The 72,089-nt window shown below is 37.8% G+C and overlaps 2 protein-coding genes across 2 annotated transcripts; both read right to left on the bottom strand.

Annotated features, from left to right (window-relative positions):
• Window positions 1–5,658: 5,658 nt before the first annotated feature.
• Window positions 5,659–6,696, bottom strand: LOC122568074 (peritrophin-1-like). The gene is made up of 2 exons (XM_043727399.1): window positions 6,581–6,696; window positions 5,659–5,921 (listed from the first exon to the last, which is right to left on the bottom strand). The coding sequence occupies exons 1-2, from the start codon at window positions 6,585–6,587 to the stop codon at window positions 5,659–5,661; spliced, it is 270 nt and encodes an 89-aa protein (XP_043583334.1). The 5' UTR covers window positions 6,588–6,696.
• A 35,828-nt stretch (window positions 6,697–42,524) lies between these two features.
• LOC122570563 (proline-rich extensin-like protein EPR1) lies at window positions 42,525–55,482 on the bottom strand. The gene is made up of 2 exons (XM_043733059.1): window positions 55,248–55,482; window positions 42,525–48,387 (listed from the first exon to the last, which is right to left on the bottom strand). Exons 1-2 carry the CDS (start codon window positions 55,260–55,262, stop codon window positions 45,214–45,216), a joined length of 3,189 nt encoding a protein of 1,062 aa, XP_043588994.1. The 5' UTR covers window positions 55,263–55,482; the 3' UTR covers window positions 42,525–45,213.
• Between the last annotated feature and the right edge of the window lie 16,607 nt (window positions 55,483–72,089).

Here is a 72,089-nt window from a genome sequence, read left to right as displayed (position 1 = left end):
TCGTCGAATTGGATAGCTGACGTGTGATCCTCTCGAAAATCCACGTAAAACGCGATATGCCAGAAATCAATCCCCGATGTGTCATCGTCGACTTTGGCCTTGTGCGTAGTATTATATAACGCTACACTATTCTCTATGTGTCGAATCAAAAACTTTCAAACAGTACATTGTGCCAGGCTTTTGTTTCCTCTGTTTCTCTATTTCCATGATATTTTTCCTTGCTTTTCAACATCGTAAAATATCATAGATTCCATGATCCTTCGTAACGACAAGCCTTGCTGGTAGCCTTTTTATTAATTATATAACAAATAGGAATTTGTTATGTAAAACGACACTGATACCGATTATATGAACCAAGTTGATAAAAGAAGCAAAAATTAATCTGCCATCTTATATAATGTAAATATGGAAACGCGTTCACGCGCAGTATAATACTTTTTACGAATTGTTTTCGACAATCTTGCGCAACAACGATACAGTTGACGCAACGTTAAGCGTTAATTAAAGAAAAGAAGAAAACAATCTCTTGGCAAAGTACTCGGATTGTTCGATTCCATTTCAGAGTAAAGAGAAACCTACTTGAATAACAAACGTAATTGATACGACCAGACAACATAAATGCATTAGTGTCTACTTAATATAGATAGGAAAATTATTCTAATTTATCGACAAAATTTGAAGAGAAAATGTTTATATAAAATAAATAAGCGAATCGATTGATTAACTGGAAATGGTGCGTAGAAAAATGTGATGCGACGAAACGCGGGTGCCGGAACTTTAGAGATTCAGTTATTTACGAAGTTCATCGCGTTAGGCGACCGAAACCTGGGGGCAATCCAATGGCGAGTAATTAAAACTCGTGTTATTCGTCTGGTCGGCTAGAAGTGGCTTGGTCGTTGAAAGCGTTTCTAAACTGGCCGGTTTCGAGTTTGCGCCGCTGCGACTCTCGAACCAGGAGGAAAATTGTTTTCGGTCAAACGAAGCATTTATAAGCCGTAAAAAGCCCGCTGTCGCATTCGGAACGGACGATCTATTAAATTTTTATGAGCTTTTTGTCGAAAAGCCCGCGGTGTGTCTGACCTGCACGTTGAAAGCTGTCGTTCGCCTCCCCTTTTAAGTTTGCATGGGCGAATTGCGTTGAAAAAATATGGATTAGAAATCGAATGAAATTCTACCTTTTGTTTCGTCCGTCGACGTTCTCAAACTTTTCGTTTCATTTGACCTCGTGAATCAAAAATGGCTAACAAATAGGAAAATTTCGAGCGTCTGTTAATCCCTTCAGTAGTACAACCAGACGCGTACTCGGACATTCAGCTTTAAGTTCAAGTCATTCGAACTCACAGGACATTTAGAAGTGCGCTTGGAATCAGGCAATTTAAATAACTAATTCGAGAAAACGAATTTTGTTGAATGTAAATGTAAAACATTTTCCCCCTAAACAATTGTGTAACCAAATTATCACTTTCGAGTTTCACGTTCGTAAGTTTAAATGCACGTAGAAGAATTCAACGTTTTAGAATGGTCTTACAGTTGCAAGACGCAGTATACTAAATATCCAATGTTCAAATACGACTCAAAATCCGTTGAATTGCGAATATACGAGGTAACAAAGACGTTGAAACAGAAAAAGATGAAAAATTAAGAGAACAGAGAAGTAGACAGAGACGGAAATAAGGGACGAGAATGGCGGAATAAAGAGAAGAACGCGCGTTCAACTCGGTTCGTAATGAACTTGTGAATATTTAGTAGAGTAATTGCCCTCGCTAAGCCTCTGGTACGTCTACGGTTACAGGAGGTGTCCACAAAATTCGGAAGCAAAACCAATATCAGTGCAGCACCTGTGCTTGGCCTTCGTTACGTCATACGAGTACGTGTACCAGTTGGCCTTGGTCGTGTTGATAATTTGATTTCCTCAGAGATACCGGAGAATGACCGGCGACTACATCACAGGCTTATCTCTCTCTCTCCTCCTATTCTGCTCAACGACTAGAAAGATTTTGGTTGATTCGTCGTTACAGCCAGGTTGCCCCTTTCTACGAAAGAATTTCTTCAAACGGTTTTCGAAAAAGTTTTTCGATGGTTTTACTTTAAATCCTAACGCCGCATTTTACGTTCCAGGAACTTTCAGACGGTGAAGACGATTCAAGAGACGGTTTCCTTGAATCGTTTCTCGATAGTATTGACGAATTCCTTCTGACGAGTAGAACGTAGAGTAGCAAATTCGAGCTTTATGATATATCGAACTCTACTCGAAGAAAACTGTGGTTACAGTTCGTCAAGTTTTTCGTTGTAGCTAATATTTCGTGAGTTTTCGTTTCTCACGAATTACCGCTTGCATTACAAATTTTTAATAAAATCTAATTTTATATTTTCTCTTCAGAGAATTAATCGCGTTAATCGTCTTTATTATAGAACACGTTTAGAGAATACAGTTTCAATGGGGAAATTAGTGCTGCAGACAAAGAGATCATCTAAGAGAGCGATTAAAAAACGATAATCCAGTCGAATGAGAATTACCAGCCGTGTAATAAATGTACAAGTCTAAGGAGACATGCAACAAAGCTCCAATCTCTACGGGCATGCCAAGCCTGAGCTTGCCTCCCTCGTGTCTCGTGCAAACGGAGGCCCTCGCGTTCTTTGCACGCCATCTGAGCGTTTTATAATCGGTATTCTTTCCTTTCTCCCTTGTTCCCTTTTCTTTTTTCCGCCTTGCCTCTTTGCCGAGTTCCTTGTACGCTCCCTACGTTGGAAAAATGTCTGGCTATTAATTTGATCTCACCTCCTGCCGCGAGTAGCAGCTTGACAGAACGTACCACCTAGCAAGACAGACAGCATAAATTAACCACCCGATCGTGCCTTTCGAATTTCCTTTGTTATATACCACAGACAAAGCGAGACAGAAGAAAACAGAGAACGAAAGGTAAAAAAGAACGAAATGAGAACTTCCAAGGATTTAAACGAAACAACTAGGCGCAACAACTTCGAGCTGTGGCAACGGGTTTAAACGAACCTGACCCGGATCGTAAAACATTTTTCGTGTAGTTGAATGCAAATGTGAATGGAATAACGAGGAAGCTGTGTCACGCACTGAACATACATTATGCGAGCAAACGGTATTGATGTATAATTGAAAAGTAAGCGTATTGCCGAAGCTTTCAGTTTTCCAAAGTGTTTGCTGCTCGTGGTTCTGATTATCAAGTTCGAGTCTTGAAATTATATAGAATAGAAATTGGTAGTTGCGTACATAGAACTTTACCGATTTTAATGACAACGATTTCCAGATATGTTGTCAGAGGCAAAATTTGGAATTTAGGTATTAAAAATATTTCCAATACTACATGTTATATTTCTAAATTAAATGTATTTCTAAAATTATTTGCAAGCTTAGGGCAAATTGCGACTGTACGGTCAGATTCAGCTCAAGTCATGTTAATTAACTGATCGAGTCATTTTCTAGATAAACTTACATGTTTTTATACTTACGTTATGATATATGCTATTCGTCAAAGATCATAAGAAAAGGAAGCATTACATTTTTCATTGACATAATATTCCGAACAGTACACATGCAAAATTGTCGACTCGACCATCGCGTATGAAATGAAACATCCAATTCTTTGATCATTCACCTGAGAACTTCCAAAGCATTGAGAAATTTTCTCAAAGCAGTGGAAACTTTGATGAAATATCAACGAGCGTTCAGACAGGCGAGGCCAATGCGAACTAACCTAATTATTGGCTGGAATTTTTAAATACTCACAAACCATGGTGAATACAATCGTTTAATTTTTCTCAAGACAAGATAAAAGCTCTACATTGCACCGAAACAAAACTGATAAATCCTACAAAGTGTAATTTACTTGATTTCCGACGAGAGCAACACCGACCATATATTCTAGCGCTAGAATTAAAAAATTTTGAAAAAGTGGAATACATTAATTTGACTTCCGAGAAACTCAGGTTACACCGCTTTCCAAGCGATCAACGATAAATTAAAGTTAGATATATTCGCTATCATAATACCTACTAGGGACATCGCGTGATTATTCCGGAACTTATAACTAGATTATCCAATCGGTTTTCAATTCGACACAGAATAGGTTCCATTAACATTTCTCGTGGCACGCTTTAAGGTCGAATTCATTTCGTCAAGTAATGGCGAAAAGCGGCAAAAGGAAGGCGGGAAATCAGCGAAAACGGTAAAGTAGTAGTGGGAAACTGTAGACGAGAGACGAGGCAGAGACGGCGAGAAAAAGAGCGGTTTGAAGGTAAAGGAATGTGCACGATGCTGGTAACCGGTAGCTGACTCGCGCCGATAAGAAGTCTCGATTCGTTCGGTCGCTTCGTTCCTTCGTTCGTTCTCTTTCTCCTTCCTTTCTGGTCGGTCGTTCTCCTTTTTACATCGAGAATACGACATTAACTGACGGACGAGAACGCCGAGAAGCTCGGTACCGTTCGCCGATGTACGCGAGGAACGCGACAAACTCCTGGCAGCTGTATTGAGCGCCAAACGAAATAGGGAATTTAAGTGTCGTTGCTCTGATGAGATCTCTCTTTCTCTAGTTTCGTCTCCTTTTCACCGTTGCCCACTTTCCAGAGTAACAGCCCTCTTCCACTTTCTTCCGACTTCGTTCCCCGATTCGCCATCCTTCTCCTGTTTTGCACACGATACACGGCCAATCCCTGGAGAATTCGAAAGTCCTCTTGTAAGCCCCCTTTTCATCTGTTCCTCATCGTCTTCCGGCTCTGATCGCGTCTTCATCTTCCTTCCGCCCGTCTCCTTCGCCCAGTTTCCATCGATCGCGCCGATAATGTTGAATCGAGAACCGTTCCTCCACTTGCTCGCGGAAACGGCCCGACTTATTCATGAAAGGACGAGCGAGTTCGATAGATGTCGGCGAAGAGATTGAATTGTAAAGTCTCGGTCCTCCGTGCGAATAAACGAGCAACAACCGACCCGATGCAGTTCAGCTGAGGCTTGGAAACGTTTCACCTCCGCCCATACGACTTGTTATGATTAATAGCTGCGACTGAGAGAGCTCCGCGACGCTCTTGCCGCGAAACTGATTTATACGAACGTTCACGATCGAGTTCACGTAAAAAAAAAAAGAAACTGGGCCAGTTGCTAGCGAATGTGTGCGGGGTGGAAAGAAACGTTCGAACAATTCGAAACGTTTCTTTGTTATTCTAAGTGAGTTGTCCGCTTTCATTTGAAGTTCAAGGGATGAGAACAAAGGATATGTACGGCGAAATGGATTTATTAGAATATCAAGTTTTAATACTCTAACGGGCTTAGACGATTTACTCGATTAATAAACCTGTTTATGAGTATGTACGTACGTAAATTTCTTTTCTAAGATAGAAGTTTTATCAAAATACTGGACGAATATGGACAGAAATGAAGGGTAATAAATAAGGAGAACAGATATAATATAAAATCTATTTTTACATAATGAAGTATGCACCGTATTACATGAATAATAAGCAAATAAAAGTATGCAAGTCTGCAATAATAATTACAGTTTTTGAAACATCAAACGAACAATTTAATGACTGCAGGAGTTCTTTTTTTCATTTCTATAAATTCTTTGTAATAACAATAACGTGATATTTATGAATACATAGCATTGGAATAATTTTAATATTTTTAAACCGCATTTAAACAGTTCTACATCCTGGCTTTGGTCTGCAATTGACTTTAATTTTGTAGTTGCAAACTTGCTTCTCTTCATCGAAGTAAAGACCAGAAGGACATTCCATGGGCATTGGTGGGTCGGTCAGACAAACGAAGTAAGTGGTGCAGCTGCATGGGTGTCGAACCATTGTATGGTTCTCCGTTATATTGGTATCACAGTCCAGTCTAACGGAATCATCAGAGCTTACATAGACCAAGTAGGCCACGAGTGCAATGATAACTACGGCTAAAAAAAAAACAAAAGACAAGTCTGATAAATCGTTCCTCTACGAGATTCAAACCTTTGAAAGAATTATTTCCAGAAAATCAGTTTTACAATCGGTAGAAACACAAGGAACAGGTAGATTCCATTTATAAAATAAGACTATTTGAGTCTTTGTTAAAGCGATCACGTGTCTATTAATATTGATACGAATCGGAAGAATTTAATCGTTGCGTGATTAAGAATATGTAATAAGGAAATATACATAATATTTTAGAGTACTTTATAATAATTCAGTACAGTTAGTATAACTTTGACAGCTCAGCTAATGTAGTTATACAGTATAGAACTAGTATAACCAACGTCATAGTTGGTGTAACAAACGATTACAATCTTAGGATAAGGGTAATTTAATGGGCTGATTACAGATTCAATAACAATTGAAATAACCAAGTAGAATAATCAAGGGACTTTGTCTCCCTACTAGTTCAGATGACAGAGATTCTACTTTACTTTTTACAATTTTATTTTTATTCCCTTCAATAAGTAAATAAACCGAACGATCGAGATTCTGATTATTTCGAATTTATTTTTGCGTAACAATTCAAATTTCAATTTCTCTTTCTCGCTAATATATCATCCAACAAGCTATTCGTAGATATTCAGTGAATTAATTAGCTTACCTTTCATTTTGCTTTTCGAAAAAGATAATACGCTAAGTGTCCAAACTCTGTATTGTCGTAGATACAACTTGCCTGACCAAATTTCAGATTCGCTTTATATACTCTATTGACCAATTAAATGTCGCTATCTATATACGATATTCGGCTCTCTGCTTTGTTGGATTTTGTTATCAATTAAGTCATGATAAACGCTATTGAAGTATAAGTAAATTACCACGTCCGGAGATCGAAGATAAACTGATAAATTTGCGATCAATCTCTTCTTTTTATATACTTCCAAGAAGATTCGTTATTTTCGAAATGTTAGTTCAGGAATTTTGTCCGTGAGAAAGTAACATAACGAGATCAATTTTCGATAATTCCCTTCATCAGGAAAACAATACGGTTTAGTGAATTTAATTGTATCGATGATAACGTAAAGTTTATACTCTTGCATTTGTGAGGCGCGGTTAACTAACATTTAAACTAACAGTAAATTAACGTTCTTCTGTACCAATAAACGTATTTATCGAGACACTTGTTTTCATTCACTTTCTACTACTTGTGTTTCACACATTGTTGTATTAAAAATGGTAGATGTAACGTTAGGATAACAAAAAACAAATATATCGTTACATAGCGAAGAAAGAAGATCGTTAAAGAGGAATTGTTCATCTTCGATCAATTAGGTCGAAGGAAATTATACGTTAAGGGTATTTAAAGTATTAATAAGCGGATTAATCACGTACTATACTCCGGAGAAATCTCTAAGAATAGGCATTCTCTTCGACACAGACGACTATTTGTGTAGAAACGAAGCAAAAATTTGGACGAGTGAAAACATTGAAAGAGAGATGTTACAAGAAATGCGTCTATATATACGAATTACAAGGGTGAGATGAGTGAACGAGCAAGAGAGAGAGAGAGAGAAAGAACTTTGTCTGACATTCGGACAATGCCGGCGTGGTGCTGTCGCGTTCGGTTCCTGGTTATGGCGGGTGCACAATGCCTATTGTTGAGCAACCCACCATACAAATGTGTGTGCCAACGCTTCCACACAACGGACTGCTCCAGGTTCCTCATTTCGTCTCTCTGTTTCTCCTTAACGGCACACGCACGTAGCTTTTCTCTTATATTCTCTATGCACTACACCAGGTTTGCGTAACTCGTGGCTTTTGGCAAGGGCAATAAGATCCAACGAAACGCCGCGAAAAGAGACCGATATTGATTTCTTCCTTTTTTCTTTTTGAACGGCCCGAAGGAAAGTCGCTAGGAAATGAGCCTCACGGATGAAACGGCATGCTAGAATGCGTTGAATCTTGAATACGGTACAACGTAAACATGGATTCCATCTTCTCTGCTCGATCAAGGAAACCTTTTTGACACCTCAAAGAAAGATTTTAATGCATTTTCCGTCGATGAATACGCGAGCCGGATATTTCGTCGCCGCGACTGCTTCAATGTATTCCGTGTGTTTGACTATGCAGCGAAAATGAAACGTATAATTAACGAAGCAGGGTAATAATTTTGTCCTGATTTTTCGATACACGTGTGTAATGTACGATTATAGACGGTATAAAGGGTAAAAGTAACAATAGCAAATTGCAATACCGCGATTGAAGTGGACTCGTAATCATAATGTATATATCCATATAATAATAATATATGTGAAAGTAAAATAATATAAATCTGCGAATAATTTTGTTTGAAACTTGCGGAATATTTTTGCCAATTAGTTATTACCTATATTTATTGTAAATAACTGATATATCTCTCCTACATATCATTCGTTAACTAAAATGAATACAGATATATGAATTCTGTAAATAGATGGAGGCTATAATACATAATTATACATATGAATAAAATGTATATCATACAAGGAATAAAACAAAGAAATATTCTTTATTCGAAACAGAAAGGAAATATTAATTCTGATTCATCAATGAATTAATACACAAAGGGTATTCATATTCATTTTATACTAACAAACAGAGAAATAAATTTAATTAAATTTAATTGAATAAAAGCTGTCGCCTAATTTTATACAAGCTATTTCATAAATTATTTTTCTTCGTTTCTGTCTTTATACAGTTATACGCGTAATTCGTAATAGAAATATCAAGCCAAATTGTACAACTATAATCTATCTTTTATCAGCAACGATAATTTATAAATCAAGATCAATTGTTTTGTTATTGTATTACTGGGTCGAATGAAATTGTTATCAATTATTTATTTCATATTAGGTCATCTTAAAAACAAGTATCATATATGTCGACCATGAATAAGAGACTGCGCAATGTGTTAAATAGACAGTTACAAGCAAATGCACGCGAGAAATGTGCAATTTGTCCATGTTTTATCGAGATTTTACAAAACATAAACTTAAGATGGTGATCGAAATTCAATTGTTTATTCCGTTATCTTTGCATAGCGGAAGTTTTAATTTAATTAATAAAATTTTATTTTAGTTTATTTTCTAATTTAATTTCATTATGTAATTATCGAAAATTTAATAAATGCGCAAACATATACAGATACGTTATCGTTGATAAACCTTGTTCGATTTACGTGGAATTAATATATGTGAATTGCATCATGTATCCATCGATCAGTAAATTTTGAAATCCCGAAAAAGAAGAATGATAGAAGAAATGTATCAAGAAACTGAAGGTAACAATATTGATGATAATGGTATCGATAAGACGACACTTTACAAAAATATTTTCTTACATCACCTAACGTACTACAGATAAGATTGTTGATAATGTTCTTTGATACTTAATCCATTTTGTGCGTCAATCTCGAAGTGCATGTACAACGCAGAGCTATCGTATTTCCGAAACAAAAACGTAGTCTTAAATTTCCTAGTGTTCCTGTTTTGGAAGTTTCAAATTTATGCGGAAAAATAGCTACAGACACCAAATCATTTTTTATATACACCTTTCAAAATTTATTCATTTCTTTGCTTCATATTCAAGATTTTATTATTGTTTTTAGAATCTCGATAAACGTCGTTCGAACAGACAAAACTGATATTTCTGGATGCAAGTGCATATTATACTAGTGTAATTGTCATACAGAGTACGTTCTAAGTGAATTAAATTCTCGAATTATCATAAATCTCATAAATAAGTATGTCGACTGACGAAACATATTCGTTTATCTAATAAAAGAACTATGAAGTGACTGTTATTTATTTCTTCGTGTCTTTACGTTGTTGATTTTAATATAGATAAGTGTTCTTCCTACAGAAGATTGTAACGTAGTGTGAACAGAAGATTGTGATTGAGGACGTTCGCTCGTTGACGAAGAGTATGATAATTTACTGTTAACATTTATCATATCTTGCGTACGTACATCCGAGGAATGAATCTTCTATTCCGATCATTTGGTGTTCTCAATATAGAAAATACTGTTGAAAAATATTTCAGAACACTAGTAGTAAGTGTAATATATTAATTATACATTTATACATATATTATACATAATATTCATTTTTAATTATAATTACGTATAATAATTGGAATAAAGATAATCTTGCAAGAGAATAAACATCTTTACGTTACGAACTGTAATATAAATGAATAAAATAACTTTGACCAATTTTCTGAGTCTAATAATCCAGCGATATAGTATATCACGAAGGATTTATCAACCGAGTTTTCATCGAAATTATTTGCCAGCGAGTAATACCATTACAGCGGAAGGAATCGACGATATGACGATCAAACGAATTCAACAGAAAAGAGAAAAGAAAAGGGGTAAAAAGGGAAGAAAGTGGCAACCTCCTTAAGTTTCTGCCCGATCTCTGTACCATTTGAAATTCGAATTTAATCACACTTTATTGTCCGAAAGCACGCGAGGAATTCTTGATCGCGGAAAATCGCGGCGTATCTGCGTCCCATCTCCGTAACGAGATATACGAAGTAACGAGGAAAGAATTGTGTTCGTTACGGGGTGGGATCGGGGAACCGAATCTGACCCCCAACCACTTTCAACCCCGTCTTCGTCTATCGCCGTGTCCATAATTTAAATTCAATCATTTGCAAATGTCGATCCATTTCGACTGTTACAGCAGATTGTTCGTATCGACACGTAGAACTTGGGTTCACCTCGAAAAATGAGACATTCCGACTAGAATATGACTTGATCGCTGGAAATTCTTCCTGAGGATCTTAAGACAACGCGCGGCATTCTCAAATGGGAGAAAATCTGCAGAGAGAAGAAAAATCTGGAAGTTTACATACAATGGTTACGGAAAGTATTTGTACATCGTTGCCTTTATTATAGCATTAATTAATTAATTAATTAATTAATATAATTATAGTATCATGCAGTAGTACTTTTAGTGATTCGCAATTTTCAATTTATTTTTCCTCAGCTCATGACTCGGCTTTTTCTGTTCCTATTTGTTTTTCTGTAATTTACATTGCGCGGATGATATAGTAATTTCTTACCCTATGTTCGATTTAAAAGAATGGCATATAAAAGGGAGCAAACAAAGAAAAATATTGTACGTTATCAACATGAAATTTTGAAAAATATTCAATAACTTCCTCGGTATTCCACTGAATAAATGAAACACCTGTTCTCTCCGTTATTTGTTTCTTATCGAGAAATACTAACTTCTCTTACTTATTTACTTCAAAGCTCTTTAGCTTTCACGATACAAAATTAAACGGAGCGTACATATTTTCTGATATTTCCCGCTCGAATTTTATCTTTACACGTTTTATTCTATTATCTATAATAAACGCTTAAATGCAACAACCATTTAAGCAAGTATAAAAACACGTTAACAAGAATCTTCTCTTATCGAATGGAGATGAAGACTAGTCTAGTCAGAGAGTTTTGGATTTCATTCGTTCATTTCTTTGGTCTTGTACACTTATTTGAAAATTTCAACAAGAAACAGATAATTGAAATACTTCTTTCGCAACTGGAACCAAGCCATAGTTTCAAGACGGCAAAGGATATACGAAAATTTCATTAAAAACTAGTATGTTTGTGTATACAAATAAAAACGATTAAAGTATCATGTATAGTCAAGTAAAAAATGATTAAGTATCATTTCTAAACATAATTAATTACTAATCTTTTAAGCGCGAGTATACATGTACCATAGGTTTGTAAGCTCCCTTTACAAAAGAACTTCTCAATTCCACAGAAGAAAAATATTGTCAGCCTGGTGAGCAATCTAGAGTGCAGCTCGGAGAGTGAATGATTTCAGATAAAACAAGAAAAACTGAACTCACCTTGCCGTAATTTAACTCTGGTTCCTATGAACGAAGGGAAGCTGGCCACCGACACTGGTGGTCGGTGACACGAAAGAGGCAGCGAAAAGCTTCGACGAACATTTTGGGCGTAACGTTAACGTTCATATCTCGATTTTCCTGGTGCTCGCCGATTCGTATAGCAGAGGGAACGAGAGAAAAGCGTGGCAGTCATGCTCGCCATATTGGCATACACGCCGCCTGCGTTTTACGGCCGTATTCAGCGATTTTGCATATCGAGCACTCGGCCCTGTATGCGTGCAGCTATATGTGCGTGAATTGTCGTACATAGGGATGAGAAAGAGCGAATGAGATCACGAAGCGTGAGCATGATCACGAAGAAGATGAACGAAAGTATAGAGGAACAGGAGGAGAAGGAGTAGAAGAAGACAGAAAAAGGGACACACACCATCGTTGTCCTTTCTGGAGCGGTGGCAGCGGAACTGCTGCAAGCCTATTCACCTTTTCCACATCGATTCACGTATATACGGCGATCGCAGACCTCCTTGAGAGCTCAATTTATCGCGAAACGGCCTCCGCTGCCAGTACAAAGTGAGCCGGCGCATGGAACGTACCAGCCTCCCTTCCAGCAAATTGTCATAATTGAATAACCAGCGAGATAAGCGAGCGTCGCTTTGACCGCCGTTGCTTTCCCTTCCTAACTCTCTAGCCGGCTTCATACGGGCCGATCCATTTAACCCTTGAGTGTCTCGAGTCCACTTGATACGCGATCCGTACTCCCCCCATTGTGTTTCCAGGCTCTGTGTTCGCTTTCATTTCCGCGAATCAGTCGGTTAATCAATTTGCAACGTCCCCTCCTCGTTTAACATTGCCTCGGTGGATCTGCCTTTTTTCCTCTATTCCCCCGTTTTGCCTGACTCGAGCCCATGCTACGCTGATCGAGTTCGGTTCCGTTAACGAGAGTATCTTTGAGCGCCGCGGGCAATTCGGGGATAGTTGAAGAGTTCGCAACGAGATTAGCGTCGTCGTATACGCTTTGTTCTTCGAGATAGCGCATCGACGCGTTTTTTCTTTTTTCCAATCCGACGCTGCTTTCTCTGTCCGCTAACAGGTCATCGGCCAGTCAAAATTGACTGGTATTTGCAATTCGTTTGTTTCTGACGCACAAGTTCTGCTGTAACGTAGCCTCGTTATTCTGGAGTAGTGTAGGTTTTGTCTGACACCGATGCCTGTTGGTAGTAAAGCAGGTTAGAGAGTGATCGATGAATCGAGTCGCAGCTGTTTAAATCGGAAAATGGATTAACTATACGCTAATTATACAGAGTATCTCAGGAATCGTGGTACGATGGACAAGAGAGTGGATTCCACACGTACGAGTTTAGAATATACGACAAGATTTTTTCATATCACGTTATCATTATTTGTGGAACGCGACGCAGAAATAACGGCGGTTGATAAAACACTTAAGTTAGTAAGAAACAGCGTTAATGTCTCAGACCGTCGTTAGACGACCGTGCAATGCTGTGCATGTCGATGAATGAAATTATGGAAATCCGTATTTGGTATTATTCCACAACCTCCACTAAAATTCTTCCATGCCATTCCATTTCGCGTTATTAAAGCAGCATACAATAAGATTTAACGGACGCGCAGCCATCTAAATACAGTTTTTCATTAATGATAGGTGGAATATGCAAAGGATGATTTTATTGTCCTTTTATGGCTTTTACACAAAATCACTGTAATCACAGACAATGGTTGCTGATACCATTCTGTTGAAAGGTACAAAACAAGAATCAACCGAAATATCTGACGGAGCTGAAAGGAGAAATTGGAACGGAATAAACGAGAAGAGGAAGCAGAGGTGCAGATATCGAGGGTGGCTTTAACGGCCTTTTGTTTGGTTAACTGCATTGCTTCCCAGCTCGCCGGTAATTGCCACAATGCGGGGCGAGGAATCAAAAAGAGAATAGCGATCCAGGAAATCAGAGAAAATGGTTAATCGAACGACAAGTCGATCCCTAATTTTCCTCTTGAGACACATTGCTTTGATTGCACTTTTTTTCTTCTTTCTTTTCCTCCTTTCTTTTAATCTTTCTTCTCTCTTTCCGTTTCTCTTTCTTCTTCCTTTCCTTCTATGTTTCTTACATTTTTGAAATAGCAAAGAAATAATGGCAACGAGTATGTAACGGGAAATCTTCGAACGTTCAGAATTCTGTACTTCTACGATACGATCCTACTTTATATTCGACTGCAGATTTTAATGTAAATTCATATTTTTATAAACACGACTAAGGAAATTGATGGGAATTGTAATTTAATGATAATTAGGAAAGAATATTATTATCACAGATATTGTATGAACAAAGTGCATGGATGCAAAGTGCAAATTACTCATTATATTAATAAGACACGATATTTAACGAGACCATATTTAACACTAACTGCGTGTTCAAAATCACTATTCATGTTGCATACTAATTTATTAATGAGTGTATGTTTGCAGTACATCTTGCAGTCGTAACTTCTACGTACATTTTTGTATTGGTTTCAAATTTTACCAATCTAATTACGATACTCCCGTCTCATTGCGTTAAACAGTTTCATGTAAGACGCATAATACACATGTTCATGAAATTTAATTGTGTTAAGTGTTCAAATACCATGAATCATTGTATGTAGTACATAGTACTTTCAATAACGCGCAGGATATAATAAAGTGTTTTCCGACCGCTTTATGTCATCGACATCTTTGAAAATTGAAGCAAAAATTCTGTGGAAAATTGAAGGGAATCTCTTTATCATTCCAGGCACGAACGAGCCTCACAGAAATTTGGATTGACCTTTCTGGCGTGGAACAATTCTTGGTTTTGCGGCGAGCAAAAAGAATAGGAGATAGTAAAAATATTTGACCGCAGTGCCGTAAGATCTCTCGACGGCCATCTGATATTTATAAAGGATAGTATCTTACGAGGTCGCATTCGAGGAGCACAAAGTACGTTTAGCAAACCATCGAAGCGTTGCAAACCGCAACGTCTAAGGAACATACGAGGCGGATAGAAAACATTTAAATTATACGTGTACTTATATGTTAGGAGATGGTAGTTGGAATTATCCTAACAATTTTCAGAGAATTTTCAATACACGACGCGGAAGGATCTTCCCTGAATGATAATACTGGTATAGGATTATTTATTCAGAAATGTTAGAAATTAGGATTTCCAATGATTTCTATTCTATATGATTAAACAAGATTAAACAAGAAACGTTGGTTATTTAACGTGAACTTAATGCAGTAATAACTAAGACAACTAAATTGATCATTCAAAACTCACAGCTAATAATTTACAACTCATAACGATTCGGCAACTCTCTCTCTTCTACAATTCTCTCAACTCAACTTTCGACTCCCAGCTAACTCCTCGCAACTCGACTCTCTATTAACGACTCCTTATAACTCGACTCTCAGTTAACGACTGCCGATTAATTCGTCTTTCTCCCTTAAGCATCCCTTTGTCGTCTTCTCATACCTTCACCATGTACGCGTTCCGTAACCGTCCACGATTATGGCCACGTAAGCCTTCTCCAGCGTAACTATTCGACTGAAGAACTCACTTAGGCTTCGATTTCGACTTAGGCTAGACTTCGACTGTCGGCATTTAGGTTTTCTCGCAACATTGTTTATAGCTCACCCGCTATTTCTTAGGCGATCTGTCCACGATACTTCACTGGTAAAAGTAGCAGAACTTAAACTCGTGTGATCTAGAAGTGATGTTAAAATTATTCAATAATTTTTAATCGAAGATCATACAACAGAGTTTGGTAAAATATAGATGATTTTTCAGAAAAGAGAATTTTTTTTGGTATAATAAAGTAATAAAAATTGAGCAATTAATTATTAAACAGAAAGTGAGTATTAAATATTGGTTACGAATATGTTAATTTGTAATCTAATCGTTAAGCAATATTTTTTCCAAAGATTTTATCCCTACCTAGCATTATAATACATTTTAAGCCACGATAAAATATTTATAACGCAAAGCCATAAAATGAATTTTTATTTATTAATGATTTGCGTCAAATCGATCGACAAAGCAAATATCAAAAGATGACATAATGTAGCTACGAGCATCTCACCTATAGTTACCTATACTGACGTTCAAGTTTTTATTGAATAATTAAAAACGTCAGTGGCAGATCTGCGCGCTCTTACGATCACGAGTAGGGGAGAGGTCCCTCTTGAAATTTGCATAGCTGCTTCAGCGATGGGAGTTTCGGTGAAATATGGAGTTTTATTATTTTCGAGATACTTCACCCCGTTAAACGAGCGAGCAGAACAGAGGTCCACGAATAAGCATACGCGAACGCCAGAAAACATATCGATCTATCTACGTTTCGATCTTATTCCAATATTACTTTTGTTTCATATTTTTCACATATAAATCGTTTTCTTCCTTAATGCTGCACTTTTTTCTAACCAAAGATTACGATGCTCGTTTAAAATTTTCGCATGAGAGTAAGTTAGGAAAGCAGAAATATCAGTATCCACCAATATGCCAGATATTGGCTGACCAATGCAGAAGATACTATTGGTAATGTAGCACTGGTGCAGATGATATAAAATAGGGACCTGATAAAGCGGCACATAGATGACGTGACGTTTATCACACATGTTCCATGTGTCGACACTGCGCTTTCAAACATACTATACGCTGTGACGAATATATAAAGGAACAGAAAAAGCAAATAAAGAGAAAGGTCCAGTGTTTGTTTTGTCGGTAGTTAATTTGAGAAGCAAGTGCTTTATTAATTAACTGGAACCTAACATTCCCGATAGTGATATTAATTAATTGATTATCAATTGACCTAAATATGCCAATAAATGTAATTTCATAAGAATCGTTGTTTGAGTCATTTCATTTTTTAAACTTTTCAAGGCAATGAAACATTTTACGTTAAACAAGTGTACTCGTGTAAATTTGTATATCCCCGAAGTATGTTAAGATTATCGTCGAAAAATTTCGATTTCATATTCGGATGAGAAAGAATTGCATATGAATTTGTATTTCGCTTCGAATGGTTTATAAAAGATAGCAACTTTCAAATAATAAATAGTAATTTCTGTAGTAATTTCTGACAATACATCGTTATAAAAAATTATTCAAGGAAAATATATCGTTCTCGACAAGCGAACGAATAAAATACTAATGATTAAGTATAGAAGAACTACTTGCAACATATATGGATGCTCTGCAATCTATAATATTACAGGTAACTTGAATTAACAAAGATTTGTTAAGCATATACAAAGTGTATTTGCGATTCGAAAAATTATTTTAGTATTATATACGTATTTGCATATCATACAGTTTAGTTAAACAACCAGTGGTATATTTTTTTCGATAAGAATAGGTATAAAGGTATGAAAATAAGAATGTACGAAGAAGTAAAAAGCTTGTAAATTATTACGAAGAAACAAAGCTTCGCCGTTATATCACATGTTTTTCTTTCCATTTACCGATTCCATTCATCAATATCGATAATACTGTAATAACATGTTTGAGTATAATATGCGATGGAGAATCAAAAAGGCATACGATTCAAAACAAGAAATCGTAGAAATATATCTTACACATTCTATATGAGTGGCAGCCAGTCGCTTTCAAGAAATTGTCGACGAATGCGGACATTCAGGACAACGGTGGTATTTCAGCAATGTCCACAACGAAGTACGTACATTTAGAGAACGGCGACGAAAAGAAAGAATACGCCGAAGAAGATTCCATGCCATGTTCGCTATGAATTTTTCATTTTCAGACGTCGATTGTTCGAATCCTTGACGCTATTCAACGTTCCAAGAATTTTCAAGAAATACATTTAACATTGTTAGTCTAGACTATGTACGTATCATCCTCTGCAAGTTCAATGTTTTTGAACTTGTACGATGATCTTGTATTGTACATTCTCAACTTGTGAACTAAATATTTCATTTAACTTTGATGTTAAAGAAACAAAGTTTAAATATTCGATATAAAAATCTCGCATTTCCATGTAAAATATAATTTTATCCCTTTTTGTACAAAATATATAAGCCTCCAAATATACAAGTTACACCGTGCCGGTATCCCTTTAAAACGAGAAACCATGTCAATGTGATTTAACGTATGCAAATACGAAGCGCGTCTAATGCAACGTGCACGACTACAAGCACAAGCACTAACACAACGCTGGAAGGATCAACCGCTCGGTGAAATTTCTTCAGCCTCTGAGTTCTGAATATTAAGGACGTCTCAGCGAGCGTCAACTCGGCGGTATTTACCCGATTTTCAAGGCCAGTTTGCGAATTACTCTCGCGTCTTGCCCTTCTCGGTCACTTGGCAAATTTCACCGTCGTCTCCGCTAATCATCACCGTGCACTCCAACAAAGTTTCAAAGAGAAATGAACTATTCATTGCGGTCGACCCTTACGGCGTGCAGCGTTTCCCTCCTCTCGCCTCGCTTCCTCCTCTTTCTTCCCGAGTACAGAGGCTCACCCAACCTTTGTCGCTTTCCCTCTTTATCCTACGCTCGCTAATGCCGCCGTCTCACCTTCGCCCCTCCTCCGTTTCCACCTCTTCCACAAACCACCCTGGTTCCTTTCCATATACTCAAGGGTATCAAAGAAGAGGGTAGCGTAACCGAGTTGGACGGTATCGTGGCTGTTGCTCCTATTACCGCATCCTTTCATAACACTAAATAATTCCATTTAATTACTCGCCCTTTGCACTGTGTGCAGGCCGGCGAATGGGCACGGGATATTATTTATCGCGCTTTCCAAGTCGTTGCAGAGAGCCAAGCCGCGTCCTCCAAGGCCTCACCGCCCCATCCAAACATGACTCCTTCGCAGCCGCTCTTCATCGCGCTCTCTAACCCTTTCACTCTTCTTCGGGAGTGGAGTGTTCGGGAACTTTAACGGGTCAAAAGCTCTCGCGCGACGCACGTACACCCGAGCTCTTTGACTGCGACTACGTTAAACGTGCGATCTATCCTTCGTTAATCCCCTACCTGCATTCGCTCCAGCGAACGTTTACGGCAAACAAACGCGGCGAATTTTCGGTTCTCGAGTTACCGGTGTCCTTTGTGGCAAACAGACCGGTGTGGCTGCTCAATTTTACGAAATATCGAAGGTGGATAATAGCGCGTATTATTTAATAGAAACGAATAATTAAATAAAGCGATATAATTTTATAGTTTAAATATCACTTACTTTTATGAGGAAGATTTTCTTATCCGAGATTTGTGCCAATGTCAGCGAACTACTGAAAATACATTTTTGATCGAAAAACGCATTGTGTCACGTTATTGAAAAGAACGCATCCTTCCACGCTCGAAACCTCGAGCTGCAAGTTGCTTTGAAAATTAAATGTGGCATTTAATGTTCCGTCGAATGCAAGATTGTTCTATAAATACACCGCAGGATTTGTCAGACGTTTCATACATCAAATGGAAACGTGCATGCCACCTTGTAAAGCGCTTTGCTATACTTCGTGACATGCAACAGTTAGCAACAGCGCTGCAGTGACGTTCTTTGAGCGATACGTCAGATATGGAACAACACATCATGCTACACAAAGTTGCATAGTTAACGAATTTGACAGGTGAATCCCCATTGTTTCAGGCAGAAACGTATTTTGTTCGGTGGAATCGAACTCTGTCTTTCAAAAGTTTACAAAGTCTGAAGCGTCTATTACGCGTGTGCATCACTATATTATCCGTTATTTATAACTATAGATTATAAAATTTAAGTTCAACCCCCATTTATATTTTAACGTATCTTCCATGACTTTCTTTTTCCTTTAGCTTTTCAATTAAATTTAAAATAAACCATTTACTGTCGTGTACTTAGAAATGTATTCTGCTTCAATTAGTAAAAATACTATACAAATACTGTTTGTTAAACGATTAGACGGAATACATATGTATGTAAAATGATAATTTTTCTACTGAAAATTAAGATGCTCGAAGATAAGTTGAATATCTTGTAACTAATAAAAGATCTCCAGTCTTATAAATTTGCAATAACGACGTTGTTCGTAAATTACTCGCGTATAACGAACGAAAGCGTCTTCCGATAAACTTTTTACATTGTCTGACAATGTCTGTCAGTTAACAGTTTCTCTGATTCAAGAAACAACGCATTTGGAATTTACTCAAGTCCACGGTACCGAGCTAAGGAAGCATTAAGGAAGGGTCATTTCCGCTCCTTTGAAACATGTTCCACCGATACACGGTGTAACTGGTACTGTTTCAAAGGCGTCTACATGCGATGCACGATCGCTTGTAATGGCGAGGCGGAGGGGAGGAGGGGGATTTAGGTTGGAGAACGTTGCTGGAAACAGAGACAAAAGGAACAATCGGGTTTGCGAAGGTATCGCGCAGCATGTTAGCGACGATCCTCGACGAGGAAGAAGCAAGTTTCCTCGAAGAGTTGCCGCGTACGTCGCTTAATCGGGCTTAGGCGAGCCAGCCCGGCTTCTATTTACATTAATTCCCAATAATCGGACAACAGCATCCGTCCGTAGTCGGGGCGCACCTTATGAAACGATCTCCTGAAACCGTTTAACCTCCTTGCACACGATGTCTGTTGCCTGGAACTGTATCGTAGTATCGCCACGGCGCACCTACGACCCGCTTTCATACACCTGAAGAGAGCTCATCGAGTTTCTCCATTTGCATCGCGGATGACCTATTTCCATAATGTCGCCTCGCTAGCAACGTAAATGCTCCTCGGCCGTTTATGGCGCGAACCATGCCATCGCCGGCCAGCGTTTCACTGAATTTTCGAAATTGCCCTCGTACGTTCTACATATTAGGCAGAGATTATGTTCCAGTCTTTGCATCCTCGAAACGCAAGACGTCGTTCCTTTTTATTGGCCTGGGCTGAACCAAGGACCCGGCCAGTTTGCAAGACAAATTATGGATAAAGAGAGGGTTTAGGTTTACAGTGTATTCAAGACGGATGACAGGATCCGATGTCTTTGTAGCAACAAATACGTGTAATTTACGATCTCATTTTACCGTAAAACACGCGCCCGCTGTCTGTGCGTGCGGTAATTTGGAGGTTTCTGTGGCTTGAGTTTGCTCGCGACACAGTTTAGGCAAATGGAAACAGTTGTCGCGTTTTACCCTAAGACAGATAGAAAAACCGATATAATTATGCCAGCCGTGTCTCGTTACAATGCTAATGAAATTTCTAAATGTTCCGTATACCTGTAACACACGTAAAAGCTACAAATATTCGTACAACTTCGTGAATATATATTTTATAATATTTCTGAAGAAATATTTTCACGCACACTGATCAGAGAATCGTCGATCAGCCGGTATCTCGACAAATGAACGGAACGAAAGTCGATTGATAATCGATATTCCTTTGATCCAAGCATTTAGCTCCTTTGTTATCTCGCGAAATTTCCCATTCCGTCGTTCTTCCGTTTAACGGGAACCGATCACTGGCGGATACATTGGAGGTGCTCGCGGCAGGTTAGCAAACCGTCGCCGCTTATTTTCCGGCCAGGCCGCGACGAGGAACAATGAAATGAGCAAATAACTAGATTCTCACGCGCAACGGAACAATAATAGCACCGGGGGGAATTTTTCACGGGCCCGTGGGCAAAATAATTTGGCAACAGATGCGTCGCGTCGCGTTTTCCGAGCCACCCGACCAAGAATAACCGGGCAGGAGTGGCACGGAAAAGGGCGGCAGCCTGTTTGCTACAGCAGGGCCGGCACAATGCGGTACCGAGTATCTCGTGTTTCAGAAGTTACTCCCTGTCGTTAATATTCCCTCAGAATTTTACTTCTTACAAAATTAGAGGGAGAGATGTTCCTGCAGGCAACGGGCTTTCGATTAATGGCAAAAATCCACAAGTCTATAGCGCGTTAATTCTAAATGTGCATAGTGGAGATGCACTACCGTTCATGGGTATCCAGACGCATCAAAATTGTTGTGATTATATAAAATTTCTTTTAGATGAGACTCTTTAATCTGATTAACTATATATTTAAATAAAAACTGTATTTTTCTTTGGCTTTTGATATTACGCTTGCCTCGTCTTCAACATTTTAGAATTTCGTGACAAAATCATATTATATCGATGCCATTTATTCATATCTAAATACAATTAATTTATTTGCAACGTACATTATGTTATTATAATATGATCGTTTAAATATATTATCCATTGTACCAATGACATTTGAAAATCATGCGAATAATGCATTACGTATTAATATAATATGTTAGCGATACTGAGAATCATTAAATAAAGTAGCTTGTTATCATTATCTTTTGCACATAGAATCCTATCTTCTAAACTGTTATATTAAGATTTCATTAATAATTTAATATCCAAGATGAATAAAGTGTATCGTATAAAATATGATTAATTGATTGTGTACGTAGTCTACGATTGTTAAATAATATTTGTCTGCCTTTGTCCGTGTGGATCGACGTTTACAGCATGCGAAAATCGTTTATCTATCGAGAAAATTTCAATTCAAAGCGATAGGGTGAAATGAAAGGGGAAAGGGGGAAGAAAATTGTTTCTTGTGCCGTGGTGAAGCACGCGCGATAAAGAGGGGGATCGTTTCCCTACGACACGAATAGGGTGATAAAAATCAAAAACAGTTTGTCACTCAACGATTATTCGAATTGTTGGGATCCGTAAAAATGTACATTTCACGGATGTTGTTCAAAATGTGTACGTTTAAGACACGAAGAAAATTTTATTTTTGTAAATGATAGAGTACCTTCCCATCCTCTGCCTTTACAGCGCTACATTTTTAGCTATCGCACTTTACTTGCCTAAATATAGAAAGCACATAATTTTCCGTTCAAAGTCGAACATTACAATTTAATCCATATGATAACCAGAACCTCTTTATTCCTTATCGCAAAATTCACTTCTCGTTAGAAGCGCTCACATAAATTCTATCGCAATTCCACCTAAAACGAAGCATTCCACGTTAATAATCGACGAGTTAAATACAACAGCCAAGCATCGAACGTCCAATGGAAAGCTTCTGTTCCCGATAAAAGCTCTCGATGTGTACACGGAGATACGAAAACGACTGCTGCCGGATCAACAGACAAAAATAATTCAATGAACCGCCTACAGTACGTAGGAGAAGTCACGGGAAGCCACCCTTGTTGTTCGGTTCTCAATGAATACCTGATGCCTATTGCCCGTGGCCAGCGCGCCGTGTTCTTACACGGTGAGACCCTCGAGAGATCGAAGGGTCGGTCACGAGGAAGGGTGAGAGAAGCAACACAGGCGAGCGAGCTACGATGGAAGAGACGGACGGCGGGAAGGGCCGCAACTTAGAAATAACAAGGCCGAATGACAAGAAAACAGTTGAAGAAGGGAAGACGACCGACTCGTTTCGTTGGAAGAAGGGAAGCTTTGGCAGGGTGGCAGCGAGGAAGGAGGAACGACGCGGAGAGGGGACAACAGGGCAGAGTGTAAAGATAAGGGCGTTACGTGAGCGACTCATTAAGGGATGCAAATTAACCAACGGCAACGATGCTGCTGTCTAGCTCCCTCGAAACTTCGGCTCTGAGCACCCTAGACTGCCACCTCTACCTGCTAGTCGTAGTTGGCCAGAAGTACAACGTGCTTCGAATCGCTGTTCGAGTATGTAACCTGTATAGTACCTATCATCTGTGTCCGGTGCCACCTTTATGAGTGGGCAAAGAATAACACCGCTACCGCGACATCCATGTGCGCTTAAAAACTACGAATTTACATAACTGACATTTTCGACGGTTATATCGTATACCTGTTTACCCAGGATCCGCTTTTCAGCGAACGACGAAAGTAATCTTGCTCAGCGCTTTGATCAGACCGATAAGTGAACGTAAGGAGGAGGATACTGTGCTTGGCATGATTGATCGAAGAGTACGTGATGATTGGATGTTGCGTTAACGAGATTCAGTTGATGTGGTTCGTTAATATTGAACGAATTAACGTTATCCGTTGAATTCCAGTTGTGCATGTTTGTAACATGTAAAAGTTATATTGTTATTAAGTTTTCCAAAGTTATAATAACTAATACGTAATACGATAAAATACATAATATGCAAAAATATACAAAATAATCAAAGTAAAATGTCTATTATAATGTGAGTGAGAAAGCTTTCTATTTAGATGTTTCCTCAGTTATGTCCATAATAATCATGGACCGCCAGAGTATAATTGCAACTGAGCTTTGAACTATTCATCTCACCAAAAATTCCGTACAACGTACAATGTGTTCATCGAAATATTTACTAAAATATGTTGATAACAATTGAAAATAATATTTACTGTCGAAGTAACAATGGTGGCAGTCGTAGAAATAATGTCGCATGTAATGTAAGGCTATTTGTGTAACAGATTTTAGCTAATTCAGCGAAAGCTTTTTTGCTTGGTTTACTCAGTCCAAGGCAATTCTGAGACTTCGAAGGACTCTTTTGTAAACGACTGTCCAGTTACCCTATGATTTATACTAGCTTTTAGTTGGTGCTCTCGCAAAAAGCTACCCTTGGGTAGAAATATGTCCCTGGACAGAAGCAAACTTTTCACGATACGTTGAAACGCCATGAAAGAGAATACTAAATTGAAAAATTTTAGACCCTGAAAAGAGCTTTCTAGTTAAGAACTTCAGCATACAAATGATTCGCTTCCGCCAGGAAATGGTTTAAACGCGGGTGTCTTTCGCCACATAATTTTCCATGAAACAAAAATGGACAATAATATGTTTCAAGCGTTTGCGCGTAAAGAAAGACGTATTTACTAAAAATAAGCTGAAACATGATTGTTAAGTGATAAATTTGTATAAACAAGTTAAACAATAGCGAACAATGTCGTTACACAGATTACGCAGATGTTCAGGTATACGCTACTTCTATTAAGATACTACGTAAATAATTATAAATAATTTGTTATAGTTCTAAAAATTCCTATCTATAATAAAAAATAAAGTAAATAATAAAGATTGATACTCAAAGGTATTTTAATTTACATTATTCGATACTAAATTAACTTATTTTATGTATTTCGGAGTTCTTTCACGCTAATAGCTTAACGCTAATAACATAAATTTTACTCAAACCAAATGATAAATAAAACAGTTACAATCGTTTCAAGATAGGAAGCCACTTATCTAGCGAAAAAACACAAAGTACTAAACAATGTTTGTACACAGTACAAAATAACTAAAACAATGATATATACAATACAATATACATAGAAAGTTCACAACGTGGCAATCATTCCGCGCGATGAAGCAGCACGAAGGCTAAATAACCAATATTAAATAGAGGTTCTTAGATCACAGTCAATTGATACCGTCATGCCCGGCCAATAGAATCAGGCGGATCTCTAAATGCGAGCAAATCGGCCCTTGGAAGGGATCCTAATCAAGAAGGAATGCATTCAGTGTCGGTAGGCAGTACGAACTGATGGGGAGCAACGTTCCACAGCTTCCACTAGGCGTTCTTAGGGAGTATTAGTGACCACTCTAGAGATCACCCAGGGGCTTACCCTACGAATTTCCGCTCTGAACTACCCAGTTCATTCGCCCTATTCCCACCTCTCGTCGTTAATTCATCCCCGGTAGATTGACTGAGGATACAGGGAATTCGACAACTTAAGCCCTTGTACGACTGCATAAAGGAAGGTTAACGCGTTACTCTGTGTACTTGTCGCTTCTATTGTACGAAACTCTCTGAGCCGTTGTTAATATTCCACGAAAGTATTCGAACGCAGCTAGAAGCATTTTATGTCTGCGTTATACAAAACATATCGAAATGTCGATAACAAGATACGACTATCGTGGTTACATTGGTAAAATTTGAAACGGATCTGAAAATGTATATTGAAGTTAGAAAAATGTTTATTGGGAGTAAAGACTTCGCGAAGATCGTCAAAGTATTTGAACAGTTAATTGCTCACTATAGAAGTTACAAGGTAATTTTTGGAAGCATAGATAAATTTCGCAAAGATCGGGAAAATATTTGATTTGATAAATATATTTAATGAGACAATCTTTAGCATTAAGTATATGTTTATTACCATTATTCATGTCGTATACTAATTTTTCACTGAGTGTATTTTGTATGATAAAATATCTTCTAGCTTCTACATACATTTTCGGATTAGTTTAAAATTTTATCTACTATTATAATTACAATGGTTTTGTCTTACAGCGCTAACGAAACTTTAGCAAGTACGGCATAATGTACAGAATATATTCATGAAAGAATTTTGTCGTAATTATTCGAATACTTTATTATAGATGTTATTTATATTATTATATTATTATAGGTATGTTTGAACGATATAAAGCTGCATGGCATAAAGTGTGGTTATTCTTTTTTCATTATTGTTGTAGTGTTTTGGCAATATTTTTTGTTGCATCCCTGAAGATTGTTTTAAACGATAAAAAATAATACCTGTAACATTTAAGCTTGATTGAATACCAGTAAAACGTGCCAGTCCGTGAAATTTATGTGTAAAATATAATGCGTACGGCTACGCAGCTACACGTCAAACCCTGGATCAAAATCGTCCATTTATCTGTCTGCTATATTTTTTGTCCCTTTTGCAAAAATCGCTTCCGAGCAGTATAACTTCAACAATTGTTTTGGGTTTAGCTGTTTGTCTAGAATATGGCGAATGGCGCGTTTAAATTTTTTGATCCTGAGAAGATTATGAGATAAAATAAAATTTCATTTTAAATAGGAGGGGACATTAAGTATAAAATGTAATATTATTATTAAAACTGTGATTTATTCTGTCAAGACGTTTTAAGAAAGCTTTAAGCAAGAACTTTAATAGTAAAAGCGAAAAAAGAAGAAGACAGAAAAATTGGAAAACTCGTATGATAGACATCTCATAAATAACCGAAACTTAACCCAAACAAAATTTGCTGTCAAAAAATTGTTCAAACTTTGTTTGGACTTGGGAAAGCGTATGTATAGCCTAACTTTCTTTTTCTACCTAAATTTTCCATCCATTGACAACTACAACGTCACTAGTCGATTCTTGAATTCCTGTTTCAACATAGAAAATATTTCTAAAATACATATACGTGTTTTTTTCCAAACAACGAAGAGAAGATAAATTCGATCATGAAAGCAGAAGGCTAAAAACAACAGTTGTTACCGCTAAGAAGCTCAATGATACTAATTTATCAATAAATTATATATCATGTTAATCTCACATCCACTTCATCGGAACCGTTAAAGCCAGCGCAAAAATCAGTATGCTATAACGTTCTCTGCTGCTGGAAGCGGATTTCATATACGATGAAATATGTATTTGACTTTAAAAGTTGAACTATTTGTCTTCTTCACTATTTATCTTGTCTGCTCGCTGGCAACTTGTGACGGCCGGGTATAAAGAGTAAAATTCGCTTCCGCATAGAAGCGTAAGGAAAATGTAATGGAAAGTAGAATCAGGAGCTGTCTGAATTATTGCTTTACCAACTTAAACGTTCCTTTCCCCGTATTGTCCATGCAAGTACATATGTATCTTATCGTCTATATTCCTCTACCTACACCTGTACACCTTAAAATGCTTCCTCCGCTTTCGATAAACTATTTTGTTTGTTGATGTCTCTATCGTACGAACAATGGCGCGATTAATCATTTTCTAACGAGGAAGACGTTTCATCATTTAGATCGCGCAGACACGCGCGGTTAGATCGGTAACGGGAGAAACGAAGGGGCCTTTAAGGAAGGTAGTGGGCTGCTAAGGAAGGCTGATGGAAAATGACGTTATCTTTTGGCGTAAGTCGGCCGAGTCACGAGGGAGGCGATTCGTAATTGCTTTAGTTAAGGAATGTGCGTCGCGCTTCGGGCTTGGACGCGGGATAAAAGCCGGAAAGACGGTTGCGGAGAGGGAGTGGAGAATAGAAGGGCCAAGGGGAAAGAGAAGAGGGAAGTGAAAAGTGGAAAAAGACGGAGGTGTATGGTGCAGAGGAGAAGAGAGAAGGTGAAAGCGGCGAGGAAACGAAAAGTGAACGGGGTTGGCAGAAGAACAAGAGAGAGGGAGAGTGAGCCAGGGGTAAGTTCAGCGCCATGGGGTGGCTATGAATTTAAATTTCTCTAATTAGGACGCGCAGGAGATGCGGTGACGCTGTTGGTAGCTACGGCCCCCTTCATGCCCCTTTCTTCTGTCCCTGTCCCCCTGCACCCCCCGCGTCAACTTCCTCATTCTCTCGTATAATACTTTCTTTTTCGCTTACCTCTTTCTCCCTTTCCGCTCCTCTCTCATTTTCTGTACACATACGTATACATATATACATATATATGGTCACATGTACCGAGCGTTTCAAAAAGCTTCGGTATAAGTTTCACATAGACACACACGGGCGTAAGTACTCAAGTCAAATTCATTTGACAGTGCTGCCAGCTTTTTTCTTCTAATATTTCTCTCGTAGTTATCCTTTTCTATGTCAAAATGATACATCGCTGGAAAATACCGTGCTATTACGTTACACGAAACACGAAATATATTCGTGCCCCTCAGAAGCTAAAGATGTGCAAATAATTATACTTATTAATGAAACTAATAATATTTGCTGGTCCTTTAATAGATTAAAATAACCTAAATGATCTTCCTATAACGTTATTAATATTGTTAATATATATAACAATATATTGTTATAATATATTCATTACATTATTGCAAGTGAAGTAGTTTCTGTAAGCGATGATATTGTTATAAGATGTAAAGTGTGCTGCTATGAATTAGATCTCAATAAAGATGAATCTCGGGGTTTATATCACACTTATATGAATCTTCTTGTTTTGGATTATATATGACATAAGCCCGAAGAATTGACGTCGATTAAGATAGCCTAACGTTAAATTAAATTAAATCTTGGGAAAAATGAATTTACGGCCTTTAATCCTTGTCACGACACACTGTCCTTATGTTTAAATATTCCGCAGCATTTTTGAAACACCCTATACATATGTGTGCCTGCGCACACGCATACGTATGATACGTACGTGTATACATATTTATGCGTACACGTGCGTACCGCGTTATAATACCGTAGCAAACCACAAAAGCCTGGCGCTGAAGTAACTCAAGTAAGAGGTGGCTCGCATTCGCCGTAGTTGACACCACCTGACTCAGATTTGTTGCTTCTCACGTTCTAACCGAAATTTATTTGATGCCGGCTCGCGCGGGTTAATTAACGCTTCCCGGAAAGAGAGACACGCGAAGCGGGAGAATGAGAAAGGGGTGAACGCGCGCGTGCAAAAGAGAAAGCGTACGGGAAGGCACGAAGGGGGAGAGAGGATAGAGAAACGAGAAGGAAATAGCACCTTCGAAATTGGACCAACACGAAGAAGAGAGAAACTCTTTCGGTAGAGAACGAGAACGAACAACGAAGCAATCAAAGCATACATGCTTCCTATGATACGATTAACGGCGCGGTTAGTAGTATAACTCCGCGTATGATCGGTCATCGACCGCGCCGAAGCCATGCATCAAAATAATTGAAGAGCCCATAACGGAAAAGACTCTCGCTAAATTCCTCAAACTTCTAGATAAAAACACTTTCTAATAATTAGAAACTATACCTACAACATGATGGAATAGATGTGGTGTAAATTTTTGACATTTCTAAACTTGGAAATACCTGTTTGCTTTCCCGAAGAAGGACGAACATGGAGAAGGTCCGTTTTTATTAAGTATCTTTGAATTTTAAATGACCATTGGTACTGTAAGTTCATGCTTCGATGTGTCTGTTTTACTAGAACGCATGGCTCGTTGCGGAATGTTAGTCATGGAATTAATCTGTATGAGTCAATCTTCCAAACGATGGTTGTTTGTGCTGTATAATTACCAGTCAGTGAATTTTGAATTCTGCGTAATTAGCTTTGTTAATAATGCACTTATAGGAACGTACGGATTTATTAATGTTTTGATGTTAACTCGTAATTCTTTATAACTGCCCTTTGAAATCTGTTTGAGTAAAGTTTTGTTAATATCAATAGGATACATGAAATATCACGGTAAAATTGACCTTTAAATGGTCACATTTGCCTGTCAGGCGATTTGAATGCCATTGAGAATATCCGGAACCTGGTCAAATCACCTGTGTAACGCGCTTGATTACTGGACTGCGCAATTGCAGAATAAACATTCTGTATGTTTGTCAAAATAATGAGAATTTTGCTCACGCCTCACAATTATATTAAAAGAGTGAAAAATATTGAAAGTATCGAGTGTTTTAATCCAATAGCTTGTGTGTATGTGTGTGTACATGTAATAACATATTTTCCATAAACTGCCCATTCAATGTCTTCCCATTAAACATCATTTTCGTCGATGTAATCATTCTTTTAATCGACTCGTTGTCAATGTCCTCTTACCAGCCTGAAACTTCTATCATTGTTTGTATCGTAAAACGTATCGATCGGAAAAAAAGAAACAGATGGAAAGGGCTAAGAAAAGATCTCGGAAAACAACTCGAGAAGTATTCCGATAAATTAAAGCGGTTTGCGTTCGTCGTTATCCATCCGGATGACCTGAGCAGCAAGTAAGGAATTTTCAGGGAGTTTCAGCAACCATTAGCAAGCACCGGGGCTGAAGCTGACGATTTAAAAAAAGTTTCCGTGGTGCATACATTAAGCCACGCTGGTGTGTACGAATCTTAATTCTTTCTTTGTTATCTCTTTCCACTAATTCACGACAATCGCGCTCGTGAAAGAGGGTCGACGAACACGGAATGAAAAAGGGCAAGAAAGAAGAAGAGAAAGAAAGAAAGAAGCTAAAGCCACGGTTACGGCCAATGTTCCTCGTCTTCTTTGTCTCAAGAGATTAAAGGCTTAAAACGTTCACACCGATTCTACATATTTCACCCTGAACCCGTGGACTTTGAGCGGCACTCAACTATTTCGTGCATAATGTTCTGAAGTTATAAGAGTAATATTATACAGTAAAAGTACTATACAGTGAGAGTATATTATACAGTAAAAACTGAATTCTAGAGGAGAAAACTAAGGAAACCAAGAGCACCAAGGAAACTAAAACGATCTAAAATAAATTCTAAATTAATACATTTTGAACAAAGAAATAATCGTATTGTAAACAATTATGTAAGAATTATGTAATAATTATGTTATGTAACACCCACATACGTTACTCTGTCTATCTCCATGGATTTCGAGAGGAACTGAACTATTTTGTGTATAATGTTTGATGTGCAACGAGTATAGGAGTAATATTATACTCCTATTATACTCCTATATTATACTATATTATAAGAAGAGTATTTATGCAATAAAAATTAAATGTTAGAAAAGGAAACTAGGAAACTGAAGGAAACTAGAAAAATGTTACTACAAAAGCTAAATCCTATGTTAAGAAATTTTAAACAATGAAATAATTATATTGTAAAATTGATTGCATCGTTTAATATATATTACTCTCTTTATCCTCAACTTTAGCAAAGGCATTAAAAGAACAATTATTCTGGATGATCAACGTTTACAGAGCGTGAAATCTTAACAGTAAACCAAGAGGCGGAAGCACAAAGGCAATAAATGGTGTCGCAGAAGCATTCATGAATATCGTTCGATAAATTAGTTCTCGGTATATTAATTAGAAGCGTGAAAATTGGTCGGGATATGGGCGACGATATCGTCGATTTCGTATCCAATTAAGGCTAAACTACAGCCGAATTCATAAAAATGCAGTAATTAAAAGTATTGATTATCGAAGGGTGACCGATGCTAGTAAGCTCGCTACGATAGGGAAGGGTAGCTTGCTTCGTACACCTGTTCATTAGGTAATGAACTTATTAAATCAAAGAGGCGCGGCGCAGTAAAAAGTTCTACCTATCTTCGCGATCTTCGATCCATTCGCTAACCTTCCTCTCCTTCTATTTGTTCAATTACCTTACCGAAAGGATTAAATGTTATTGGATACGGTAGTAAGTTTAACTAAATCTTTCGAATAATGACGATTATTTCCCGAACAAAATCTTTATACCCGTAATTCTTTAATCGAATTATAGTCTATCAGAAATACGCGAGTATTCGAATACTTTTGAACGGTACTGCATATGTAAATCTTCACGTGAAATCAAAATTAAAAATCAGAATGTGCTGATTCTATGTTAAGAATCGTAAACAACACTTTGACAATTATTTTCAAGCGTTTTAACCTAAACCACGAAAAAATATTTTTATTAAATATTTATATAGTAATAGTAATTTTATAGTACCAATAATATTAATCATTTTATTTCAAACGTAACCATTTATCGTTTTAGCTTATGAAACTGCTATGTTAAGAACTGACAATCATGTGACATAAAATTTAATGTAATCGTATGAAGATATTTTCAGAGATTAGACATGTATCTAATATTAAATACTTGATACGATTTATGTAGAAAATATTTTGAACCAGCCGTGGCCATTTATTTTTTCCAACGCGTAAAACTGAACCATTTTGTACTTTCATTCGAACTGCACCTCGCTTGGACCAAACGTATTATCACGTCTCCCTTAAGCGGTATCTCGCAGAGGACACAGTATAGAACAACTTTTCAGAAGAGCTAACTGAAATGCTCGAAACGGTGGAAAGGGTGGCGCGGCGGGTACCCTCGACTCTCTAACCCGCATAACCGAATTAACACCAGAGGAAACCTTGGTACAGGTTTATCTCGGTACAGTTTAATCCTGCGTTCTGCGTCGCGTCCACAAGGAAGCGATGCTGGTCTTGCAGCCGAACCGGCTGAACCATGGATGGGAAAGTGACGTAAAATTTAAGAACCGCCCGCATTAAAATCACTGCTCCCGCCAGTATTTCAACGCCCACCCCTTTCCCCTTTCATCCGTTGCGTTACATTCTCCACGGTTCGCGAAAGAGAGCAGTCGGGTATATAAAGGGTTCGCAAAGTGACTCGAATTGCCGCACAGTCGACTTTACGAGACTAGCTATTGCTAATATCAGAACATAAGGGCTGCTCCTCTCTTCTCTCGCTCCCTTTATCGCGTGTTTCTCTCTGCCGCTTCCTCCTTCTTCGTTTCTCATACTCGAATCGAGACGAAGAACGAGTCCACCACCCCTTTCATCCCCACCTATGTGGAAAACCGCTCGAAGCCGACATCCCTTGCCTTGGTGAAACTCCTTAACCATTCGACCCTCTGCGACATTTTTAGTGGCCATCAAAAACCAACGCCGAGCTTAATTATGAGAGGGCAAAAGCAGAAACCCTCGTGCTTTCCTGTTAGCAGCTTGGCCGCACACGAAGACACTAGCTTGCCCATTTCGGTACACTTCTTCGCTGTTTCGCCCGATTCTCGATAGTTCTCTCCGCCGTACGAACGCGTCGAGGAGCCTTTTGTTTCTTCTTCTTTTTTTTTTCTTTCCTCGTTCTTTGAAAGGAAGAAAGGAAACTGGTGTACCGCTGCAACAAACAACAGCATCTTCTCGGGACGCGAAAGTCGCTGGTGAAAGAGCGACTTTTCGTACTTTTGTTTCATCGCGCCAGAAGCCAGAAATAAATGAATTCGTGACATTTTGATCGACATTCTGATTTTGGATAAAGTGGTAGTGGATGCTATAACGATTCGGGATAATTGCGTGTGAGATTGATACGTCGGAGCAAATTCATGAAATAATAAGGAGATGGTAAGACAGCTTTTATTTCTACATTTCATTTATGTCGCTTGTGCTTCTATAGCTTCTTTTCGTTGAAGAAGAATAACAACGTTGTGGAGAAGAATGTGGATTAATCTGTGAGTTACATAGTATGAAAGTAGCTATGTTTTTGATTACTGTATTTGAAATTGATGATTTTAAGCGACGCTATAAAATTAGTATATCGATGTCTACACAACTACCTCTACAAGTCTAATAATTTCACTTTTTCTTTTATTTCTAAAATATAAGATATTTATTATATTCGGATGGATTAATGAAACAGTTATTTCTCTTTGTTGCAAGAGCAACCATAAAATTGAGGTATTTATTTAATACCACAAATGACATAAATGCAGTATATTCTTAATCTCAACTTCTTTGCTACGGATTAGGAAAATATGAAAGTTCGTATGAAAGGATACTGATTAAAATAATCTGAGAGTTCTGAAATACCGTCTTCTTTCAAAGTCATTTGCATTCACTTGCTTCTAAACGAGAAATGTAGAAATTATAAAATATGTTCGTACTTTGGTCGAAAATGGCTTTCAACGGTATTATGTAGAATGAATATTTGAAAATGACTGCAGAATATGAAGAACATTAGGTATTTATTAAAAGTGGAATATATTCCACAAGAAACTAATGATTTTAATTGGGAATAACCCAATACCGTACGAGACCAAGGATATCGAACTTTGATGATCTGATCATGAAATAAGGAAAACAAAAATATCTTCTCGATACGAGAGCAGCAGAACAAAAGAACCTTAGAATCGAATGCATGCCTGAGCAATTTATTTCTTTTATAATTCTCTTTGTAATTTTGATGTAACATCTTACATCATTTCTAAGTAGCAAGTTATTTTATAGCGGCTTATAAGTAACCAATAAAAATGAAAACAAGATTGTAAACGAATATAACTATTATATTAATAACCATGCAAGTGTTCGTTCTTTTCTTTTAGAGTATACACAATAATTAGCAAATAGTTCTTTGAACTAGTTTCATCAAACATCGTTAAAGAGATAGTTGCGTGTAAAGAAATAATAAACACTTTTACACTGGTCATTTAAGTTCAGTATATATTATTTAAAAAAAATTTATAACATTTAAGTAATAATCTCTTCGTGGATCTTTCTCTGACAATATCTTAATGCATCCTTATATTACACGTAAATGAAACAAATTTCCTGTTAACCCGTAACTATTTCCTGTTTTACGTTAGTCTATTGATTCGACCGATAAACATCGGTGATTGCGACTCAAGCAAAGTTCTATCTAGGCACTTGCCACTGTATGGCAATGCAAACGCGTTCAAAGTTTGTCTCGTATATTTGTCCAAGAGTTGTCTACGTAAGCACTGTACAACAGGTCCGACGCAAGTTGGGTTTCCTCTACCACTTATATAAGGATCTCACAAACAGAACGTTTCTCCTACACCTTACTGTTTTAAGAATACATTAATTACTTATAATAATTAAGTAAATTACGATTCAATCCTATTACCTAACATAAAATAAATCATTTTCGACTGACAAGCCTCTTCTATATCATGTACAACACGTACAGAAAATTTTGTATAAATACATACATTTATTGTTTCAATTTTAGTAGCTTAACAATGTTGGTTCGTAATTGGACTTGATTAAGTATAATTAGACCGTGAATTTTTATAGATTTATGTGAAATTTAAATGTGTAAAAAATGCACAGGATACATGAAAATACTGTCAAAAACAAAGTACTCGTTGTGATTTCTAATAAACAAAACTCTATTTAAGTTCTATCATTTTAGTCGTCTTCATAGAATATAAATTTGCATAGAAATTCGCAATCTAATTATAATAGTAGTGAAGAGTACACGTGGACCGTTTAGCAAAACGACGGATTATGACAGGAAAAACTTTATCGATCTTCTCCGTTCCGTGCAGAAATTTCAGTTTTCCCGATGATAAGAGAGCTAACATGACAGAAGAGGGCGGGGGTGTGAACGCACAAAGGGTGAAAAACATCGGCGGAACACTTGCGCGCGGCGTTGCGCGTGCATATTGCGGGGAAAATAGCTTAGTTTCGTCGTGGGACCGAAATTAGATTTCGTTCGAGAAGACGTTCCAAATGTTCGCTCTCCGACCTTCTTTCCTTTATCTGTCGCGCGCCGCCTCCTAGAATACCCCTCCTTCAGCTCTCGTTTCAGCCGCCTCGCACTGCATCTTCTTCCTTCACCGTTCACTGCCACTCTTCTTCCCTCCGCCCGTTCTTTTTCTTCTACTTGCAATTCGTTCTCTTCTTCGTGCTGGGATTCCCGCTTCCCCCGGGACACTCGACGACGTCGCGACGCTCCTCCACGTTCCGCGGTACTATGCATATTTCACCGATTTTTATGGAATTCCTTCTAGACTCGTTCCTTCTTCCTCTTCGCTTTCCCTTTGCTATTACCCTTTTCCTTTCTCTATCTCTTTCCCTCTCCCGCTATTTCCGTTTAGAGCGTCGAGCCTCTCCTTTCTTCTGTCACCCTACGGTCCCCGTGCTGTTTCTCGCGCTTCGTCGCACTCTGGCGTCGTCGCCTGTCATCTTTCGTTGTTACGCAGCGTGTACTTCAGTCGTCCCGTAGCCGTCGTTCTCCCCCCTTGGGGCCGGATTTTGTACGGAGATTTTCCGATTAACCCCGTTGAACTGTCGATCGATCAAGCGGAACAATATTCCGGCCGACGTCTATGAATTCCAGCGATCTTCCTGAGAATCGTTGTATACGTTGCCAGTAAAGGGGCTGGCGCACAGCTAAACGCGCGGAAATAGAACGAAAGATTCCGCGAGAAATTGAAAGCCCTGCGTAGGAGTTCCTCGTAATCCGTCCGTTTTATCTCGATTGGGAATTATTCTGTATTCCATGGCTATCTTCTCATCGAAGTGCCTTTCCCTCTTTAATTTCATTAAAGGAATATTCTATCGATGGAGGTATCGTTTTCTGTTGGTACAGCGAATGTTAAAATAACGTATTACCTTCGACTGTAAACCTTAATTGTACTGGTAGTATAGATTCGTGTAATTATATTATGCAATATTTAGCTATAACAATAATAAGCAATAAAGTTATGATCGCGTTCGTTTATTTTGTAATTTTATCAGAAACAAAGGTGTGCGTGTGTGTGTATATACAAACATCTTGGTTCTCTTTTCTAAGGATATTAAATAAAAATTTATAAAAGATGTTGTTTTATCACGGAAACACTCGATAGTCCAATTTGATTTATTAATTTATTTAATTGAACGTGGGAATCAATTTAACTGAACATTGAATTGGTAGTATAAAAATGAATACACAGGACTTACGGCATAAGACTTATAGCTGGGGTTTCATTCCCGCGGCCAAAGCAGCAATATATTATCGTTCCCGACTGTCACTTGTGACGGCTCATCCGGCAATAAATTAATTATGCAAATGAAATAGTGTATTGCTAATTCGACCGACTTAATGAGAAATTGTATGCGTGTCCATTTAAAGTTGTCATATCCTTAAATTTCCAATATTTCTCAATTATGCAGCTAATTAGAGTATCATCTGGCAAGTGACATTTGCAGCTTCTATCACTGTACAGTTCTAATAGACATACTGTACCATGGAATAATTGCATCAGCGAGCATATAAATCATAAGTTTTGCACACGAATCATATACAAGACAATTAATGTATACAAATTTATGTTTCGTATTTCATTCTAAAATTACATTTTAAAAACATATTAAATAATAGGACTATAATTATATAAATGTGTAAGACTTAATTTAGAAGATATATGATGGAATGAAGTAATTGTTGATTATTGAAATATTTTGCTACTTTTTAAACATATCACGCATGTTTCTCGAAAATATCACGACGAAAATTAACTTAGTTTTGCATGTTGAAAGAATATCAAAACTGTTAAATGGGCTTTCCTAGATTTTATATTAACATTCTGTTTGGATCTGCGCACATTATTAATATTACCTTATATTCAGAAGTGGTGCTCGTTCCCCTTTCGTTTGAAAAATATTCTCGCAAAGGTCAGATATTCTGTTTTTGGTAAACGTCTTCCATTACCTTTCTCCACTTACCGCCGAACAAACTACGTTCTCCTCTAGAGTTACAGTGATACATTTGGTTTCCATGTAAATCCAAAAATTCTTTTTCGAGTTCAAAATTTCATTGGGAAAATCTTCCTTAGTTATGTCTATCTTCTCAGTCTTGCAATTGTTATAAGTATTGTAAACATTGCAAGTTATAGAAGGAACTGTTTGCTTCGACAACACGGGGGACGGCTAACCCCAATCCAGTGTGAACGGAAAATGATAAAAAAATCGGTCTGATAGGGAACGTGTTAGAAACTTGTATATTTATTGGAAATTTGATATATCACATTTATTTTTCTACGGTGGTAATATCCTTTCACTGGATATACAAATAGTTTCATTTTACTGAGAAATTTAATCACAGATTGTTTTAGATACATATACAGATATTTAGATCATAGAAAATAATTCTTTTATTTAATGTACAGTATAATAATAAGATTGTAAATGAAATTATACATTGTACTGCCCCCAAAGTTTAGTATTATTAAGAGCGTAAATGAAACAAAATACTAGATAGCAAACTTCTTCAAACTACGAATACTCTGTAAATTCATTACTCCGTTAGTTCGCTATCAGACATCTTGTTACCTTCGAATAATTCCTTCCATCCCGTAAAGGTAATAGAAACGAATCGCTCACAAACGAGAAGTCGAGACAAAAGGAGCTCCATGAACGGAACGTTCAAAGTGTCCTCAAAGGTATGCATTACAGTCGTGTGTGCGCCAGCCCGTGGGAATACTTTCTTCCTCTAAACTCAAATATTCAGAGCCATTCTACTCCGGATGAGTGAATAATACGTTCCCCGATAGAGCGGTAACGACGTTGAATCGATCAAATTGCTAAAAACACATGCTAAATTTTGCGTAGGAGAATTATTTCTCTCGCAACAGGACGCTTGCCACATCCGACATGTATGTCATACACTCGCATAATTCTAAGGCGCAACATATATGTACAAGATGCAACAAGGTATACATACTGTCAAGTTGCGTCGAAGCGATTCTAGAAGAGGCAGCCAGTGGGGCTACTTTATTTCCTTAGATTCTACTTTTAGCAACTATTCGCCATTCCGAAAGAAAGACAATCTTGCCATCGGCGAACGGGCTGCGCTAAGCATACCGACCAACGATACGCCTGAGACTCTCTCTTCCTCTTTCTCTTCTTGGAGTCGCCTTATATTCCGTATATACCACCCAGGAGGCAACGACGTATCTCTCGAGATCAGTATGACTGTCGGTGTGTACGGATACCGCCTCACTATGGAAATAAAGCACTTCCGAGCTCCGCGAGAAATGCATACGTTCCCCCTGGCTACCCGTGAAAACCCTCCTTCGAGATCTCTGGCAATCCCTTCTCGTCACCAGCTTTCCACGAACAGCCAACAGCCCGCTGATACGACTTTCGATTAAAGCTACACGAGAAGGAAGTCGTTACGGTTCCTTCGAGCTTGTCTGAGCGCTAACGAAATTCGCGTTTCGACGTCGTTTTCATCGTTGTCGTCGTTGTTGACACGCAGCAACCGCGTTACGCCAGTTTGTCCTCTTCGTGCTTAATGTCGTTCATCGTAGCGGTTCGCGCTACCACGACGATTTTACGCCGTGTATTCATTGAATGCGCGTCTCTATAAACATTTGCGAACATTCATATGGAAACATTCGCCGAGTATCCTGATCAAAGCAATCGAATGCTGGAAACAAAAATATACTCGTGAGCTTTCGCAGGAAACGTATACTGGGCTGACAATCGAATACACTTTGGAAATTTGAGTGAATCAAAAGAAAGAATTTGGAAGACAAGTTCCTTTCCAAATATGCTGAAAATCAGTAAACTAATATCGATAGTAACAAACTTTCTGATTGCGTAGTAATTCTGAAAGTATTAAAGCCAACAGTTCGATCTGTCGCTGTATTTAAAAATTACCGAGCATCATTCGTGTGTAATTTACCAATTTACCAATATTATCAATTGTTAAATTATTGCTAAAGACGATTTAATTTTGTGTTTCGCTTCTTGTATCATCTCTGACAATATTTTAAACGTGCATTTCAAGTCGGATGTCTTGAATTAATGTTACTTTTTAAAAGATTCCTATGCACACGAATTTGAAGTGAATTCATGTGACTTGAATTCAAGTAACTTAATTAATCTGACCGAGTCTTTACACTCGTCACGGTTACGAAAGTTCCGTGGAAGAACGTTCTGCTCGCGTGTCTTTCGTGTGCGACGATCCTATCTTTGAGCCCGGTATTTCGCGACATGGATTCCTCGTATGCGAATGCGTCCTGTTGCGTAACGAAGCGACAGGAAGCGAACTGCAGGAATATTTCGGAAAGAACGAGGAACGAGAGATTCGTACGAGCGACTGGATTAAGGCGCGCAATCATAATTTGTGGAACAAGCATGGATTTACCTTGCAAACGACGCGGAATGATGCACGAATTGCTCGGATTCTTGAATATCCGTGAACTAGGGAAGCATTTCAAGTTTGTAACGAGCAAGGTACATTTGGCAAGAATCAGACGGAGAAGACGACGTAGAAAATTCATTTATACAACGCGTCTGCCAAGCAATTATTATGTAAATTGGTAACAGTTTTATGTCATGGGACAATGGTGACAAGTATGAAATACAATAAATATAATAAATTATTGTAAACACGATTCGTCAGCAGACATTCCGATTTCAGAATCCGGAACAATAATAGCATTCTGGTTGTTTAGAATTTTCAAAAAACAAAAATTTTATCGCATTTATTAACGAATAATGTATTATCTATGTTGCATACTTTTGGCAATTTTCGATTGCTCTCTTGGAAAAATATGAAAACGTTCATACGAAGTATTTTCTTTGCTTTGAGGTTTCGTTTGTTTCCCTGTTAGACTAAATTTTTCATAGCATTTTAGCATGACGATCGAAGTAAATGGAAATCCGTTCATATTAAATTCGGAGAACAGAGCGAATGATATAATAACTTTGAACGCCCTTTATAATTTGTCTAACTGCTAACTGTAAGTTTCGACAATTACCATTTGATTTTCCTTTAGAAACTCAAAATGTAAAATGAAAGACGACATTTCTCGCGAAGTAACCTGAGAAATTTTAACTACATTGAAAGCGGACATTGTACTAACAGATAAAGGGAAAATTATGTGCGATAACATCAAACGACTATTTACAATTTTCTGTTAAGGTTACACGTTTTCATTAGTCGTATCGCTGGACGACCAACGACGAAAGACGTTGAAAATCGGCAAAACGAACAATTAACGCGTCTCTGGGGCAAATTAACCGAGCGGAAATCTTCGCGTTACCGTACGCGCCCGGTTTTATAACCGAAAACGTGCGAACATTCCCATAGTTTAGTGGAGTTTCAGTTTGCAAAGGAAGCCTTATGATCGCATTGTCTGCTGCGCGAAGAACGGAATAATGGAGGAAACGAAGAGAACCGTGCGAGGTCGAGCCAATTGAAGGGTTGAAGGGAAAGAAGCGGTGGAAAAGCGGAAGGGAACCGGAGACACGATGGAAAGTGTGCGAGAAGCAATTTCGACCAGCGCTAGGACACGCTAACTGTCCGCGCTAGCTAACCTAACCGGCACGATAGCGTTTCATTTACATAACCGTAATCCTACTTAGTGGCAGATGCCTAATTCCCCTCGTACGTTTTCGTTTGTACATCGTGCTGCCGAGCGAACATCGCGCCTATCTACTCGTTTCCTCGTAATAAACACTCAAGATCCTCGTGGATTAATTAATCTTACAAGCAATATATGAAATAATACATTATTTATTAAATAAATATAATAGAACTTCTAGCTTTTATAAATACATATATATGTCAGGTTTACATTAGAGTTTTGGGCGCGTATCAGTTCTTCATTTGAATTTGCCATCGTTTTGCACAACAGAAATTACATTTACACGTATAAATATGACTTTTACAAAGTTTTGGGGTTTTTTCCAAAATTCCAAAAGAAAGGCCCGATGTCCCCACATCTCCGACATATACATGTAAACGAATATGACCTAAATTATAAGAGAAAGTGAATGTTTTTATCGCTAAGTATGTAGTCGGATAGTGATTTAATGATTTTCTACTTTAACTCTTCTATTTCAAACCTGATTTTCTGACAGATTTACCGTTCTCAGCTGTGACACTTCTCTAGCAAATCAACGATATTCTCTGTATATGAAATCCTATCTCTCATTTGATAAACGTCCACCGTCCAGTCATTAGAATCTCCTTGAATTATGAAAAACTTAAGAAATCACAAAGTTTTCATAATATCCGACTTGAAAGATATTTTTCTGCAATTATCATTTTCAATAAATAATTCGCTGAAAGATATTGGTAGCACGAATTTATTTATTAAATAATCATTCTCGCGATGTTTCGCAACTGCTCTCAAATTCGTTTTAGCGATGTTTAAAATTCTTATCATGGAATAGATGACCCTTTACCGCGTAACAAATCCGCGAACCCGAAAGGTAAATGTCGGTCGCTGAAAGTCGATATTACGGTCAGTGGAATGAACAGCGTGATGGGAAAACACCGCGATCGAGATAAACGGAACGCCAGATGCTTGGAAATTCTATCGGGTGTCCGTACATAAGTGTCTTTCGGAACGAGGTAACGTTTAACGACTGCGATTTCCTGATTCTGCAGATCTTCTTTTAGTTGCTGTTACGTTTCGTTCGCAACTGATAATACAGATGATGTGATTGAACTGAAACCTTTCCTGTCGTTCAGTTGTGTGGATGAGATTTGAAAGAAGTGGCAAAGCCAGTCACACGTACAAAATAGTTCCAATGAAAAGGACTTTCACGATCACGTTAAAAGGAAGTAGGAATTAAAAAAGGCCGCGAAATAAAAAAGATCTTGTATTTACAAATAGGTCGTATATTTACATACTTAACGCAACCTCGTAAACAAATACATATATATATATAAAATACAGTTCGCGCGCTATGTTCAACAAACTAATAACGTCGATTGGACGTATCGTGCGTACGGTAAGCCATATGCACGAGACGTTACGTACATAAAATAATAAATTAATCCATAAAAAAAAGAGAGAGGGAAAGAAGGAAGGAAGGAAGAACATAGAGGTGGATAGAAGTTAGGAGCGAGTTGACGTGTTTTATGGCTTGGCAGCATCGTCACTGCGTATTTCTTAACAATGAGCATCTCTCTTAAGCTTATACGCTCTACTTATTTTACGTATCTGCAATACACCAAGTTATGCATAACCATTTGCCAGGCAGCACTATAAAAGTAGAAGAAGTTTAAGACTACTCCGAATACGGAATGCGTATACGCTGCGATACGCAGCTGGTTTTAAGCTCGCGTCGATGAGCGCACATGCGAACGCGTTAACATTTTATTACCTATATCTCTGGCCAGTTGTATTTCAGCTTGTTAGATCGCGTCGGTTATCAACGTGTCAGGCGGCTGAGTTTTACCGCTTCTTTACACGAGGATGACTCGTGTATCTTTGGGTGCTTGTACTTCTAAATGCGTTCACTTATAAAGGCGTTCTAACTGTTCCATTAAAGGAAATTACGTTGCTAAATTAAGCGATACACATATTATAAATATTGTAGGAAAAAGTAGCAATATAGAATCCTGTTAGTAAATTAGAACCTCGTATTGAGAATAATATCTTAAGTATCGTGCACGATGACATAACTATAAATACACATAATGATATAGGAGTAAAGAAACAAAATATTTAGTAACCTTAGCTCAACTACCAGACTCGAGAAAAATATCGTCGAAAATATTTAAGAATGACAATGTGGAATTCTTCTTATTTGTCATAAGGAAATGTCATTTGTTCGATTCGTAAGCGAGAAGCTATATGCTTTATCTGCTTCTATACGCTTAATCCGCTATATGCTATAATACTAGTCATCTGAAACCAACGTTCCGAATACACTGGAGCGCAGAAATTTATTTCTGACAATAATAGTAAATCTAATTTTTGAAATATTACTTAAAAGCAAAACAGGGTTCCATATTATATTCTTCTCTGTTCTGCACAGAATATAATATAACGTATACGTGTGTGTAGGTGAATAAATTAAATTACAATTTAATTGTCATTGCAAATGATGAAAGATTGCGTCCAACGTAGCGTCTTTTTTTATTAAAAGTATCTAATATTAACGCGAGGGTACTACAATTAACAAGATCTCGCTAAAGTTCCACGACGCGTATCACGTAACGGTGTTTCTATTTTCAATGCGATTAGCACACCCCGAGCAAGCCAAGGCGCCTAAAAAGTCATCCCCTCTAGTGCGGTGTATAACTGGGTATAGCGTATCTCATCGAGAAACAACGGACTAGATATATGCATATCTACCTGTTATTGTCACAAAGGTATGCAAAACCGTGTGTATCGCGCTCGTTGAACGCCCGCAGAGTCGAGCAATGCGTTTCACTGGAAACGAGATTCTCGCAAAAGGTAGGTATCACTAGCACGAAGCTGTTGGACGAGGTACTGAACTTTCACCTCGGTGAAGGTTAAAGATGTGGAAGTACGCGAGAGACTGGCGTTCTCGTTCGATCACGTGCCCGAACGTCAACGATGAAAGTTGCTCGATACGGCCATCTCCCGCCTTTTATTTCTCAAACGACGACGATTTGTAATCGAACGACCTAAATCTGTAATGTGTAATTTGTAATCGATCTAAATTCTTGTCGCGTTAGACACTGGTGCGTCAATCGAGCGATTAAAAAACGTCGATTCTAAGATATGTTGGCTCGCGCGAATGGCCATGACACGATTGCTCGTCGACCCCGAAACGGATCGCTCTGATACTTTTACTTGCTTTCGTTCACATGAAACCTCTCCATCTCCTGAAGAGTTTTCGAGTGAAAAGGCGAGTAGAATGGTTCTTCGGAAAGGAACGGAGGAACACTCGAGGACTTTCGGTGCTTGCTTGTGTCGCAATTAAACTCTGATAGGATCTGCCTTCGCGAACATGAAGTATGTTCGCGTGAGAAGAAAGAAAGGAGAATGAGATTCGCCGATGACGTTACGCGATTACCGTTTCGCCGAAGAAAGAGAATTTCTTGAGGAAACCGTTCGGATTCACAACCTGTCATCGATATATTTCTGAAGAAACGATCATTGTTTTCGCTTCCTAACGGAACGTTAGGCCATTTGTGGCTTCCCTTTCATTCTGGCATGCTCTAAAATGGAATGTAAACTCAAGATGTTTCTCACGTGTCAGTAATCAACGATAATCGTTATGGTGCAAAGAGTAATCAAATCCGTTTGTAGATTGCAATCTGGTGAAAACGATCGAAAGCGAGCGCGATTTTGAGTTCGTTTCTATCCATTAGGACATTTCATAACTATAATATTTATATATAATATATAAAATTTAAATATTTTGTAATTAAAAATATAGTTCTTAACTTAATGACTTTAATGAATAACTTCTACGCGGAACGATTTCAAATTTTGCGCCTCAGTCCCGTAGTACCGTAGCTTAACTTGGTAATGCGAAAGAGAACGAAAGTCTGTTTGTTACATAAATTACCATACATTACCAAAGAATCTATCAACGAAGGTATTTCCTAGACAAACGATATGATTTAAGAGGACTTTGTCCCGCTAACGTTCTTCCCATCGTTCGAAAGAACAGTTGCCACGTTCTCGTTTTTCGCCACCGACCTTATCTCTTTCCTCGAGTCACCGTATTGATTGTTGAAGAAAAGAGCGACAGCCTCCTTTTTCGTGGACTCTCCTTTATTAAATTCGGCTTCGCTCCTGTCGCCAGCTTGTCCACCTAATTCATCAGAATCTTTCCTTTGATTGTTCTCTGCCACCGTGATGTAATGTCCTTTAGGAACTTCGATGTTTCCAGCCTGCGGTAAATCGCTGAACACGTGCTGTAATTGCTGTGCCTCCGGATGACCTTGAACTTGTATCTGCCCTTGTTCAGGCTGTTCGATAGCCGCGAGGATATCCTGCAAGAGCCCATTAGACAGCACCTGATCGTGCCTGATACTACCATCCGAATTCTCCGTTCCTAATCCTCCATCAGCAGCTTGGATTTGCAACGTGTACGTTCCCTTGGAACCCTGAACCTCGAAACCGTCGGCTCCATTGGCCGTCAGTCCCTTCGCCAGGGACAGAGCTTCGCTGCCTTCGTGGGTATTCAGAAATTGACTAGCGTCCACTTCGTTCGACGCTAAGTTCTTTGCATGGCCGTATCCTTGCTCGTTCAAGCTCGCGGTTAACGCTTCAGCTTTTATCCCGCCGTTCTCCTGTTGGAAATGAGCGTTAGAGGAGAACGACTCTTGAGATTGTATAGCGGGTGGCGCCGAAAGTACGTTCGTGACTTCAGCCGATTGACTGTGGTCGCTGGACAAAACGTTGTCCGTGTTTTCAGAAGTGGCGTAGCTCACGCCTATCGAACTGCCGTAGCTGTCCTTCAGGTTCGTTTTCGGTTGCTCTATGTTTTCTAGGCTTAGCTGACCTATCGATTGCGTGATATCCAACCCACTAAAACCGTTTGACAAGGTACCGTCCTTAAACAGCGAATTCTGATTGAGACCAGTGGAAAGAGCGGCCCCGAAACTTGAGCCGTGAGAGCCGACGTTTAACGCGTGGCTTCCGAGATCCTCAAAGCTGTACTGCGTACCAGTCGCCTGATCGAAACCGCAATCGTGTCCACCACCTGTCGACAACGGTAAATTCACTACCGGAGTGCCATACGTGGTGGTTATGGTGTTGCTGATGCTGTCGTATAAATTGTTGCCAAAGCCAGTGGAGGTGGAGACGAAGGAAGAAGCGGGTCCAAAGTTAGGCGCTCCGTACGTCAACACTGGCGCTGGAGTGTTAAAGTTGCTAAAGGATAATGGCGTGCCATATTGGGCATTCGGAGCTGCTATTGGCGAATTCAAGCTGACACTGGGTAGTTTGTTGAAAGCAACTGGAGCATGGAGGGCAGGTAACTGCTGTTCGAACGATAAGGGCGGAAGGTAAGTTTTTGGCGCTTTGGCTAGCTCAACGTGTCTCAGCGGTGGTAAGTAACGGTTAAGGTTAGTCAAAAGTCCGCTAGGAACGGATTCTTTGAACTTAATCGGTTCACGGTTTCTTGGAGGAATCAGGGTACCTGGAAGGGGTAATGGATGTCTAAAGGATCCGTGGGGTCGATGGTAATGCAAATTTTGCTTAAAAAGCGAGCTACCGTGTAATGCGAAAGAAGCAAACGACGATGCTCGACCTGCTTCGGCAGCTGGATAAGGACCATTAGGTGAGTAGGATGAAGGAGGAGGGGCGCCGTATGAGTCGAGAACAGGAGGTGGTGGCAAAGGAATGCCCGATTCGATGGAATTCAATTTTCCAAAGGAAATGCTTGACAACGGCGGGCCGTAGTTATTGGAGAGGCCGTTTACAGATATTTGCGATAGCGACAAATCATTTCCTAGATTCTGGAACGCGTGAGAGTCTGCACTGCCGAGATTCAAATGGAATCCGGTATCAAGCACGGGTGATTTTAACGTGGGCAATACTGCACTATGATCCGAAGTTAATGACGGATTTGTAGGTAACAACTCGAATCCAACGGTCTTTACGATAGAAAGCGGTTCTACCTTGGGCACTTCGTATTGTAAATTAAGCTGACCATGCACACCTGTTTGAGGATGTTCCTTCTTTGGTGAGTTTTCGCTGTGGAATGGTTCGTATTCCGGCAATGGTGGCGGTGGCAAGCCTTTGTTATCATTAGAATTAGACTTTACCGAAGTCTTCAAGTCTTGAGCCTCAGGATTGTGAATTGGAACTCCATAAGAATCATTTGGTACATTTGGATTCTCGATAACGTTGCTCGTAGACTGTCCAATATGCAGACTCACGGAATGGCCATCCAAATTCCTGTGCTCGTCGGATGGAGGTCCGTAAGTGTTCGCAGGCTGTCCATGTTGATTGGCCAATCCAGCAATGGGTTGCCAGCCGTCGTATTTTATATCGGGCGGTGTAGGTGGTGCTGGCACTCCTGGTGGAGGAATCGGTGGAGGTGGCCTGTACAGATCACCAGCAGGTGGTCCGTACTGTGCTTCGGGCACCAGCGAAAGCGATGGTGGAGGAGGTGGTCCGTAGTTGTCATTCGGTTGAGAAGTAAATTGAACAGCAAGTTTTTGCGGAGGCACGCTATAGGTATCGAGAGATACGGGAATGGCAGGTCCGTGTGCCGGTTTCGTTGGTCCAAGACTCGAGGATCCCACGGCTATGTATTGATTGGACACAGAGGATGTAAATTTCAATGGCGGACCGTATTGAGGTTTTGGTAGCCTAAACGAAGCGAATGAATACGGCGGTCCATAATGTTGCTTCGGTGGCCCGTAATGAAGTTTCAGCGAGCCAAAACTCAGCTTCGAAGGCAACGGAGACAAAGGAGGGCCGAAACTTTGTTTCGGTGGAACATGAAGCGGTTTAATAATTCGTGGCGGTCCATATGAAGATAATGGTGGTCCGTAGACAGGTGGTGGAATATCTGGCGGTGGTGGCGGATATATAGGTGTTGGCCCTTGATCACCTACTAGTTCCGGTGGGCCGTAAACCGGTGCTGGTCCTTTAATATTTGATCCGATCGGAGGTCCATAGTCGTCAGCAGGTGGACCATAATTGCTTATCCTTTCGTTAGCCTTAATTTCATTCAGTTTCCCTTCTTCCTTGTTAGCAAGCACTTGGGATTGCGCTTTGTTAACCACTGCCTGGACGTGGTGCCCGATCAGCAGAACGCAGAGCAGCGTAATTGCCATCTGAAATCAAACCGAATTCTTCAACTTTTTTCGTCATAGTTTGACGACGTTCAATGTAAAATACATTGCTTCTTTAATCCTGCTACGGTGCTCAAATTTTTATGTCCCGATCTCACTCTTGTTTTAACATGCAATAAAATTTACTATATGCATAAAATGTATTATAAGAGGTACAATTGAAACGGAAATGATACCTATCAATAATGATTCTTCCATTCTTTCTTCAAACTTGTTAAGAATAAAAAGCACGTTTCGGTCTAAAACGATCCAAAGAATGCAGCAAGATTAATATAGTGTAACCAAAGCAATAGATAACTAGTTATTTATTAAATGATAATAGTTATGATTATCGCTCGAAGTACAACAAAGCCTAACTGGAGCGTAAATAATATGCAATTTATTATAATTGTCTGTACTAAATAGGTAAGGAACGAGATTAGAGAGAGTAAACATTCCACTAATATGTGCGAAGGAGAATGTGATCAATATATTCCTACAAAATTTAAGAACCGTATTATCTACTGTTATAATGTATTCGATATCTTATTCAATGAGAAAACTGGCATTATCAAGCAGACTTTATCAATTGAACTGTCTATTATTCAGCTTTTTATCTTCTGTACATTTCGTTATCTTGAAAGGAGATTTCAAGGTATCAACTTTAATTATTGACCAAAATTGTTTTGTTCAACATGATTAAATATCTTTTCTTATTATGCTTGAAGATAAATATTAGATTACTGAAATTTTTAGGTTTGACAGTTAACTAGTAGTCTAACATCTTCTCCTGTTCTAATTAGTTGGTTGGGAACATAAGTGTAGCTCGGTATCGTGTGCACATTTCGCTCGTGCCAGCACACATTGTCTATGGTTCCAAATTGAAGGCCGTGAGAGACTTTAAGCTAGTTTACAACCTCGGTTGGCGCAAGGCGAACTAGTCATCCCGATGCATGTGAGAATTATATGAACCTGCATTTACTCACTGTAAGTATTAAACGCAGGCACCCGTAAATAATTACGTTAATTACAAAGATGGCGTATAATGTATGGGAATATGACTGAGAAAAGTAGTATTTTCACTTCAATCTCCGATAGTTCTGGATTTCGTTTCATCGCAATGTTAAACAAGTGTTACACTGATAGATAAATGGATCAAGCGAAATAAAAATTTGTTATCAAAAATTCCATATAACGCCGATGAAATATTACTTAATACTTCAATTCATCGTCATCTTGAAATTCCTTCTCGTTAAATCACGAGAAATACATGATTTGCTATTATGCTATTATGAATATTCATTGCCAATAAAAAATTGAAATTATGTATTTTTTTATGTCTGAAACCAGAAACGTAAGAAGCCTTGAAAACGAAGAAGTATTCTCTAAATCGTTTATTTTATATTCTTCGTCGTTTTGCTGTACTGCCAGAGGATTAAATAAAAATTGAAATGATCGAAAGGAAGTTAACTGACTTCATTAGTACAATTAAACGAATGAAGCGCAGTAAGCATTGTAAATATTACAGTTTGTTACGTTTAATAAGCAAAAACGAAGATTACTTTTGTACCGTAAATGTACTAATGAAACGCTGTTATAATATAAAATGAAATGAAGATCGTTTGATATCTCGTAAAATTATTTTGAGGACAAATAGAACTGGAAGAGGTTTATATCTCTTTTTACGGTAATAGATATTCATTCCACTGTGACAACCAGATTGTTTTCTATAAAAGATACTAGATAAGAAACGAGAAGCAACGCTCAAGTTTAAAGCTGTAAATGTCATCAAGAAGCCATCCTTGGAAGTCTTAAGTGGCACAATGACCGAGATGCAAGGTTAACATAATATGCCGCACTTTCTCCCAAGTGCATCAACGAGAAGTGCGATGCAAGAATAAGCATGGAGCGAAGAGGCATCCGAGTATAAATCTTATCTTAAATTTTTATTTGTATCTTTGTCTTTCTAAACGTTCTTATTCATTGGAATTTACGTATCATTAAGGTGTCTAATATGCAATTCGAGAACGTATTCGACAAATATCTTTGCTATATTTTTTCTGGAAATATTACACGTTTTTGAAATTTTTAACGATTTCGAACTTCCATAGTATATTAACGTATGTTTAAAATGAATCAAGGAAAATATAAACATTTGAGTCACAAAACCCTGAAAATGAAATTATATCGGAAACTGCAGAACCTTTTACTTTATCATTGTCAGAAGGAATTTTATAATAATGATAACTTTATGATGAAATGATCATATGATGACCTTGCTTGTACCTTTTTCAATATTTCGTATTCGTATAATAAGTGCATGTATTTTTCTCAGACATTGTATATTACATTATTTTTGTTGATTATTTTGTTGAACAAGTTAATGAATTGAGACATTTCTTTAAACGATGTGTAAGATCAATTAAATGTAAAATTTGATTTGATCCGATTTAAGGATAGGGAGAGGCTTTCGTACTGACTGTATATGCAACTTGTTCAACAATTATATTTTCTATAAAATACATAAATTTGCATTTTTATGGATTCATCTATCTCATAATGTATAAACGTAATCTATGTAAATGTGCATCCATCGCCCATTACTTTTCCTTTATATTTTTGCGTATTTTGTGTAGTATGATAACTTTAGGAACGTTTAATTTACATTTTTTTCATTTCAAATTAGTAGAAGCATATAACAAATTAAATAAATTTATTGCTTTATCGATTCTCATTATATGAATTTATGTAGCCAAATGGACTATATGTATGTATTACAAACAAAGCGAAAAAGAATTCTGGCTCTTATACAATCCTCATTTTTTACACAAAACTTATCCTATATAAAAACTTATAATATATGTAAAGTTTAAGATGTATATATTCTGTCAAAAAAAAAAAGAAAATAAACCTTGTTTATTACATTGATGATCGTAAAACTAAAACACGAAAGGCTTCGATTTCTACTTTGTTCTGATAAAAAAAGAAAATATGAATTACAACCTCTTATAACTATGTGACAGGTAATAAGTTACGCTGTTACCGCAGATAGCGTGAGTTGGAAGCATTTGTCACAAAAATAGCATTGATTGATGAACTCTGAGAGCATTTTCAAATCTTTATATTTTTCTTTCATCAGAACATTTAACAATTTACCTCTTCTTTAAATACTATACATCGATATCAGAATGAATATTAATATACAAATAATTATTTACAATAAATACTAAATCATTTAGTTTAATATAGAGTATTACATATAATATTACTTGAACTTGTTCCAGTGAAAGTAGAAATTCAAGAGCAAAATCTCGATCGTCCACGTATAGTTGAATATAGCCTGCCTAACTGAAAGTTAGATGTAATACGAGAAAAATTGCTGTAATAAGAGTGTACTTTTCATTCTTCGGATGCAAATGGTTGATCGTCTTGTGTTACCTCTTTCTATATCATTTTCACATGACAAAATATTTCTCGCTTACGTGTAGTCAAATATAGTGTGCTTAACTGAAAGTTACGTGTAATATAAAAAAGATCGTACCGATGGGCGAAGACTGTGTATAATAATTAAAAATAAATAAAATATAAAAAGAAGAGTTCATTTCATATTTCCTTCGATTACAAATGATTGGTCCTCGATGCAATCTCCTTCTATATCATTTTCACGTGGCGTTGCAGACTCGCTCTTAACGATGCGCCCACTTATTGAGGCGCAAACTGTGCGCTCGCGTGTGCAATAGTTTAAACGTATGTTGTAACCAGAACGGGTAGACGGTCGAATGCATCGATGTAGGCAGATTGTGACTAGGTCAAACACCTCCTTCATGCATAGTCATATATTCCGACCACGTAGCACAAATGCACGTAACGCGATGGAAACCATCACTTCTTATCGAACGATACGATACGATTCATCGGAAAATCCGATGTTTATTTAGCTTCCTTCCACGTGCGAACTCCAACTTTTCTCTGCGCGCGCGACCAAACTTATTCGCTGTTTCCGCTTCCACTGTTTCTTCGATGCACATGCACTCGTGATTTCGTAAATCGGTAAACTTTTCGAAAAAAAAAGAAAAGGAAACGATTGAAAGTTATTCGCTACCCATGATATATTTTATTAGCTAGTAAGCTAATATACTAAGTTACCATGGTAGTTAGTTAGTAATCTAAAGTTATATACTTATCTACAGTGACTACGAAAAATATTTGTGCATCATCGTATTTATCGTAACATTTATAACCAGTATTATTGCTATACGATTTTTATTAATTAATTAGTATATTAAATTTCGCGTCATTTAGTAATACTTTCATATGACTATAAATATTTGATACTGCGAAATTGCATATGCAAATTCTTTTAAACGCTAGATAATATGCATCCCTTGTATTTTTGCATCTTTTCCATAAATGCAGTAGTATCCATAGTCTATTCATAAGCGAACAAAACTTTGTTTGGAACAGATTAAGGATCGTGGATCGTTGACCGTCGCTGTGACTAACCGGTCGGTCCGGCAAAAGCGTAAGTTCGCGTAGCGAACGCTAAATGGTACGACATTGATCACTATTCTCGTTTAGTTTAGCGTTTGTCAGTTTCAGCGAAATAAATGTCGCCATAAGAAGTTGAATTATCTGAAAAGCTCTTCACGCTTCGATTTCATAATAACAAGATTTTTATTGCTAAATGGAATGTAAATATTGTGTAGGACATTCCACTTGGATTTTTATTGCTAGATAGAATGTAAATATTGTGTAGGACATTCCATTTGGAATGCTAATCAAGTACACGACAGAGAGTCGATGAGACTACAGAATGAAACGGTTGCGCTTCACAGCAGCTAGTTTTTAGCACAAGAAGTAATTTGTTCCATCAGACTCTTACGTTTTAAACAATTTCTGCCTAGTTGGTTTGCAGATGCTTTATGCAATATTTTTCATATTTATTATTATAGCTTTCCTATGGATTTTGTCAAGGGAAACGGTAGACGTTATTGCTAAGAATCCTCTGTAACTCAAACGTATAATTCTGGCAATTTTACAGTCTAGTAAAGCCGAGGTGATTTGTGAAATTAGTAGATACATATGCACGATAAGGAATGTAAAGTTTCACAAAACAGAAAATAAAGAGTTAAAAACACTAGCGTGAAGTTTGCCATTTCTTTTAATGATATTTTATATAAAGAGAACCGTAACTTTTACTTTATTTTGTAGCTTAGGTCAACTTCCTGAATCAGCAAGCAATGATTGACATTTGAAATTCAACTTTTCAGTTGTTACTTTTACGTTATCAAATTTCTCTAATTATATTTCTTCTTCATACGTTCCTATGCCAGCAAATATCTGTCGAGTGCCATAACTTCAAACTAAAATCACTGCTTCCTATACCTTCAGTCTTAATTGAACAGCGAAACGTATAATCACGTTTAGTTATTCTTATAACGTTGACGTAACATTGTCCACGATTAATTCAGTAGCTAAGACATTTTTTACTTTCACGTTCAAAGAGAAGTTCCGTTAACTAACTTTACGTTCCTGGACTTTTCACTCGTATTTGCTGTCGTTAATAACTCAATAGATCTTACAAACTAGCAGCTATTATTTCATTTTATTTTCCACTCGACGCGCTAAGAAAAAAATTTACAGATCTTGTTGCTCTTAACGTGATCAGTTAATGATACACGTGCTTAATAGCAGATATTCCTCAACATGAAAGGTGTCAGTCGAAAGGAAGAGTAACTGCTTAAAATTAATGACACCGGAACGGTCAATTAAGAATAAGGAACGCTGGGTGAATGGTTATCAAGAGCCGATAAGAAACCTACGATTATTTAATCTGCGCTTTAAAATCGTCGCCGTGCAATTATCGATAATGAACACGCTCCTACCACTTAGACCACATTTTGTAATTTGCGCGCCCCTTTTTCGCACGAAATTTAAATTCAGGTATTAACGGGATCAACGTTTTCCGCGAAACTGTATTTTTCGCTCCAATTAAATGGTTTGTCGAGTGTTGAACAACATTTTATAAGGAGTCAAAGTATACTGTGATATTTAAAAAAAATGTACACCATATTCATACTTTTAGTGCTATATTAACTCTTTTATAAGAATTTAATTCTAAGCTTTTATAATCGCAAAATTAAGCAAAATTAATTTTTCAACCTTCTTAAAGGTTAGATGATCCACAACGCTTTGGTTTCAATTGCTTAATTTTAGATTACTTCGTCTACATTCTGCATTAACTGTATGTTATATGCGATACAACATTAAATAATCTAATTCGAACATAATCCAAAGTGGTCGTCTATAATCCAATGATATCAGTGGATAGAAGTAATTGTTCGTCATTCGGAATATGAATATTTACAATTGCAATTAAGCTATATCTGTTAGCAAGAAATATAGAGGATAGTTTATAGGAACAGAAATTAATTTAAATTATTACAGTTCGTCACGCTTAATTACGAAATACACCTAGGCCGAATACCGCATGGTAACTTTACCGAATGTAACAGCGAGAAATCATCAACATAAAGATTAGCGAGCAACAAACTTTCCCAGCTCTCGACCCGAGGAGAAAATTACATCTACGACAAAACTACTGTTTTCGTGTCGGAAATCCTTCCGTTCAATTGCAACAGCGCAGCGGTACGAATTCGTGTCGCAATCACAGATCGTCGGTCCACCTTGATCACTCCAAACGATCCATCAAACATGAAAGAACGAAAGAAGAAACTTGGCGAAATCGCGATCCTGCTGTCAAAGCACTGAACAACACACGAACCGTTCGTCGAACGAAAAAATAATAAAGGAGCGTCGTTCGCGCAATGATCGATGATATTCGAAGATCCACGATCACCTACCTTGCTTCGAAGCATGGTTGCACCCGCGCAAATTGCTGCCAGCACTGTACACAAATTAAACGGCAAATCGCTTTCTTTTTATTGATTTGTCGGCACACCGAGAAAAAGACAGAGCGCGGCGTTCCTCGTTTCAGCGTTTCCTCAGGCTCAATCGAACGCGGTCCTACCGTGTCGCATCGTGCACACCATCCTCACACTCTCCGACCGGTAGTCAACCTCTTTGATGGAGGAGACCCACGACTCCGTCACTACTAACACAAAAAATGCTCGGTCTTGTATGAACACTCCGCTTATATAGACTCTGAGAGAGGTACTAAGCCGGAGGAATTCTCGGCTGAGCTTGTCGAGTAAATCGAGGAAACGACAAACCGGAGAGGAGAGAGTGAGAGCACGAGGAGTAATGAACAGAGACGGTGACGACGAAGGGGCAGAGGGGAAGAGAGAGAATGAGAGAAAGGGAGGAGAGAGGGAGGAAGAGAGTCGCCGTGATGTCCAGGACAAGAACACAGGGAGAGGGGAAACCCTCACACGTCGCGTCGGTTAAAAATTCTCTTTGTAGAGAAAGTAGGCTAGCCCTGCCTCCGACTTGGAGAAGAAAGATGCACACGGAAACACTGGACCGATGATGCTTATCGGTCCCGTGCGAATACGTAAAGTTATATCGATAAACTCGTATCCCGAGCATTCTGCACCGATGTCGAACAATGTATCATCGAAATTGCCAGTGCCGAGAAATTGTTCGACCAATGTAACATCCTGTTTAACATTTCCGTGGAATACTTTTGCGACAAGAATTTGAGGAGTGGTGGCATGTGAATGGGTTGAAACTGAGAATTCTTGAAAGTGTTTGTCAAGGTTACTACGATTGAAAATTTTGCTGCGAACGACAGAAGATTGACTTATTTCAGTAGATGACGATGCGGATATTAGAATATTCATATTTTTATTTTTAATGGTTTCATCGTTGATTAAAATAAATCTGCCTTCACGATTAAACAGTAAAAATCTCGTTCTTCAGAAACTTTTAAACGTGAAAAAATTGCTGTCCTCGACATTATCACTGTACCATTATAAGGCCTAAGAATGAAAATATTATTCACCACAAGTTCTCTGCACAGAGCCAGTTCAGATCACGCACGCCATAAATAACATACTGTTAAGCACCCAATTAACAAATCGTGTAGAAACTTTTATTTCTTATCGTCACGTGAGCTGGCAAGGTCTTAAAATCGAGGGTCTATAATCCACAGACGAATGCGTGTCGTGACTTAGAAGAAAAATTTGTATGCAACGCAGCGCTTTACACGCATCATAGGACTGCTATACGAGAACAGTTGTAGCTACCACAGTTACACCGGTTAATTATTACGTTTCGAACAGTTTCTAAAAACTTTTTCTGCGAAAAAGTATCCGTAGGTTTCTTAAAGTGATTAGCAATAAGATAAAAAATTGTTACTTCGTTCGCTATAAATTACAAATGACGCGGTAACGATTCACCGACCGTGGAACATCGGTTGATTGAAGTTTCGCCGAAGTAGTTAATTATGGTACAATAGTAATGTAATTCTCACATCAGCGCAGTGAGGTGCAGAGAACACAATGAAATAGAAATGCGACCCGTTTCACAGCTCCGCTTGTGTCGCATTCGAACAAGTGGAAATAGGTGATTTCGTCAAAATCAAACTGAACAGATTGTAGCCTCTCTCGCCGAATAGTTTACGATGTGGTAACCAAAGGCTTGTAGTTCGTAGTCGACCTTCGATCCCGGTTACGAGAGAAATTCAACTGGTGTAAGAGGTGTACTCGTCGGTTACGCGTATAGAGTACGCTTCCGGTTCTGTCTTATGTACATACGCAGCACTTTGAGTAACGTAAGCATCCTCTCTTTCCGCTGTACTTGTGCAAGCTACAAATTGCATGTAACTTACATATGCACGGTTTCTTAATTAACAAAACGCGAGGATATGTATAAACGTTCTAGAAGTGAACCGTAGACATCTTAGTTTGCCAAGTACGTCTTCCAAGGTCCCGCATGATATAATCTCAGACGGAATTCCTGATGTGTGCGGATTAAATGAATTTCTCTGCCATATATAGTTATCACAGTGTGGCAGAAATAATATCGTGTCAATGTAATTTATGCTGAACTGTATGAATTTACATATATTGAGAATTTGCATGGTAGAGAGAACATATAAGTTACTATTCATCGTGAATACATAGGAAGAACTACAAGAGAGAATAAAAAATAAAATTCCAGGATTCTAATTTACTGAATTAATTCTCAACGGAAGATTAGTTAATAAAATACATTTATAAAGAACCTTCGTATATTACGAGTAAAAATGTAAACCATATGAAGTTCATTAATCACGTTCAATATCAACATTAATTATTCCACGATCGGCAATTTCATACGGTACTACTGGTATCGTAGTTCAAATAGTTTCTAAGCGATTAGAACCTCTAATTATAAGTTTCGAATATTTCTTTCAACGTCCAACAAAAATTAAATCGAATGATCAAATATTTGCGGCTTGAAGAATTCAAGCTTCATGGCAGCAATAATTTATCATCGTCTCCCGGTTAAACGCTATCGGCCTTTCCCTCGATTCGTGGCTTTCAAATACAGATTCGAGACACGGAGAGACGAAGCTGAATTAATCCGACCACGACGTGTCTCGTTTTAAAGACGTCGTGTACGTGTATGTAGAAAAAGAGGATAGAAGCGTAGTTCCGTGGCGCGTGCATGCAAGATGAAGCGCCGTGTGTATATCTGCGCAGCCCCATTGAGGTCCATTACGTTGACATCAATAATTCAGCGCAAAAGTGCCGCCCCTCGCGGGTTTCGCTTTGCTTGGCCGTGGATACTGCGCCCGTCAACTCTGCCAGCGCAAAAGCCTCCGAAATAACGAAAGAGCCGCAAACAAAATTGTTTCACCCGGATGTCTGTGCACTATGCAAAAGCGGTGAAGGCGACTAATCGCGACACTGGAATTAATTGTCCAACGAAACACGATCCGGCCGCCATTTTTCCCCTCTCGTTCTATTTTTATTTACCAAACACGCGGCTTCTCTTTTGTTTCCGGTGTTATTTGGAGAGCGCTGATTCGCAGCCCCGAAATGAAACGAAGATTCCGCCGGAAATTGATATGTAATTGCTCTGTTCGCAAATACAGGTGAATATTGCCCGACGTTAATACATTATGGATGAGATAGGCGGATGTATAAGTAAGAGAAGGGGTTGTATTTTCATGCGTACGATCATTTATATAATCGAATGGAGGAACTTTTAACAGGAGCGTATAATTTTCGTGTACAGGAGTGTATAATTTGGAAAATAGCAGAATGATAGTATCAGTGATATGGAGAAAGGTTATATAACTAGTCGACGTAAGTTTGTGGTATGACTGGAGTGTTTAAACGACGATAATAAGTATGTTAAATATATTTTTAGGTAACAGAAGGCGTGAAAGTATCCACGTTTTACGAGTGTGAATTAATATCGTAAGAGGATTGAGAGCTCCCTCCATATGTCGAAACTTTTACGACATTGTTGATTTTTGTTGTCTTATATTCTGCATTTATATTCTGTACGAACTAAATGAACATTCTAGAAAGAGCAGCAAAACGAAGCGCCCTTCGCTTGATAAATTTCCATCCATATATCAGAGCAAAGAAAAGTTGACTACAACAGGTTTTTATCTAGTTCCGTCCGTTTCATACTGAAAGGTCATCGACCGAGATGCAAGCGACAGTTGGAATGCTCTCCAAGATGCATTGCATAAGTTTCACCGCGATAAAAGACGTATCAATGACATTGGTTAGATTTCAAAATCTTTGTACAGCGAGTATATAATTTCATGGTCTTTATTCGTTTCATATCGGGTGTGAATCAACAAGTAGAAATTGTAATCCATAGAGAAGAATTTTCACCAAAATTTATATTACAATTTAAAATTCCAATGAAACTTATTATCAATGATAACTACGATTCTTGGCAATTTCAAACCTTCTCTTACATGTAAAATTATAAGAATAGAAATTAAAGCAAATTACCAGTACACACACTGTGACACAAAGCTAATTACCACCTCGTCGTCCACAAAGAGGTAAGTATTTCACGATGAATCACAAAATAAATACGCGTTCGAAACTTTCACTGCGCCTCTTCTCCCTCTTCGACCGAAGTATCGTCTTATACGTGTCAGTCGAGGCCGAAGCTGTTAGATGAATCTGTGAAAACAAGCGTAAACGTTAATAACAGCGGAACAACGATCTTAACGATTAAAAGTAAATCGATTATGGCGTGTCATCGTCGAAAAAACGGCAGATCTTCGAACACTTTCTCGAAAAATCACGCGTGGCGTGTGTAAATTTGTCATTTGGTCGAGAAATTTTCACTGAATATTCAACAGACGATTATTATCAGTGGTGTCGTTCCCTTTCACGCTCAAGGCCTGCGTACGGAACCGTGTGATCGCGCATTCGTCTACGTCGCATAGAGATCCCGCCAAGGTGAAGGTATCGGACCCGGTTCGCCATCCACGGTCAAGTTGAACGCACAGCAAACGTTGAAATTTTAGGGTCACGCTGAATGGAATGCGCGCAGGTGCGGCAGCATCATCTCGTACGCCCAGCTGAAACTTTCTTCTTTCTTCTTCCTCGAGGTCATTCGTGCTGCTTACATATGTACGTCCGGAGAAATCTTTGAACGAAGCGAACGTTTCAAATCGAAGAAGCGCTAGGAAATTCCGGAACCTCTTTTCTTATTTGTTAAGTATTTAAAATATGCAATGGGGTAATCGTATTTTATATGACTAGAAAATATCCACATCCTAGAAACGAAATGCGTGTAATCTCTAACAGAAGTGCGTTAATTTCCTTAGAAATTAAGACTATGCGCAAATACCTTTTCTAGCCACTGTAGGTATAAATATTAAGTTTGAATTAACTGCAACAGTCTTCGTGTTTTTATCTGACTATCCGTAAAAAAATCCGTATAAAATCTTTTTTAATCGATTGGTAATTTAGAAATTAAACGTAAAACGATTTCTTATGCTTTGTCGATTTTGTTCTCGCGTATTAATCTTCGAAAAATTGGTTTTATCGTTCTATAGTATTTTATCGTAAATACAATGTGTATCAACGATGATTATAAATAATAAAATCATCGGAGACACTTGGCAGGTGCATTGAACTGTGTTCAGATGTTAAATAAGAAGGACGCCGGTGCGATCGCTCATTAGCAATCTTGGACAATTTAGTAAATCAATACACAGATTGTAGTGCAGGCAGATTAATTAGGAGGAAATTATTATAATATCGGAAAATCTGGTAAATACCGATACGAGTCATTTATCAGAAACTGTTGGCTTATTGCACCTGATCTCGCTGCTAAATGAGTTAAATATCTGGCTGGCGGTGTATGAGCACAGCTGGTCCAATTCGCAGTTACCTATCCAGGAGTGACTCGACCGAATTAATGTTTGGTTTATGCCACTGAAAGTAGACCTGCCAGCAATGAAACTTTACAAGCGGCCTCTGTTAAATGTATCGTAAGCTGCCCACGCTTTTAAAGCCTGATAAATAACGACGAATACCATTGTCACGCAGAAAAATTCGTCTCGCGCAGATCCGCCGCATGGAAATTTTTACACTGAGATCTCTAGACAATTGTAGCGTTAAAACGCTGTTCACTTGTGTTACCGATGTTTTCACCTCTTCATTTTCCTTTCTTTTTTTATTCTCTTCAACTATCGATTTATTTTGCATTCGAATATTTTTTAATTGTAGCAGACCAAGAATGGTATTTATTGTCTCGATGCTCTTGCTCTAACTACCGTTATGAAGTAGCTTCGCACGCGGTTAGAGAACTATTTCGCAACTCGAATACTTGTAAGATAGTTTGTTGGTTAGTGCAGTGTATCTAAAGATTAAGGTTGTTAATGTACTGTTTCTTCTGTTTTCCATGTTTCTCTGACAAGGAATTATTGATATAGAAAAATATATAATCAATAAGTTCAAAATAATTTTAATAATTACTGATGTCACGTATAAGTATAAACGACTCTGTGACACAAGGTACATTTTTAGTTGCTTCTAGTAAGATGGGCACAATATCGTTGAATGTACGCAGAAAAACTGTGTATACCAGAATTCGTGGTTAAATAATGTATTCTATATAAGAAACCAGGACGTAAATACTCAATGAAAATGAAATAGAATATGAATTAAAATATTCAGGAAAATACACGTACGCGTTGTTTTATGGTTGAACGACGTATTTCGTAGAACGTGAGTGTGCACCTTCTACGGAAAAGCACCTTCTACATTGGGAGAAGAAAATATGTCGCTGGAGGTATTTCCCTTCCGTAAATTCGTCCTCGTAAAAAAGAAGGAGCAAAATTTTTGTAACACGATTGCCACCATAATCGGGCGATGTAACGAGACATTCGAGGACATCACAACGCAATAATGAGAATACCGTGCGTCAAATGTTCGCTTAAGCCCTGTAGTTCACTTCCTTTTACTCTCGTCTCATAAATGAAACAAATATGGAAGAATCGTACAAACTTGTGTGCGGCCATTCGAGCTAACAATTTTCAGAGCGGACAGGCCCCATAGGGAAAAAGCAAAAGCACAAATATTAAAAAAAGAAAACCAGAACTTTTCGCGTGTAGTCTTCAGCGTAGCGTGTCTATTATTTACCAAAATTTTAGGCGAAAATAAATCATCGAAATTTTCTCTCGTAGATAGCCGAAATTCTTCTTTATAAAATTTCGTTGAAGATGATTAAACACGGCTCGACGGTGAAACCAGTGAAGATAAGTAACGTGCATGTTGTCTGCCTTTCGATAAACGACCTATCGACAACTGGAAACTTGACCACGTAGCAGTACCAATGTTTTTCTCTTCGTCGTCGTCAACAATATATCGGATAATGGCGCGGGCGCGAAATTGGTTTGATGTCGGCCATTATCGGAGAAAGTTTACAGCGTTCGTGTTTTACCGGAGTTTATCATCTGGCTCTCCCCCTCCCCTTGCCTATCATCTACCACGTTTTACTCAGGTAGTCGCCAGTTAAGGTACTTTTATTCCCTGAAAGCTCCTCAGACTGTTCGAATTTGGTTTTGCACGTGAATGACTAGTCCATGAAACGTGCAGTCTCAAACCACTTAAATTCGTTATTCCTTCGGGTTTCCTGTTTTCCTTCCCCGTAATTGGTGTTTAAATATGTCTCGCTGGTTGCCAGCTCCGACATTGGCTGACATATTTAATTCGATTCGAATAATGCCTGGCTATGTATAGTTGTCGCTATGATGTCAGAGATTTTAAAGTAGGATTGAATCACTTGTAATAAATTAACATCCAATAGTCACAACCTTTGTTTTTTTTTATCATCGACTTGTAACAGTTCGCGATGACCTCGAATCCTTTTGATACTTTCAAATGTTTGATGTTCGATTCGATTTAATTTTTTTCTAGTCCCAGGTGTTTCGTTTGGAAGTTAACATCGTCTGAGATCTTTTGCATAATGGAACTAATATTAGTGAAATTAGACGAGATTCGAATTATAGCTTACAAGTATACTAATTAGTGGTCTCTCGCACGAAACAAGATTAATGATGAAATAAATGAAAAAAAAGTTTTTTCCAACAAGTATTTTCCAATTAAAGTTTACAAATTACGAGGGGGCTTTTTACTAATTAGGTCTCTATTAGTGAAAAGGTGAAATTAATTATCTTCCATCTACGTATATATATATATATATTTCTTTCTACAATTACGATTAATTCGCTGTGTAATAAATAATATTGTAGCAAAATTTCTAGATGTTTCCTGTGAAAATGTCATTTAGCTTAATTTCACAGAGAAAGTTTCCATTTCAGGAAGTTATATATTTACGAATAAAGATGTACAGTACTCATCCTTAAATTCCAAATGAACTAATAAAATCGTAATGATTGAGCTATTAATTCATCGTAGATTTAACCAACATAAAATAATCACATTTTAGTTGTCTATAAAAGTTACAATAAAAGTGTAAATTTGTCTTTACTGTACTTACTCTATGATGAAATAGAATAGATATGTACAACCATAATAACAAAATTCGAAGAAAAATTCAATAGCTTTTAACTCATGAATAATTCAGAAGTTCAATTATAATATGACTCATAATCTGTGCACGTGTACGTTTTAATTCATGAAATATTAAAAATGGAGTTTGCTATGACATCACTTCCTATCTTCAAAAAGGCGTTATGGTTGTAAAAGTTCTCAATGTTTATTTAATATTGGCATTAATGAAGTTGCTGCTAAATCTCAAATTGATATTTAATCGCAACCTCGCAGGGATACTTCAACTTCAATTTAATTCTCTTCTCATACGAAAGCGAGTGTGTTAATACTTACGAACAAAAAGTGCAATTCATATTTAAAGTGAAAATACTGCATTCCCATCTCTCTAAATGGATTATTATAACTGTAATTATACATATCAACTAAATTCATTATGAAAGTTATTAGAAAGTCCAGCAACAAAATAGAATTATTAACAAATATACGGTACAATCTCTTATCTCGATGTCTTCGTATCATTTCGTGCCTCCCATCGCAAAAACCGACAAACTGAATACTAGAAAGTGCTTGAAACATTCGTTTTGACCGAATAATGGCAAACGTTTGTTACAATCCAAAACACTTTCCCAAAAAATCAGCTCGTGACTCCTTTTACACAGAACATCGTTCGGTTACTTGTACTTATTCGTTGCACGATTTGCTAGCGGAAGAAAGTCAGTTTCCACGATTTCGCCTCCACGTTATCTCAAAATAGAAATCATTAAGCGAAACAGTTTCAATCCGTAAAAAAATCTGAGACGCGTATCGAATCGTTTTGAAGCTACTTAACACTCAACATGCATCGGCAATCACAGGAAACTATTGCTATCATAGATCTCAGGGTATCTCCGGATGCGCGAACAGCTTTTAACGATCGCATAAGCGTAATAGGCGCGTCGTGTAATATCTCGTTGCTGGCAATGGAAACGTAATGTCGTAATTTGCTGCTCTATTTATGTGGTCCGAGTGCAGACGAAACTTTCATTGCCGCGTTGCATCGCGAGCTGTGCACGTATTCGACTTTGCATACCGCCACTCTTACGCAGTCTGCGAATCGAAAGCGGACTACGTCAGCCGCCAGCGGCCAGGAAGTGGCCTCACTGTGGAATTCTTACGCAGTTTTGGGTCGAAACCTCGATCGCACGCGTATGCAACCGGCTATGGATCGAAATTTACAATTTAAACGCGGAACCTCAGAGTTTTCACCAGACCGATACCAACCGAGTGAGTCACCCGGTGAAATCCTGGTATCACCGGACGTTAGTAATGGGCTGCAGTATGTACACTCTCGTTTATAAATGTCAGGATTACCTGCGGGGTTTGACATATATTGTTAGAAAGAGTTGGGCTGATCAGAATTTTGGATTTTTGCCAGGTGAAGATTTACCAGAAGGAAAGGTAAACGATTCAGTGGTTGATTTTTTGAGACCTCTGCTATTTAAAAAGTAACTAACTTATAACGATAGAAATGATTATAACGAGGTATATTTAATAATAGGCAGACGTAATTATTATTTTTGACAGTAAGTTCCTGAATCTGTTATACATGTATAAAGATCGTATTACATTTGTTTTCTCACACGCGTACACGCAACATCAATTTTCTTAGCTATTTTCAAACACACTTCACCGTACATTCTCAAATCACTTTCCTCAAAACAGTTTTACCTTTTTCGTGGTTATGCCACGCGTTCAAAGACATTCTGTAAATACTTGCTTTTTCGTATGGAAATATTTACTTTTATCTCGAATAAGGAAGTTTCTGCGAGCGAAAGTGATGTTCTGGGAAGTGGCCACTTCATCAACCGAGTCGCGGCTCAACTTTGTTTTATTTCTAAAACATGCAGAACGTAATCATTCCTTACAGAGAACACAAAGGCGTTTTGCTTCCTGCAAACACACCGATACGCATTACCAGTTGCTATGACAATTTGTGTTTTAAATAGTAACTTCCTTTATACAGAAAATAAGGGGGAAACGAGATCTTCGTTTAAACATTTTCTGTTTCCCTAACGGTTTTCAGAAGTTTTCTCGAAAGAAGCGAGAAACGCTGAAACACTTTGCACATTTTACGACCATGTACGAATCGTTCGGGAAAAATGGGAGGAAAGAAAGTACCGTGTATGCCTCCTTTGCTTCTTTCATGTTTTCTGGTGACTGTTCACCGTACTCATTAATATACATTCCTGTGAACAAGCTTCGGTTTCAGGGTCGCTAGAACGCACTGTACTTTCTCCAGACTCGAGAGACTGAATTCCAAGCATGGGATTCACCGACCGCTTTAAGCATCTCTACTTACACGTGTATCAGACTGTTACACCTGAGCAGACATCATTGCGAGGATGCAAGACACGTATCCGATCGTACGCTTCTTCTACAGAGTTCATTGTATTACCATCGAATGTAAAATAGAAATTGAGCTTCCTTATTATTCCGGTTGTTTGTAAGAGCAGCGTTGTACACGATTTCTTGTTTTATATTAGTCGAATGTAAGTAACTGTTGCGTTATCACTACTCTTCTATCGATGATTGACATATTCTTGCTAAATTACAAGATAATCGTTTATTAAAGTAATACAATTAATAGTCCAGTTTTACCGGGAACAATTAAAAGGAATATTAAACTTTTGCGGGAGTTCCGCATGTCCATTAAATAGCCGCCGAAGGCTCGTGAAAGCGTCCTTGTCGCATGAACTTGCTTTGCACCTGTTATGCTTTATAACCGGTTATTGTAAACCATCTGACGTTGTACGTTCGTTTATAATTAAGACTGTGCAGCAAACAACACATAAACGAAAGGGTTCTAGTATAGCATATATGTACGAGCAAAATTATTACAGAGAGGGAAACCAAATTCATTCGTACTATTTCGTAAAATTTACATTAATCGATTATCGGTAACCGTAATCGCAAGGAATTATTTTCTGTTTCGGTTAATCTCCGTCAAATTCTAATTAAGAGAATTAATTTTCTATATTTAATAGTTTATGATTCGTATATCGAATGAATATTTTAATCGTCGATTTGAATATTTCAGAGGCTTCCAAAAATATATACATAGCCGAGCACAACTTGTAACATTGCTCACACCTCGTTCATCAATAATTTCCGTTTACAACGAGCATAAGCGATCGCGCAAACGAAATCACGATTCCGCGAGCTGCCTTTCGCAATAACAATAAAATCAATCTCGCCATGGCGCGTATTACGTTCCCGCGATGCGAAAGGCTCGTCGGAAGAATCATGAAAGCGGCTGCGAAAAAAATGGCACGCGAGACGACAATGGCAACCGAACGTCCCGGTACCCAATGAACTCTAGCATCCGACAGTTTCATCAGTGCCTGCAGCCGTTCTGATCTCCCAACCGGAACTTTCATTCTTCCATCGATCAGAGAAATCGTAGTCCCGTTCGCGATTACACGTATCCACCAATCCGTTGACATGTCGCTCGTGCTCGTGTCACAGTTGCATCACGCGGTTCCCATTACAATGTATCAGGCGCGCGCGACGACGAAAAAGACGAAGGAATGTCATAAGAGAACGACTGAAACTCAACGAGTGAAAGATGGGAAAAGAAAAATACGTAGAGATTTCTGGGTGATTAGGGGGAGCGCGGGAAGGAATCATCGAGCGCGTGATCCGTAGTGCGCTTTCTAAACCGAGCGTAAGGTAAATCTCCCATCGGTAAATCGCGGAGCGATTACGCAGCGTGGAACCCGAGGCTGTAACGAGTCCCGTGACTCGCCGCTGCGTGAAGCACGAGGTTGATCCCGTGATTCGCTACGTGCTCGAGTCGATTCGTTCCGGTTCGCGGACCAAAACATCGACAGTAGGAGTTCCTTTCTCCGGAAAATCCGGTCGCCCGGCAATTGCGACTGTTCATCGCGCTAAAAAGAAGCTACGGCGAAAGAGAAGGTAAACGGTCAACGATACACTTCACCACGATGAAAACGAGGATCCTGGGACTCGGACAGATAAGAGTCGGAATAGGAGCGGAACAGAGAGGCGCTGATAGTCGTGTTGCCTTGGCATGAGAAACCTTCACCTCCGTTCCTCGCCATTCCGGACGCGGCCAAATGAATTCGTTCCGAATGCAATTCGCAATTTGTCGTTAACGCTCGCGAGCTGAGAGACAAATGCTCCTGCACTGTTGCGTTGTAAATGCTCATCGCGGTGTAATTAAGTTCGAGCCTCGTGCAACACGGACCGCGTGTTCGTTGAATAAGAATGCTGTGTACCCGATTTGGCTGAATAAACTGTCACGTACAGGCTGCCACCGATCGATCGTCGGCCTTGTGACCCAACGTTTCGACCGCCGTTGTTTACGATTAATTGATACGATTTCGCCCGGTGCAACGGACCTGTGCATGGATCCCGGTGTGAAGATCGCAAACATTCCTATTTGAAAAGCGCGTCCGAGTTTATAAATTAATTATGCGTCGGCTCTAGAGTTCATATTATATTGGAAAATTTGTTATTTACACAAACCTGTGTAAATAATCGAAGGCTTATATTTGAAACATTTAGCTACGGAATTATATAACTACATGTTTTATTATGTGCAATACATAAGATAAAACGAGACTGGCATCATGGCTAGATAAGATACAGAATATTTACATAGTTGCAAAATGTCCATATACATAATTTGCATTTTGTCTGGACAGGTATGCAAAGCAAGATCTGTGTTAAGGAAATATAAATGCGAAAAGAAGCAATAAATTTTGTAATTCGAAATGTCATGCCCCTTGCGTTTATAATGAATAATTACATATTCATAATAAATTATATTTTAATTGTTATCTATTTAATTTCGAGATATAGTTTTTCTCGGCGAGAGAATAAGTTAGGGAAACAAGCTTTTCACTCATATAATAATTTAATAAAAATAATTGTGAGGCGATAACTAAAATCTTATACCCTCATTAATCGTGTAAATTTGATTAGTAAGTAACATTTATTGTAAATAGAATCGATTGATAAACTCGAAAAATCTGATCTTTAAATATCAACAACATTTTATACATATATTTGTACTTAAAAGTGAAAAAAAGAGCAAATAGGTATAAGGGCGTACACAACTGTAATCAAATTAACAAGTTGTTCTGTGATTGGTGTGAAATGAAATTTACTTGTCGCAGAGGAACGGAAAATTGTAAAGGGATAAAGTGAAAACAGACGAACAGGAAAAGAGCAAAGAGAAAATGGCGAACAGTTATCTCGGCACGAGGAACCTTTTCCTCCATTCACAGTATGTATTGCGGACATGTCCAAATGAATTCGTTCCGTATACAATTTACAATTTGTCGCAAGTCGTACGTAAAGTGAGATAAATGCTTTTTCATACCTTAGGACAACGCTAAAGAATTAAGTTTCAATTTCGCCGAATAAATTAGTGTAAGATATATATATATATATATATATATATATACGTATACACTGTGTTTACGCTATTAGTTCGCAGCATTTTTCTCGTAAACGATGAAAAAGGATGAATGGTTCAATGTGACCTACATATTCACGATAATATTTTTTTCGCAAATATATATGTATTTTGAAGTTGTAATATCCTTTTAAATGCCTGTTTTTTTATCCACAATTTTTTTTTTTTTTTTTTTTTTTTTACTTACATCGAATCCTCTCATCATTTCACAAAAAAAGATATTAACATATAAACTGATCGATCAGGCGTGATCATGGCATGATCATCTGATTGATTTGATGGCATGAAAACTGATTAATTTGAAGGATATTTTGACTTAAATTGTTTAGAGGAAAACAAAGGAAGACATAACGCGGTTGTATGTATGTTTTATCACACAACTTTGTCTTATATACGATAAATTCTACAGAACTAAAGTTAAAATATCTTTTAAACTAATGAGTTTTCAGGCATGTTATCCTAATACTTTTCTTCGTAGAATGTCGATAAATAGTGCATACATTTTTGCGATAAATCTATCATGAATATATAGTTCACTCCGAACCATTCATCCTTTTCCTGTTTCATGTTTTCCTCATACTTATCGTTCACGCTAAGATATAACGTGAACACTCTGTATATAACCGCTGGTGTTAGTATTCTCTGAAGGTTTAAAATATTGATGAGAATGTGGAATAAGAAAAACGATGAAAGATTATATTGTTACTAAAAGATAATCCGTAAGTTAAATGTTTAATTGGATACATACATATTCTTCTTACTTAATTTAGCAAATTATACCTACACCCGTTATGCAAGAAAAAGTTAGTAGCAAATCTTGAACGACAATAATTATGTAATTGGGAAAAGTATACAGATGGTCTATTTCTATATACTTGTACGAAGATTTTTAATGAATGCAAGGAAAAGATTGGAAGAAATAAGAACCGCAATATTTTATTTGGGAATTGCTTAACAATGCATTTGTTGTTCATTGTTTCATTTGGAAAGTGCAAAAAGTGATGCAAGTTACACAAGGATGTGAAACCGTTACGTGCAAGAGATTTATTTCATTTGTTACAAATAAATCATTGAGGAGTGTGCAAATATTTACAATTAATTATCAATTACGTTAGATATTATACCTGTCGCAAATAATAAAAACAACTAAGAAAAATGTAATTTCATCAAAGAAATAATTGCTGTTAAATTGCTATAGGTAAAGTGATTAACGCGATTATTTTAAGCAATTATAAATGCTTTCTAAACTTGCGTTGGCTTTTTGATGTTTCATAATTTATGTTGCGAAAAGGATTTTCAAATAATACTCTAATGATATGTTGAAATATCTTCAAATGTTTATGTATAGTATAAATTGTTAAGTAAAATTTGAAGACGTTAATCGAATAAGAATTTTCATTAATACGTTTTATTAGAATTTTTACTCAACTAAGATCGCTACTTTCTAATTTAGTTTTCCAATTCAAGACCTCTTAATTGTGCACAATATAAAATTATATTAAAACTTTGGATTTGTAATATTTAAATTATATGCGCATGTCCTCGCTTCTTTATAAATATTTAACAGCATTTTCAACGTATCACTGGCGGCATTTTTTAAAGTTCGGGCAAATTGGTATTCTTTTTTCGCAAATGTTAATCACGCCGTCGTTAAAAACGAAATAAATTCTTAACACCTGGTGCACGTGCTCGTTCATGCACATTACGATCCAGTGTCGCATACGCTAGATCGGAAAGTGCATTCATGGAATCATGCATCAGGAGAAATTTTCCTGTTGCGTGGTGCACAGGGCCATGAGGGACTTTCGTTTCCGATATTCTCTTTTCGAATGAGCAATAACTTCCTGAATTTTCTGACACACGGTGTCGTGTCCTATGCGTCATCGTTCGTTCATGTCAGCTGTGAAAATATCTCAGTCGATTTTGTTACTTTCTATTGCACGAGTGAGAGCAAAAATTATTTCGTTAGGAAAAAGAACGAAAGGAAAAGAAGATAAAAAAGCCAGAAATATGCTTTTAACGCATGTAAACTCGATACAATATGTTTCGTAGATATAATACTATAGTTTTTAAATATTTCAAATATATAAAAATAAGTTACAAAAAATGAACATAAACGAGCAATTAAAACAGTAATTATCTATCTCTATTTATTCATATAGCTTGAAAAATTTTACTGAATATTTCTAAAATTACGTTTTATGTGCGTATACTTTAATATTACCATTAAATTTGTACAATTAAGTTGTATTCAGTATATTTATACTATTTATTGATGGAATAGAATAAAAGATATAACATATGTGAAAAATATATGTATACAAAAAGAATAATTTGTAAAAAGTATGATATTTTACGTAACAGTGCGAATCGTTTGATCCTTCATGGTAATATTATTAACTCTAGAAAAGAACGTAGAAATGATTTTAAGTGAGAAGATCTCTTTCAAACTTTTGGAGTTCACAGAGTAGGAAACTCTTCGTTTATTCAACTTTCACTTCAAATATTTGGCATAACTACTAGAACCATTTGATAATGTAAAGAATCGACTTCTACATTTGAGCAAAACTTTTTTTATATAAAACCTTGTACCTCGTGTACGTGCCTCATAGTGAACATTATCATGCTCGTACGTTTAACACATTCATCGAAATAAATTGGTACTTGCAATTGAAATTTTTCTGCACCACATACATTTCTTTCAGTGCCGTAATTATATTTCGATCGACGAATGAATGAGATCTTTTCACGAGGAATTTCACCGAGGCGTTACGTAACAAACGGTATCCTCCCCCGTTCATCGTTTTTCTGTTACGACGTTTCTTCAAATAAGAAGAGAGAACTAAGGAAGCAAATATTAGCGAATGATTTATGTAACGTAAAAAAAAATATGTTGTTCATCTTGCAAAATGTCACGCTTCTTGCGTCTATTAGTATGATCAATATTTGTCGTTAACGTTTCGTGTCGCGACCAGATGTAGATACTTGCGTACTGACTTTCTTTGAAGGAAAGAGAAATAAAAAGCGCGGAAAGAACGAGTTCACGCGATTAACGCTCGTGTAACAATTTCCAAAAATCGAGCTGTTACCACAGGAATCTCGTATCGGGACCACTTTCTTATTGGAAAGGACGCCATTTACTTACGAAACGAGAATTCTGACATACTCCCTGGGGCTCGTTCATGGCCCACATACGAATATCTTTTTGAATATGATTTCCGGACATTTTTGCAAGATTGTATATTCGCGGACCGGGGTCACCTACTTTTCGTAAT

The sequence above is a fragment of the Bombus pyrosoma genome, linkage group LG1 (genome assembly GCF_014825855.1).
Source record: "Bombus pyrosoma isolate SC7728 linkage group LG1, ASM1482585v1, whole genome shotgun sequence".
NCBI lineage: Eukaryota > Metazoa > Arthropoda > Insecta > Hymenoptera > Apidae > Bombus > Bombus pyrosoma.
This window is presented reverse-complemented; position numbering and strand designations above follow the sequence as displayed.